At 38.9% G+C, this 72,089-nt stretch overlaps 1 protein-coding gene across 2 annotated transcripts; it reads left to right on the top strand.

Annotated features, from left to right (window-relative positions):
- The first annotated feature begins 3,869 nt into the window (after positions 1-3,869).
- On the top strand, positions 3,870-33,170 carry OVA6 (Class II aaRS and biotin synthetases superfamily protein). Of its 2 annotated transcripts, XM_088721110.2 has the most exons (11): positions 3,886-4,320; positions 4,406-4,462; positions 6,600-6,710; positions 6,892-6,978; positions 7,063-7,176; positions 7,263-7,469; positions 20,961-21,098; positions 26,717-26,878; positions 31,871-32,070; positions 32,642-32,725; positions 32,831-33,170. In XM_088721110.2, exons 1-11 carry the CDS (start codon positions 3,955-3,957, stop codon positions 32,970-32,972), a joined length of 1,668 nt encoding a protein of 555 aa, XP_088577236.2. In that variant the 5' UTR covers positions 3,886-3,954; the 3' UTR covers positions 32,973-33,170. The 2 variants fall into 2 exon arrangements, with proteins under 2 accessions (XP_008775943.4, XP_088577236.2); XM_008777721.6 differs by lacking the exon at positions 26,717-26,878 and having other exon boundaries at positions 3,870-4,320.
- Positions 33,171-72,089: the final 38,919 nt, after the last annotated feature.

The following is a 72,089-nucleotide window of genomic DNA, read 5'->3' on the forward strand; positions in this document are numbered from 1 at the left end:
TCCCTCCTTCTTCCTTCCTCCAAGAAAAGGAGAAAGCATTTCTCCTTCTCCTTCTTCCTCCTCTTGGAAGCAATCAAGAATTGAATACTTAGAGAAATTCCAACCATCAAAAGGGATCTCTGCAAGGGAACTAACATCCCGGTGAGATCATGAACTTGATCGATTCAGATCTTCTTATGGATATTCGTAGAGGCCGGACACTTGTGCACCTTCAAGCGAACTCGATTTTCACGATCATCAGATAGCTGTGAAGATCTATCCGTTCAAAGGTAAAAATTTAATCTTTACAATTTTAATTGTAGATCTAAAATTAATCAAGTAATTATTTTTAATCTTTTTTTAGATTTCATAATTTTTTAAGTTAGAGAACTCAGAATTTTTTTGAAATCTACGTTCCTTAGGATGTTCATGTGATGAATGACTCCGCGCGTGTATTTCTGTCACAATACGTGCGGGGGTAACCCGACATAAGTTACATAGTCAATAAGATAAAATAACAAATTTGCCTTTAAAAAAAAACTAGGATATAGGAGAAAACTAATTATGGATTTAAAATTCTAATCCAAAACACTGAAGAGTCGCCTTAAAGCAGAAGGACTCTTCATGCAGAATTTTACTGATGTTTTTTCGAAGGGATGCCAAGCATTAGTGAGGCGCCAACCAACATCCAAGGGATGAAGTTAATCAGAAGGTGGCGCCCCATAGGGATAAAAATGTGAGAAGATAAGAGAAGAAAAGATAAGATAAAAGAGGAAGTTAAATGGATAAAATTTCTTTATCCAAATGGAATTTTCATCATTATCCATTTATAGCACTATCAAACCCAATCCAATTGGGTTCAAACCAAGCCAATTAGGTGTCAACTCTTGGTTAACCCAAACTAGAATATGATCTAACCAAAAGGCCAATTTAATTAGATCAATCGAAATCAAGAATCAAATTCGAATCCAATTCAAACTAGGAGCTAGAGTTTGCAACACGTGCTAGCATGTTCATTCTGCAAACATGATCTAAACTAATTAGATCCTCAATTAGTTTCCTTGTGTGTGACCTATTGGGTTTTATATCTAGCCAACAGTAGGTCCGGGTGCAAGTTGACCTGATTCGATTAGAACTCTTCTAATCAATTTAGGTCCAAACTGTGCAAACCTGAGCTAAACAATTAGAATTCTTTCTAATTGGTGATCGAATTAAATTCTTTAATTCGATCAAACCTACAAGACAAGATTGACGTCTAGCAATGTATCATGTCTACCCGAAAGATATAAAATTTGGTGAAAATACCAAATATACTCTTCAATGGCAAGTTACCGTGCAATTTAATCCTTCAATCAATCTGCATCCCGAATATATATATGAGTATGGATCTATGTTAAACTCAATTACATATTCATGTCTCTCTCAATCTTGTAATGATAATTCTAATAATGAAACATTAGAAACTCTTTCTAATTTTTATTCTGCTTTGATCAAAGACTTTCTGAATTATCATATGATTAGAGAAAGTAGGATGCGATATTCTCTTATTAGAAGTGATTGATTCTTTGTTGATCTACTCACAACCTTCATGCACAATCCACCATATCCAGAACACCCCTTACACGACTTTAGTCATGATTGAGTATGAACCAAAACATGGATTCATGTGCACAAGATACCATGGTGGTCTCAGGTTAAAAGATCAGTTATATAACTCCCATTAAGAGAATTATCTTTTGACATGTAAGTAAAACTCCATAAAATATTCTCTTGGCAGGTTAATTCAGTGAACTCATTCTCTAATAAGTACCTACATCATTGTATTAGTGTCTCCACATAAGTGATTGTGAGATCAATCACTCTCTCTATTGAGCATACAAAGGATGTGTCAGTCTTTCCGGTAACATTGATCTTCGACTCAATGTACCAACAACTAAGAATATTTTAGATTAGGGTTTTAGGTCTCACTTGCATGATCTCATCATAGCCCTAAAACCATTGCCCTTATCTATGGGGTTCATCATAAATATAAGATGCAACATATGATGAAATATAATACCTTTTTTATTTATAATAAAATGTCATGTACATGAGCTGGAAAATCAAAAGAAATCCTATCGCAATACAGATTGCAATTGGCTTGTAGGGCATTATTCTTTCCAAGTGAACATCTAGAATATTGGAATATGTTAAACCTGATAAAAAGATGAGCTCTCAATTAGCAGTCTTTTCATACCCATAAGAAGTAGGAAAAATTCTTGCTTGTTGTGAAAAATATTCTCATTTTTTTATGAAAAATCAAAAGTAATACTTAACGTTAATTTTGTGCAATAAGATGTGATTAGGAAACTAGGATAAAAGTACTTGTAATTAGAATTTAACTTATCAATGAAATTAAAGATTTAGGTTTTTTGCTTAACTGACTATAAAGATATGAGGAAACATTAAGAAGAAGGTACTAAACTGCAGAAGAAAATAGGATAAAAGTTTTCATTTTTTGGAATTTTTATTAATTTATTGTTAAAAAACTAATTCAACACATATTTTATAAAATATGTTATTATAATGTCATTATAGTGTAAGTTTTAATTACTATAATGCATAGCCTGGAAACCTTCTTTTGTCAATTTAGAAAACTGCCTTCAATCTTGTCTTTATAATTTATTATATTAAAATTATCAAAAATGGGTGCAACATCTTCTATGGGTATGACATTCCTCCATGCAAGGCTCTTTCACAAAACATCACAATGATTTATTCTTACCAACTCCAATCATCCTTTCTTCTTTTACTTCATTGAAATTTGTCAATTGTCCAATAACCATTCCTGTTTGTGTATTGTTTCTTGAGGTCTTCATATGCCCTGATTCTCAAAATCAAAAGCATCTGAGAAAATTATATCAAGAAAGTTCTATTAGTTTACCTTCCTCTCATCTTACAGTAGCATTGCAGCCGACCCGCAAAAAAATCTTCAAAATGTAACCACCATCATAAATATAATTAATAAAAATTATATTTTAGTTAAAATTAATAAAATATATTCACCCAAATTTTGTATTTGTCAGTGGGCAAGGCACTATTGCGTGCTACCTCAAAAGCCAAAAGAAACATTTAAAGAGTCATGACAAGCATTGCAGGAGTGTATACTGGCTTTCATGATCCCAAGAAGAAACTTTCGCAAAGAAATCTTCAAGCAAATAGAGTTTTTTTAATTATTAACCTTTTCTACTATAACGTCTATTTATATTTAACATCAATGATAATAATAATAATAATAATAATAATAATAATAATAATAATAATAATAATAATAATAGTAATAATAATAATATATTAATATTATTTTTATTTTTCTGTCACATCATCATCATTTATGATCTTTTCTGATGTTTACAAAGAATTATTTGCCACATCGCCAACAAAAAAAGGCCTGCATAAATTTTTTTTGCTTTAACTAATATTATTTCTTAAAATTACTAATCAAGTATTGTATATTAGAAATATGCTAAACACAGTTCTGAAATAATTATATTTTTTAGAGCATATAATTTGAACATTCAACGTTTGGTTACTTATTCATTAATAACTTTTTTTAGCTATTTATGCTATTTTATATGCATGAATATTTAATCATTTTCTTTTCCAAGTTCTATGTGGTGTTGGTGGTGGTACAATTTGCTTAACCCATAATTTTTTTTTTATATATAGTGAACTCAGGTTAGATGGCATAAAACAAAAAAAAATATGGCTGTTATGAGATTTATTTATTTATGTTACTCGTGCTAATCATCTTTTTCAATTTTTTTTGCCTATTATTCAATTTAATCCTTCCGGTTATTTTCTAGTGGCCCATTCAAGCTGTGGCCCGCGATCTCTGGGCGGACCGAGGCTTTTCTCAGCTCTAGATGCAAACCCTTGTTAACCCCTCAACAAGTTCTCCCACTCGCAACGCGAGCCTCACGTCTTTCGTTCCCCATGGGGGCTCTGCGGCTCCCATTCCTCGCCCTCCTCCTCTCCCCTTCCTCAGCCCTCCGATCCTCCTCCGCTTCCCTCCCCCTCCGCCTCCGTCCACCGGCCATTCGCAAGGTCTCCGCTTCCCTCTCCGGCGGCGCAAGCAGAGCTCTCTCCACCCAGAGCCTCGCGAATGAGGAGCCCACGCCGCCGTCCGCGGCCGACCGAAAGCCCTTTTCGAGCCAGGAGGGGTCGGTGACCCCTCGATCGGTGGACTTCAATGCGTGGTATCTTGATGTTATCGCCAGCGCGGAGCTCGCGGACTATGGCCCCGTCCGCGGCACCATGGTCATCCGCCCATATGGCTATGCCATCTGGGAATCCATCCAAGTGCTCTCCCTCTTCTTCTTAATATCCATACTTATTGATTGCTTGTATAAAAATTAGGTTTTGAAACGTGCTTTGGTTTTTCCAGGAATATCTGAATGCAAAGTTCAAGGAAACTGGACATAGCAACATGTACTTTCCTCAGGTGTGCCATTCTTTTTTTTATTACGATTTGATTTGCAGTACTTTACTATCCACGGATGTTTTGATTTTTTAAATAATATTGTGAGCTATTAATGGGTGTTGCTCCATATTCAAGAAAAGGTGTACAGCGTTGACAATTTACTTCGCGACAAGTTATATTCTGAAGCTTTTAATTGCATAACATCTTGGACTATAATCACTTTGATTTCAGAAACTTTGGAATCGAAGTACCAGGCCTCGGCTATGAAGGCTAGATTGTTGTAATTTGTTTATTGTGAAAAACTCACTTTTGGCAACTTTTGAAGTTGGGAAATGGATGCAAACATCTCCAAAAGATTTGATGGGGATATTCCTCAATGAACATAGAAATAACTTTTTTGAATAAATTAGAAATGATTCTTATCCTTCCTGAACAGAATCTTTTCTCTTATAACATCACAGTCAGATACTGAGAAAAATCTAAATATAGGAATTCAAGTGTGAGTTGAGAATGTTTTTGGGGCATAAATTTTATTGTTATGGCCTCCCTGGAAACCTGTTTTCTTGTGATTTTACATGTGATAAATGTTGTGCACATAGTTAATCAGTGAATTATATGTCTGACAAGGTTTAGGCATTGGTTAGGGAATCATCTAGAACTATTTAAGAAAAAAATACTTTGGCATGGTTGGGTCTAATATGCTCATTTTATTGCTCATTTGACTTCTATTTCATGTTTTCCATGCTGCAAGTTCCTTTTCTCTAATAAGTCAGGAAGTTTGCATAGAACTGCACTAGTATTTCTAACTTCTCTTGACGCTATCTTAACATTATTGAGTTGGATGCAAATCTATATGCATTATGGATTGGACAAAAGGTGATGCAGCATTATGCAGAATAATTTGTTTCTACAATTTAGGTAACTGGATGGAGGTAATATGAGAAAACACTGAATCAATAAGGTTATGCTAGAATGGCAAAGTAATGAGACCTCCTTGCCAGCTCAAACTTATAGAACTTTTCTGAAAACAGCTGTTAGGTATTTAAATCTCTCTAAGCACAAGAACAAGAAAATCAAGTCAAAGCTTGACATTATCAAGGAACGAAATGCTTTCTTGAACTGGAGTAACAGAGAGATACAATGATGCTATTATATGGTCAAGAAATGGGGAGGTGACAACTCCCATACTGAAACTTTTAGGGCTTAAAGAATATAATATCAAGAAATGGCGCCTTTCCCTTTCTAATGCAATCAGGATTTTTACCTCACAGCCCTACCTTAAATCTGTGGGTGCAGGTGCATGCATGTGCTTGTGCCGGTCTGGCTACTATTTATCCAGGACTGTTTCTGCTTAGCAATCACTTAGTCTTTCCAGAATGTAACAATTGACATGACTTTAAATGAAGAAGCAGATGGATGCCACACCAGATATTTTTCCATACTGAAGTTTTTTTGGCAATGTATTAAATAGTGATTATAGATGCAACTGTACAATGTCCCTGTATAGAGTGTTGCTCAAAAAGTTTAATATAATTGAAGAGTTCAAAAATTCCAAGATTTGACTTTTTTTTGGAGAAATTGACCAAGCATCTAGGTTCACATTTATCTTTTCTCATGAAATAGGTTTTATAACGGGCTATACACTTTAGCTTCCTAAATTTAGATTTTCAGTCAATTGTTAATTAACTACTAGGGCTATTTAGTCCATTATCTTCCAAAATGTAAGCAAAATAAACATATTTGAATTTTATATGGGCATTTTCTTCTAGAAAATCTTGGCCAAATATAATAGAATACTTCTATCTTTTTAGTACGTTTTATCACCCTTTTCTTCTTTGCACGAAGAGAGTGCACTTTGTTGGTATTTCCTCTTATTGTAAAAAGTCCACCCTGCCTTTCATATTTCACAACTTGGCAATATCTGCTATCATCATTTCTCTCTTCCCTTGGTTCGCTCTCTTCATCCTCGGAGACAGGCTTGCCCGTGGTCTGGTGGAACCCTACTATTTTATTACTACATTCAGACTGGAGTTGGTATAAGGTTTCAAATTGAAAAATATAAGACTACTCTCCCTTTATGCAACAAATGTTTGCCATCCTGATTCTTCACGTTGAAATTGTGTGATATTTCTTTTGCCTGATACTTTCATTGCTGCAGTTTATTCCATACTCATTTATAGAGAAGGAAGCGAGCCATGTTGAAGGTTTCAGTCCAGAATTAGCACTTGTGACCATTGGAGGAGGAAAGGAGCTTGAAGAAAAACTTGTGGTATTCTGCTTTTATTCATTATTAAACTGACATGCCTTTCTGCTGTCTTATCTTCACCTAGATTTCATTTTTAAAAGAGATTTGCATTATAAATGTCATATTAGTTACATATTCTATTAGTTACTGAAGGAACTTTGATTTTAATGTTGAATTTTTACTTACACTTTTGAGCGTATGGTAGGTACGACCAACAAGTGAGACCATTGTAAATCATATGTTTACTCAATGGATACAAAGTTATCGTGATCTTCCTCTTATGATTAATCAGGTTAAGGGCGATACCTGACTATTGTTTCTATATTTTTATATAGTAATTTAACATTTTGTATAAAATAGTATTTTATCTTTATAGTGGGCTAATGTCACAAGATGGGAAATGAGGACTAAGCCATTTGTGAGGACACTTGAGTTCCTGTGGCAGGAGGGTCATACGGCTCATGCAACTCTAGAGGAGGCAGAAAAGGAGGTCCGTGATTGTGACACTTTGTTACTTACACAACTTGAAGTTTTCTGGATTTTTGATTCTTCTTTTTTAATGTTTTTGTGCCACAGGCATTACAGATGATTGATGTCTACAAGAAATTTGCTTATGAGCAAGCAGCAATACCTGTTATTGCAGGTAGAAAATCAAGGGCTGAGACGTTTGCTGGTGCTACTCAGACCTATACAATTGAAGCTATGATGGGTGATAGAAAAGCTTTACAAGCTGGAACGAGTCACAATCTTGGCCAGAACTTTTCTCGTGCCTTTGCAACGCAGGTTATTTGTTCTTCAACCTTTACTTCCTATGCCTTTTGTGTTTTAAATAGGAAGTTTTGAATTTTCTGCCTTTCTAACAGATCAGAAATTGCTTAATCACAAAATTTTATTGCATATATCTGATTTCTTGATATACGTATGCTACTTGACCTTGTTTACTTGGATGAGATTTCGTTGTTAATGTCGAATATTTGTGTTGCTCTAGCTTGTTTTGTACCATTCTGACTCCATTTGTATTTGTGAACACTAGCATAACACTTGTTGCTTTTCCTGTAGACAAAGTTACTTTCCTAAGCTTCAAAATGGTGTTTCTTTGTATTTGCTTTACTACTTAAAATGCCTATATTAATCATTAGTCTCTTGTAATTTAATAGGTTAAATAACAATTACATTTTACCTAGTTGAGATTCCATTTTAATGCTATTCATCTCTTTTATGAAAGATTTTCACTTGTTTTTCTTATTATGATATCTCATAGTAATATTCTTTTTGAAGAAGATGAGAGAAGATTTAATGGAAAACTCTGCACTTTTGTCTTTTAGCTGACATGATTGTACATGTATAACAATTATATCATATAAAAGAAAAAAGATCATATGCAATCTTGAAATTTATGTAAAAGCATGGTGCAAGGTTGGTGGAACCGTCCTGAATTGTGAGGTTTCGGTTGATCCAAGCCGTACCGGTGGCCTCACCGGTACTGTTTTAGCAATGAAAATGAGACCTATTGCCGGAGCCGGAGGAGAAGAAGGAAAGAGAGCGAGCGGGGGAGGGAGAGAGAAGGAGAGGTTGGAATGCCGATAGAGGGTCGGCGGAGTCTGGCGGAGGGCGGCAGAGGAGGCGATAGGGGAGGCCGCAATCGGTTCTCCTGTTTTGAACGAAACAGGGGTCCGGTTGTGGCCTTGAAAAATTTTGCAATTTGAAAGTGAAATCGATAAATTGCTTGCTGACTTCACATAAAAATTGCAAAATTTTTTAAGGTTGCGGCTAGACCCTGTTTCATTCGAAATAGGAGAACTGACTGCGGCCTCGCTTTCCGCGGACTTTGCCGGCCACCGCCGGCCCTCCGCCGGCGTCCGCCACCCTCCTCTAGCCTCCCTTCCTCTTCTCTCTCTCTCTTTTCCTCTCTCTCACGGTACCATGCCTTCTGTCGGTATAGGCCCGGCACGTCCCATACCAAGTCTTGCCGCCGGAGAACTGGTATGTTGCCGGTACCGGTTCCTCGGCCCTTGGCATGGTGCCTCTGCTCGACTTGTTCTATATTGGATTGGGTGCATTTCTTTGTTGCATTTTGGTCATGAGGATTTTGGCTGTAAGTGGGAGAAATGATTATGTAATCTCGTTTGAGTGACAATTTTCACACTTTTACCTTTTCAATATTTCATTAAAGTATTTCCTTATGTAACTAAGAAGAGTGGACAAAATATTGCAAAACCATTTTGTTGGTTTACTTGGTTGTTGTTAAAAGGAAAAAAACTGAAAAGCAAGTTATTTTCATCTTTATACAATTGTTGAAAAAGTAGAAAGCAATAGAAAACATCCTTTTAAGAATTGAAAATATTTTTTATTAGATATTCTATGACTTATGAAAATGTTAAGTTGTTCATCATAGATTTAGAAGCACAAACTTAAATACCTCAAATATATAAGGGAACAAGTTTTAGCTATGCCTCTAGCAAAATTTGTTTGATTTATATATTGTGTTCTGTAAATTTGATAATATGGAGGCTAAATTTTGTAATGTTTAGAGTTACCATGGATTTTTGAACTCAGTTTTTATAACTTCATCTCCGACTTTTGCACTCGTAGATAAATGGTTATCAGTAGATATACAGATGAACTTAAAAGAAGAGGCATAAAAGAGTTAGTGTTGTCAATAGTTAGTGTTCTCCCAAGCCTGTAAGGATAGATTAATTTTGCAACATTGTTTGGGTGGATGGAGAAGGGTTTACAAACTTTGAATATCAGAAGTTGTCATCAAAAGAAGATGAATGTGAAGCAAAATGAGCAACGAAGTTAGAAGTAATGCTTGGAGGGGGAATTTAAAAGTAAATAATTTAAAGCATGTGGATACACTAAAATCTATGAGTTGAAATTTGCTCTTTAGTTGTAGCATGATGAAGGGGTTTTTGTGGTGATTTTGACCCAAGGGTATGGGACAAACGAGATGTTAAGAAAATCTAGTATGATACAATTTTTTCCTTCATGGGAAGTAGCTATTAGGGTAATATAAACCCTTAAATCTGAGTCAGTATTCAAACTGCTTGTTTGAACTTCATGAATTCTTCTTTGTTGATATTATGCCAATATATGCTAACTCGATCTCTTTCTTGCTAACCCAATCTCTTTCTTGTTAACCCAATCTCCTTCTTGTTAACCCAATCTCCTTTGCATAACTTCCATCTTTCCCTCATCTTTAATTAGTATTGAACTTTGGAAACACTTTGAAGCTCTTCTCCATCATACTGGGCCCTTCTCAAGTAGGGGTAATGTAGATGGACCGAGAGAGTAGTAATCCTTCAATGTCTCAAATAAGCTATTCTGCACCTTGGGACTGCGAATCATAAACTGTCATGCCATCTTGGTCACTAGATGCATCATCACTTGAGCTGCCGATATCTCTACCTTGGCTGGATGATCTGGTCTTTGAATTTGAGTGAACAGACTTCTTATCTCTCTCTAATGGATGTGCCTTTTCTTTTCTTGTTGGCCTGAGTAGTTGCCTTCTTTACTTGGATGTCCCTGGATGCTTGGCTCGGTTGGGATGATCGATTGAGCCCTCCACCTTGACTAGACCAGGTATTGTGATGTTAGCAACTCTCGATCAAATCGTTTGGAGGGTGTTTCCGACATGGAGCCACGTTATGATCAATCGTCCTCGCTCGATCTCGTTGATCTGTTGGAAGTGATCAATGCATGATCTTGCCCAAACTTATATAAATTGACATCAAATTTTCATAAAGAGTAGCATGCATACCTTTAATCATGTTGCTAATTTATATAACTTTTTGACAACTATTTTTTTTAATTTATAATCTAAAAATATATTTTTTAGTTTAAAATATTATAGAGTCGATGAAAAATTATTTGGTGGTATTGTGTAAATCGTCCATAGATCTATAATATATCATGAAATTATGCTAAAATAAAAAAAATTGGCATGACCTCTATTTACACCATATCCATACTAATATTTATGATATGAAGATCGATCAATAATAGGATGAAAAAAAGGCCATCTAGTATAGATAAGATAATAATAGATCTTCAAAAGAGACATCTTTTGTAGTCCGAGTAAGAAGTTCTAGAAGGTTGTCAGCCTTTGATCAAATACCAAGGTACAAATCGAGAACATAATTAGTAGGTTGAATTATTTGGCCAGTAGGCCGAAATACATGGCTAGTAGGCCGAAATACATGGCTGGTATGCCCAGTTATACTTGGTCAGCAAGTCGAAGTACTTGGATAATAGGATGAAATACATAGTTACTAGACCTATGACTACTAAAAGATGCCAACCTAGACCAAGTGTTAAAAAAGTCGGTCGAAATACCAAAATGTAGGCTAGTATACCAAGGTTGCAAGTCGATACGCCAAGGATGGAGGATGATATGCCAAGAGTGTAGGTCGGTATGGCAAGGGTGTAGGCTGATATGCTAAGGATGCAATCTGTACACCAAGGGTGCAGTCTGGTACATTAAGAATGTAGGCCAATATACCTATGGACCTAGGTGCAGGCTGATACGCGAAGGGTGCAGGCCGACACACCAAGGATGCATGTTGATATTCCAAGGGTGCTGCCCGATACTTCAAGGGTGCTGCCCGATACTCCAAGGGTGCTGCCCGATATGCCAAGGGTGCAAACGGATACGCAAAGGTTGTAGGCCGATATGCAAATGTTGCAGGCCGATACACCAAGGATGCAGGACTGATGGAGACATCGGAGCTGATCATCCACCCGTCTAGTCCACCATCTTATTTGCATTTTTATTTTATTTTATTTTTGGGCTTGTTTGCATTTTATTGTTGTAGGGCTTTATTTGTATTATTTTTGGCTTTATTGGGAATTATTTTTGTGTAAGGGGTTTTATGTTAATTGTTATTATTTGGGCCCTATATATAGGGGACTCTCTTCATGATTAGGGTTTAATGAAGTGATAAGAATTTCTTTCCCACGTCTTCCCTCTTCTCTCTTTTCCCCCCTCCTTCTCTTTCCCCCCTTCTTTCCTTCTTCTCCTTCTTCCTCCCTTCCTCTCTTCTTCTTCTCCTTTCTTCCTTCCCCTCTCCTATTTTCTCTGATCTATCACCACAGCATCCTTTTCGTCTCGGTGCTACATCAACTTGGTATCAGAGCTTCAGCTTTGCCCCCGCTGCCAAAGCCACGATCCAGTTCTTTTCTTTCCTCTCTCTCGGTCTTCATGCAAAGGAATAGAGAGGAAAACCCCTCATCTGTTGTCTAGAGGAGAAAGGCCCTTCATCGGTTTTCCCATTCCCGTCGCTGCACCCGCACCCACTGCCGCTTCCGCCCTACAGCGCCTGTCTGGAGCCGCACGAGAAGGGAAGAAGGGAAGAACCCCTGTTCCGCCGTCCCGTGTCTCCATCCACTCCCGAGCGCCCCGTCATCCCTCGTTGGCCGCCCCCTTTCCACCACGCTCTGCAACCAGCACCGCCGTCGTGCACCCTCGACCTTCGAGCACCTCTTCTGAGGACCTCCTCCACCGCATCCCGCTGCCGCTTCCCCTCTCTCTCACGAACCCAGAAAGGTTCGGCTAATCGGCTCCCATACGATGACTCCCTCCGCCGCACGCCGCACCGCTGTCGACTGCACCCAAGCCGTTGCCGCAACCCCCAAAAGCTCCACCGTGCCTGATATTCAGAGGATATCACTGCCCCGCGGGTACCCGTAACCGGCCGCCGCCCGTCGCTGCGAGCCCCGGAGTCGCCACCGCGATCTCCACCCCGCCTCGCAGCCACCGCCACGAAATCTAGCGCATCGCCAACGAATCTGTCAAAGATTGAAGACGACCAGCTTAACGGGTAAGATCCAAACCCGTTAACCCGCCATCCGTTAGACAGGATTTGTTCCGGGAAAAAAAACAGTGCACGTGAGTTGCACGTGCGGGTTGTACGAGTATCGGAGCGGGTTGCGCCCGAAAATCCGAACCCGATAACCCGAACCTGTAAAGGGTCAAAAAAAAAGAAGAAAAACAAGAAAAAAAAGAAAAAAAGGAAAAAAAAGGGAAGTACTTGTTTGTCTCCCTCCCCGCGACTGCCCTGCTCCTCCGCCGCCTCTGCCGTGCCGCCGAGCTCCCTCCGCATCGCGCCGTCTCCGCTTTGCCACCGCTGCCGCCGCCGTGCTTCACCTCCTTCGGCCGTCTCCTTCCCACGGTCGACTGCAGACGACCGGAGCCAACTGCCGCTGAGCCCCGATGAGCTCCACCGCCGAGCCCCGATGAGCTCCACCGCCAAGCCGCGCCGCCTCCATCCTGCGCTGCGTTGCCGAGAATCGCCACCTCGGCCTCCCCTACCGCCGCTGCTTCCCAGTTGCCACACCGAGCCACTGCCGATCGGTTCCTTGCTGCCGCCAAGTACCCCTTCACCGCTCCTATCTCCACCCGCACACCGCCAGCTAGACCCGAGGGGACCACCGCCTCTCTTCTCCGAGCCGTTGCCGCCATCCTCCGCTTACCCCCCCTCCTTTGGTGGTGGTGTTTTGTCAAATTTTCACTAGCGGTGCCATGAGGTGGCATGGGTTGGTGCCCGGGGCCGTGCTAGCCAAGGTAAAAGGGCATGGGTAGGAGGCATGCCTTGGCAAGGCACCATTGTGGGCATGGTGTTTAGACCATGTCGGTGGCGAGAAGGTTTGCTGCTGGAGCATGGCTTGAGGATTACACAAGCCATGTGTGACACTTATTGGTCTAGTCATTCGATGGTCCATATGTGGTGATGACTTTGGTAAGTTAGCTGCAAGGTGCGGCATAGACACGGACAGGAACAGATGCGGCTTGGACGAGAGGCATTGTCATTGGGCTGGGGCGTCGGTGCATGGCATGCATTGGAGGGGCATGTGTGTGCAGATATGGCTTGGGGCGCACATACCAGGCACAAATAGGTGTACAAACTAGGTATGCACGCGTTGATGCAACAAGCGTGCGTAGATGCAAAAAATACGGAAGCTAGGTGCGATGGTAATGAGGAAATGCTTGGTGGCAGACAAGATGATGGAAGAACTCAAAAAAGTTGCCAGTGACCGATTCTGTCATTGATGCGAAGCTTGGCCTGGTTGGAAAGAGATTCTATAAAGAATATGTACACCGAGAATAGATATCTATGTTAGCTAGCAGGGGTGGGACTTCACTCTCTCTCCGGACAATCTCACTTTTTTTAGGAAATATGGATCCTTAAAAGGACTTTATTCTATAATTGGATGAAGGACTGGTTAAGGTATGCCCATTGGTACCACGCGGTCGTCCTAGACAGACCTAGAACTTCAGGATCTGGGATGGAGAAAGAACTCCCCGTTAGATTGGTGCGCTCTCTCCAATTAGGAGAGGCTGAGAAGAAATCATATTAGATGCTATTCTCGTCCCATCAATCGGAGAGGGCAATTGCCTTAGATGAGCTTTGTATTTCTTTATATTTTTATATTTTTATCATAGCATTTCGTGACTTATTGGTAAATCTACTTTGATTCTCTATCAATCAATAATGTGAGACCATTAACATGGTTAAAGCTAAACTGTTTGAGTGTAGATGAAGCATGCCATGTCTTTCCAATCAGTTAAGGTGATTATTATTGCTTCAACCCACTTGGTGAAGTTGTCTGTAGTGGTGATGACAAAATGGTGACCATGACTAGAGGAAGAATTGGATGGTCGAAAGGGGGTGTGAGAGAAAGATGTTGAAGAGACATGAATGAAATTTCGGGAGTACCCAACGCTCAAAAGAGCAAAGCTTATTTTCCTTCCAGGGTAAAGCAACACATAGAAAAGGGCTTGCGCATCAAAAGTCCAGTTCCTTCGCGAACAAAGTTCAGAATCAAGGGTTCGTAGAATGGAGTGTACAATTGGGGAGCAGCCTCACTTTTTTGTAGGAGAGATAAAAATGTTGTTCTTCATGAAGTTCGAGACAAAGGAAAAAAGAAAAGTTTCTTTATAGTCTCTTCGTTTTGAGACATTATGGCTTTGGGTCTACCTCGGTAACAAAGAAGGAATCCATTAAAAAATGGGATCTGACACCATGATAAAATACTACCCTGATGATTAGACCGTGCCCTGAAATTTGATAAAAGAAAGGTGCATTAGCGGTTAATACATTGTAATTGGATAATTTAGTAGGAATATGATGGAACGAAAGACCAAGGAAAGGAATGAGAATGCAATAAAATGTAGGTGCTGCACCCAATACTGGTGGTTCTTTCAGTAAAGTTGACTGTCTTCCATGCGTAGCTGTGCGCAGCCGATGCGTTCTATTATTGCTGCATTAAAGCGTTGGGGAAGAAGTCTCGTTAGTCCAGCATTTTTGGATGTGAATCATCCCTATCGAAATTCCAGTTTCAAAATTCCGGCTTTCCTTTGCCAATCAAGCGGGGGACGTACTACTGATTGATTCCAGGTCAATTTGACCAGGGAATACTTATAATATAATAGAGCGGAAAGCAAGCAAAATAAATTCCAATGACTCGAGATCTGGATAGTGCATTAAGCCAAGTAGTAGAAATTGGACCTAAAGCAACGATGCTTGTTTGCCGACTCCTCTATTTATAGATTTTTATTCTATGATGGATGGAATAAGTAGCACCGACATTCTTTAAACCAAAGGCATCACTGTATAATATAAGTTACTTTTTGGAGTTATGAAGGTAGTCTTTTCCGCATCCATTGGATAGCTTGACAGAGGAACACAGAAATGTGTACCTACATGTATATCTATTCCTACTTGGTTGCTCCTGCAATAATAAAGAGAGGGGGGTGTATCATTCTACGAGACAAATTGATTAGCCATTTCCGTGCAGTCTCATGTTCAAGAAAGACATTGATTGGAGTAGAGTGCATCCAATCCAATGAAAAAAAAAATCTCGTGCAAGCACAATAATTGAAATTGAATTTAGTGATTGATATGGAGTCGAGCTAAAGTCGAGCAGAGTGGACCTGAAACACCCACCATCTTCTAATTCAGAACTTAATTTGAAAGCCATATTTCGACCCAAATGTTTTCGGGATGCCCCTAATAACCAACGAATGGCAAATGCTTTTCCTTATGTAAATCCTATTATCTTGATTTGGTTGTAGCTGCTATATGCATCCATGAATGAGAACATCTCATGTCCAGTTGTTGTGTCTATGAGCAATCCATGTTTGGCAAAGGGAAGTCATCTTTCAGACAAGCTTTATTTAGGTCTAAAAAATCAACACAGCAACAGATTTGCCTATTCTTCTTGACAGGGACTGTTGTCAATAGAACAAAGTGGGGACTTCTATCAAATAAGATAGATGCTTCCACTAAATAGAAACAACTTTCTAATTAGTCTAATGTTCAGAACCTCCTGCATTCGATCTCCTCTCTTTTCGAGATGTTTGAACGATCGGAGGCAAAGCACATGATCAGAACTACGACTTCAGCTACTTGATCAAAGTATGGAAGCTAGAATCGTGCCTAGTGTATCCTAGCTATATATCTAGTTTTGGCCATATGGATATAAAGAAAAAAGCCTACACAAGAGTTTGGGTTCACTTTGGCCCTTGTGGAAGGACCTACGACGAATAGACTCATTTGGAGGACTAAAACAAACTTCATCTTTTGGTCAAAATGACATCCTCCCGGTGATGATTGAGAGTTGCTTAGATGAGGCCACCATGCTATCCGATCGATTTAGTCAAGAGAGCGACATCCATCCTCCCATAATAGCCAAGTAGAGAGGGACATAAAGGAAAAGCAGGTAACTGCTCAGCGCAGCAAAAAAGAAAAAGAGAAGGCAATTACAACCTCGATGGAGAGCATTGAGGAGTCTGTTCACTCAGATTTAGAGACTAGAAAGAGTAGCGATGACAGTTCAAGTGATTATAGATTTGGTGGCCAGAGAGGGAGTGGAGGACACTAGATCAATATTTATGTGACAACCGTAGGATGGTCTTCGATTCATGGGTGAGTTCCCATTTATGTATGCCACACAGGATAAAGGCTACGATGCATGAGTAGGCAGAGCCTGAGGATACGATTACATATAAGAGACGAACTTCTTGAGGTCATTCAGGAAGATACATGCGGAACATGACCTCGCATGTGGAGTAGGATCCATATATGTATTAGGTTTCGAGTCATATATTGTTTCTTATAATCCACAGCTATAGATAGCTTATGACTCAAACAGATATGGATATGGTGCGTTTGAGACATCGTCTTTTCGTGACTATTATCCTACGCAGCCTAGAGCATCTTACATATAGAATTTTGCTGCCGGCATATTCGGATAGGCTCCTCCATAGCCATATTATCAGCTAGAGGATACCTCTCAGAGGCAAAGTTTCAGTAAGAGATCTGAGACTGGATATAACTCGGAGTGCATTTCTTATGATTTGAGCGTACATGATACAATATTGGTTGGTTAGAGGAGTGGGTTGATGCGCCTTTTGATTATGTTAATGATTTGGATATCTACGAGAGACATCGCCACTTGATAAGATTCTAGATATTGGTATATATCAAGGTATGCTGAACCGGTATCGAGACCCATATTGGTCTCAAGTTTAATTAATTATAATCAATTTTTTTCAACTTTTTTAGTGATTTTAAGTATAATTTGATATTTTTTTGATATTTTTTGATGTTTTTATGATTCCAGTTTAACCTAAATGATGCATTTTGTTGTTTTAAAGTTATATAAAACATAAAATGATTAGTGAGATGTATTCTACAAGAAGCAACATAAAATATCTTAAAATCAACTAGTGAGATAAAAATATAGCATAATACAATCAATTATATATATTTACAGTACAATATACATACCGATATCTAAAATTTCGTCGAGTAGCGATGCCTCATAGATATTTTGATCATTGACATAGTCTGGAGGCATATCAACCTACTCCTCTAACCAAGCAATATTGTAGTCTTGTTTGTTCATCCCATAAGGAACGTGCTCTGGGTTATAAGTACTCTTGAATCTCTTGCTGAAGCTTTGGTTCTGAGAGGTATCCTCTATTTCATAATACAGCTGTGAAGGGGTTCATCCAAATAAGCCGACAATAAAATTCGATCCATAAGATGCTCCGACGGTATAAGATAGTGGCCACTGGAAGACGATGCCTTAGACACACCATATTCATATCCGTATCTGTATGGTCATAGGCTGCATGTGGCTGCGGATAATAGGATCCAGTGTACGACTCAGAATTTGATATGTCTATGGATTCTACTCCACATGCGAGTTCATCTGCAGCTGCTTTGTGCCCTCCTGAATGACCTCGAGGAGCTCGTCTTCTTTATGCAATCGTATTATTGCGGGCTCTACTAGATCGTGTACCGTGTTCCCTATCCTGTATAGCATATGTAAACTAGGACTCACTGATGAGTCGAAGACTACCCTGCGGCTGTCTCATAAACAGTAGTCTCATATCCTCCATTTTCTCTCTGGCCAGTAGATCCATGGCCATCAGAACTGCTGCTTTTGCTCTTTGAATCTGAATGAACTAGCTCCTCTACACTTTATGGGGCTGTAGGTGCATTTTGTTTTTCTTTTTTAGTGTGCCGAGCAGGTGCATGCTTACCTTTCGTGCCTCTCTCTGTTTGCTTACTCTTTGTGCCCCTCTTTGCCTGCTTACTTTTCATGCCCCTCTCTACTTGGCTATGTTACGAGGATGGATGTTTTTATCCGGACTGAGTCGACCGGAAAGCGAAGTGCCTCGTTTTTAACATTCTTGATCATATCTCTAAGAGAATGTCTTGGACAAGGAGTCATGTGATGAGCACCTTAGTGACCCCTGTGGCCGTGGCTGATCAGTTAGAAGGTTGCGTGGAATATTGCGATCTGCCTATTGCCCTGTATCAATCCTAGTCTCGCTGGCTATGAAACTGGCTTGTCGTGGAGGTGATCCTCGCTTATCAAGTTTCGGCTATTGTTGCTGGCCCACAAGCCATCCGATCATAGGATTATCCTCATCGTCAACAAAAGCACTATGGATCGAATCTGTGTACTTTAGCTTAGATATAACTCATATGAAAGAATTAGAATGTATGGAATGTAATTAATTGATTAATAGATATCTAAAGTAATTTTGCTTAGATGATATGTATGGATGGACGGTCAATCCCGAGGCTTTGAAATATTCTTATACCTGAAGAATAATGGATGATTGAATTACTGGTTGGGTTGTTTTCTTATATTTGTATATAATACAAGAATGGAACATCAAAGACACAGAAGCTAATAATGCTGAAAGATTTAATTTCAATACTAAAACTTGGGTGAGAAATTTTGCTAACTTATTGTACTTATCAATTCATTTTATATCTGAAATCTTGTTTCTAACGTTTATAAGGCTTGCAACTTTGCCAAATCATATATTAGTTCATTAGGAGACTAAGTTTTCTTTGTCCTCTACTAAAAATAAGGTAATGTCATCATAGACTGGACATTGTCAGGGATAAAATTCATAAACTAAGTGATAACATAAGTTAATCCATTGTAATTATTTCATCTTCTTTTTATAATAGAATAATTAGAGAGAAAAAATGAATAGGTTTCTCATCAACTTTTCTTGCAGCCTCTGCTTTAGTGAATCTTTGATCTGCCATTTTTTAGGTAAAGGTAGTAGCAAGATAGTGACGAGTGATAAGGCTATGTGTCCATGAGGTTTCTTTAATATCTGCTTCATCTTGATAATCCTTCATATCAGCGAATTGATTGGCTTCAATACTTATCTTGTTTTGATTTGTTCAGGCAAGTTGTGGTAACTTGAAAAAAATAATACTGATGATTACAAGGTGAAATTGATGATGATAAGAGGTGAAAGAAAATATTTTTTGCCCGTGGTGATGAAATGAAGGTTGGTGCTGATGGAGCTTTAGTTATTTACTGATCGTGCATGTCTTCTATGGAATTAGTGAACTGTTGGTGCTATCTTTTGTAGGGTTCATTTGCTCTATGACTGAAAATATCTTATAAGTCATGGTTAAATTTTGGCATCAAGAATGATAAGAAATTGAGTCCAAAAAATGTAGAGTTGTATCGTAGTCCCGCATCCTATGCCTGAACTTACTTCCAATTTTTTCATTTTAACCATTGTCACGCAATATATTTATGGTGCGTGATTTGAACCGGACCTCTCCAGTTTAGCTACAAGTTTGAGAAGATCTAAACTCTTCATATCTAGATATCAGCTAGTTTACTCTTGCTTTACCCCATTATTTGAAATAGTCTTTTCGTTGCTTATTCATGAGTTTATTGTTATAATTCCAGTTTTTGAAGCAGTCAGTGCATTGTAACTACGAGAAGGTTTTCACTTGTTCTTTGTACAAAGTAACATCTTTCTCTTCATATATTTCATTTTGCTCTATATTATACAAAATTAAACCACATTCTGTTAAGTGATATTTATTACCTAATAATCTTTGTTATGGGCATTCCTCATATTTTGCATCGCATGCATGGCACATGCTTGAACTAGTACAAAGAAAATGCTGTAAGTTGGGCAGGTGAAGACACAGCCCCCCAAAGTCTAATTGCGATATTTAATAGAAAGAGCTGTCTCTTTTTTCTCTATTTTGCTGGGGCAGGGTAGGGACCACATGAAGGATCATCCTATTTTTGGGGACTTGCATTCTGAGAGCATGGCCTATGTCAAGGGAGAGACTAAATCCCCCTTTCTCCTCTTTTCTTCCTCTCTTTCTTTTATGGAAAGACATGTGCATAGCATGTGTCAGATGCTACTATGAGCCATTTCAAGCTAATACTGGTTAGTCCTTCAAACTTTAAAAGCTTCATCATCAAGCATATTTGGGTCTGCTACATTCTGAAGAACTAAAGTGGGATTTTCTTCTAACTAAAGTCTAGTTTACTTGTTAAAGTTTTGTCGAATGTACAGTTGGGCCCTATTGTCTTGAAACCTTGGTTTCTTGTCCCTGGCCTGAGTATTCTGTCATAGACATATGCAAATACACTGAGTTGGGTACTTAATAAAGAATTTTACTTGATTGCTGTGGTTTCTATCAGTGTATGGAGCTGAGTTAGATGTCATGTCTGATATTTGTCTGTGCTTGCAAATTTTATATTTCTATGCCTGGGTCAGAAACCTTTTTGCAGATTGCATAAAAATGAGTATCTGTAAACCAGATCTATGCATTTTGTGGCTTGATATGGTTAGATATTTACAAGCCTAATCAATATGTATAGCCATGATGAATTCATACTTACGTTTTCCTAGTTTGTTTTAGTTATTGCATTAATTATTTTCTTGTGTGAACTTACATGTTTTACTTGTGCAACTTGCAGTTTACTGATGAAAATGGACAAAGGCAACATGTATGGCAGACTTCATGGGCTGTTAGCACCAGATTCATTGGCGGTATTATCATGACTCATGGAGATGATGCTGGCCTAATGCTTCCTCCCAGAATAGCACCAATACAAGTATGTTTTCCCTTAAGGGTTTGGGGATAAAGTTGTCTATATTCGTATCAGTATTCTTTTGTATTTCTTCTGACAAGTACTTAGACAAATTCATGATAAGTTTATATGCCTATAAGCTAAAACATATCAAGCTAACATGTTCTTTGATTTCACTCTATATCGTACTTATATAGCATTTTTTCTTTTTTGTCTGGATTGGAAATGCTAAGCTAATAAAGGAATATTCCAACAATGGACGGGTATCAGAGAGGCTAATAAGTATCTGGTGGGATCTAGCAATTAGCCAAGATTATAATGGTCCAGTAAGCGCTGGTAACTAGGTAACCCAAGTTCTAGCAGGTCACCAGACAATTATATTTGTGAAGTTTTAAGTGCATTACTGTGGGTAATCTTGGAACGAAGTATGAGACAAAATGAACTTTTAACATGACCGAGATACGTATATTAATGCACCAACATATGATGGTCACAGGACCAAAGAATCATAGCTGTGAGTCAATTAGATTGTTTGCAAAACTAATACACGGTTCCATTGATTATATTGTGGTTTTAACATTGAATTCACATTAATACCTTGTTGGTGGAAGAATGGGAATTTCTAATAACTCTTTTGTTGGATGATGAATGATGATTAGCTTTGTTTGCATGGGGAAAGAGTTTTCCATTTAAAATTCATGAACATTTAACTTGTGTACTTATGGATAGTGCCCAATAAAGTAAACAGCATTTTTTTTACTTTTAAATTTCAAGAAGGTAATTGATTAAAGTTCAAAAAATATAATAAAATTCTGCAGTCATTAATTCCATTTAGGTGTTTCATTAAGTTTTGGATCAGAAAGGATCCCTTTGTTTCTTATAGATTGGGTACAAAAGTCTAAACATCATAATTGGGTCTTAACGAAAAATCTTTTTGGCAGCATTATGTAGATGATCCATAGATTTACATCACATCGTGGAATCGTGCCAAAAATAAAATATTTTGGCCTGATTTCCCTTATTTTCTCATTTTTTTGATGATTTTCGACCTTAAAATGGATAAAAAGGAGAAAGAGAGGGAGAGGACCATTACTTGTTTTTACATTGGATCTGGCTTAGATCCGGTGCAATTTAGCTGCTACAGTGATTTTTCACAATTTTTTAGAGAAAGGGTGTGGGAGGGGCTGAGAAGACAAGGGAGATCTTCTTAGCCTCCCACCTATTTTATTCACCAGGGGAGGCCATTTTTGGGTGAAACCGGGTTGAACCATGGCTTGTATCTTGGTTTGCCTCAGTACTGCTTTGAACCGTCTAGTTCATGTCGATACTACTCTGTATTGTTTTGTCCTTGTTTCTAACTTCCCCATTTGTATGGTTCGATACGCCTCAAACCAGATGGTTGTGTCGTGTCAAGTGTCGAACACTTCTTGCTAACATTAGTAGGACACTTAAAAGTGGAGTGTCCAGCTGTGTCGTGTCGTGTTCAAAAGTCCATAAGTGTAGACATATTGAGACAATTTAAAAATGAAGTGCCCAAGTAACATAGGTTTGAAGGTTAGAATTTGCTGGCTTAGATGGTACAGAGAAGATGAACTCCCGACCCTTTTCCCAGAGAAAGGTAGAGCTAGAAAAGGAGAAAAAGGGAAGGAAAAAGGGGGGAGGGGCGGGGTTTGGGGGGCTGGAGTAAATTGGTCTATGATGATTATGTCTCCGCAAGGACTCAAGTTAAAATACATATTGTACTTTGTTTTGGTGAATGGATGCATTTGATTTGATTCATGAATGGTGGAAACTGGCAATGATTGGCCACTTTCAAAAAGAGAAATATGAGGCACGAAATATAACAATGTGACAAAAGAATTAGATCACATAATCCAAATTAAGGATTTGCTGGGTCCCTTAGGGACTATTGTCCCTAAAATAGCGAATTTTTTTCATCTTACTATTTAATAAATCATAATCATATCTTGTTAAAGAAAATATTTGCTACTTGACAATTTTAAATAGATTTTCCAAGTACTTAAATACTGTTTAATACATGAAAATAGGAGGATTTATAATCCCAATCCCTGCGGTAACATAATTTTGAATCCATTCCATTTGAATTGGTGCTTTCTCCATCATGGTTATTGTGAGGAGACATCTACAATAATTAACCTTGGACAATTTATTTGTAAAAATGTATGTCTATTCAAATACGAATCACACGTAAAAAAATTTGGTCAAATTTTAATTGTTCATGTTGACTTCTTAGTTATAAGATCAGCTAAACCCTATTTGGCCACTCCAGGAGCAACTGTTCATAGCCATTATACAGAAATCCTTTACGAAGGAGATACATTAGTTACATTTATATATGAAAAATTGAGATCTGGTGACATAATGCAAGGTCTTCCAAAAGTGGAACAAATCTTAGAAGTGCGTTCGATTGATTCAATATCGATGAACCTAGAAAGGAGAGTTGAAGGTTGGAACGAACGTATACAAAGAATTCTTGGAATCCCCTGGGGATTCTTGATTGGAGCTGAGCTAACCATAGCCCAAAGTCGTATCTCTTTGGTTAATAAGATCCAAAAGGTTTATCGATCCCAGGGGGTACAGATCCATAATAGACATATAGAAATTATTGTACGTAAAGTAACATCAAAAGTGTTGGTTTCAGAAGATGGAATGTTTAATGTTTTTTTACCTGGAGAATTAATTGGCTTTTTGCGAGCGGAACGAGCAGGGCGTGCTTTGGACGAAGCGACTGTTATCGGGCAATCTTATTGGGAATAACGAGGGCATCTCTAAATACTCAAAGGTTCATATCCGAAGCAAGTTTTCAAGAAACCGTTCGAGTTTTAGCAAAAGCTGCTTTACGAGGTCGTATTGATTGGTTGAAAGGCCTGAAGAGAACGTTGTTCTGGGAGGGATTATACCTGTTGTTACCGGATTCCAAAAATTAGTACACTGTTTAAGGCAAGACAAGAACATTCATTTGGAAATCAAAAGAAAGAATCTATTTGAGTTGGAAATAAGAGATATTTTGTTACATCATGGAGAATTATTTTGTTCTAATGTCCAAAACAAATTCCATGAGACAAATTTCCATGAGACATCAGAACAATCATTTACACGATTTAAGATTCCTAAGAGCAGATTCTTTCCTTTCACTTTAACTATCTTTCAATTATCTGGTCCGATTATTGATTTGGTAAAAAATAAAATAAGTAATTAAATTGGTAATAAATAAAATAAATAATTAAAAAAAATTAATGGTTTGGGTCGTGTATCAACTATCAATCTCCCATAGAAGGTTCCATCGGAACAATTATTTATTTCAGGGTAACTCGTCTGTTTGTTAAAAAAAAGGAAGTCTGGGGAAAAATGACAAGAAGATATTGGAACATTAATTTGGAAGAGATGATGGAAGCAGGAGTTCATTTTGGTTATGGTACTAAGAAATGGAATCCTAGAATGGCCTCTTACATCTCTGCAAAGCGTAAAGGTATTCATATTACAAATCTCACTAGAACTGAACATTTAGCATGTGGAGATGGATTACATCTAAAGATTGTAGAAGGTAAACAAGTAGATTTGTTGGCAATAAGAGCATAGAAAAGAGGGGAAGCAAACATAACTCCTTAATACTTGAGGAGGAGCCCGAGGTTTATTGAACTGGAGTTTTAAATAATAATACATATATTATTGTCCTCATAAACAAATATAAAAGAGTACAAAAATTTAGAGGCTTTTGTTCCCTTTTAGTTTTGGGTGCTTCAAAGTATCTTGTACTGATTATATTCACCATTTCACAAGGTCGAAACATTTTAATTGAGTGTTTGTGTTTGGAAATCCTCCGATTTGAAATGTTGAGGTGTTCCTATGACACCATTTGATGAACTCAAAAGTTAAAAGGTTATTAGTAAGGATAAGGCAGGTTTAGGAATCCATAGGGAGACAAATGGAATTCCAATTAGAACAGTTACGAATTGATGATTTGATGAGAAAGGGCAAAAATAAGTTTGTTTCTTAAAGAGGAAACTGAGAAATTTATTAGTGATTGCTGTTAATTTCTTTAAAAAACTTGGAACTCCATGGATCCCTCCTAATTACAGTAGCCATGGAACTTTCCAAATCCTAGTGTTGATGGTTTTAGGGCCTTATCATAAAAACCTAAAATTACATGACATTTTTTTTGAAATCTGATTGTTGACTTATATGTTTCCTTGACAAAACTTATAAACAACTCTGTATTAACTAAAGGTTTTAAATTTAAGGAAATAAAAACCAACTGTCTCAAAAGATATTGACCTACCTGTTTTTGATTACTTCATAACTAAAAAATGGTCCTTTTTCCTGCCTTATAAGATGCTGTTAACTACTTTTATAAGATCTTTCCTTTAAAACCTAAGACCTGAAGTTGATTCCATTTGTTGTTACCAGAATGGTTACTCTATTTTTCATCCCATCATCATAATTTGTGGAACAAGCCTCATCTGAATCATCGTTGCAATTCTTCAGCCAAGATTTTGATGACAAGTTATGGACACACAAATGTGCACAAGGAACAGGATCTTGTTCCATGCTAAGAAGGGATTTCATGAGATTGCTCTTGCTTTTCCAATATTAAATAAAAGATCAATTATCACCTCTTGTGACTTCGACCAAAATGGGTATGCTGGGACATGCTATCAAATTTTTACTAATCTCTAAAAAATATTCTTTGTTCGGCATGAACATAAAAGACTTATCATGGTAAATTTTCTCTTTTCACATATGATACTTATTTTGTGACATCGTTAGACCTAATGGTATTTGTGGAGACATGGGTAGTGCTTGAATGATATATATCCTGCCTAAGAAAATATGGATGAATTTGTAATGTAATGAGACAGAAGTATAAATGCATATCATGCCACTATATGCACTGCATCTAACTTTTCAGAAGGGCCATCCTTTGTTTCATATCATATCCCATTTACAATTCATATTAGTCAAGTTGGTTTAGCAACTATGCTGATCTTGACTAATTCTTGCATATGTTTACACGAATTTGTATATCTGTACATTTATGCATTTAGCATGTGTTAGAAAATTTATGTTCATGTCTGCATATAGGAAATTTTCAATTAACGTTGTTCATATTTTTTTTCATATTTTTTTCTTCTGATATTTATGGCCTAGTAGCTGGAAACATGGAAATTTCCAATTAACTTTGTTGGTCAAAATGGGTGAAAGTGATGACGGATTTAGCCTTTCTAGCATGTTGGTTAGAACTTAAGAATATGAACCGCGGTTGACTATGCTTTGACCTCAATTTGTTTTGGTAATCAAAGACCTGAAGTCCCAATCTACTCTCTGGGAAAAAAAAGCCCTGTTGGCATTAGCCTGTACAGATGACTGTAGACCAAACAGGAACTTCTCCAACCTACAAAACTTGGGAGGAATATGAGTGGCTTCATCTGCAAGCCCATCAGCCACCTGATTTCCTTCCCTGGAAACATGGCTAATTTTTACAGAAAGAAACAGACAGTCCCCCACCCCCCCCCCCCCCCCCCCCCCCCCAAAAGATCATGCTTTAATACATATATACTGGCTGATCTCTCTGTGTTAATTATAAGATACTAAATTTCTTTCAAAAAATCTCATACCACCAGGTGATAATAGTGCCCATTTGGAAGAGAGCAGATGAGAGAACAAAAGTTTTGAATGCTGTGGCCTCCCTTGAGAGAGTACTGAAAGCATCAGGAATCAAAGTCAAAGTTGATGACTCAGAGCAGAGGACCCCGGGATGGAAATTCAATTTCTGGGAGATGAAAGTAAGCACTTTGCTGCCTTGGATGTTCCGTTCTGAATGTCAAGTTTCATCAAATGCCTATTTTTATCAGTATATGTGCGTATGGCGCACAAGCACATGCACATGCAAATGCACGTGCACGTGCAGCACATGCACGTGCACGTGCAGCACATGCACGTAGAGAGAGAGAGAGAGAGAGAGAGAGAGAGAGAGAGAGAGAGATTTGACTTTGGATTTAATAGTGCAAAATTGATGATAGGCCATCCAAGTAGAAGCTAATATTGTTTACAATATGATGTATCACATTTGACATTTATAGAGACTAAAATCAGACATTTGGGTGCTCTTGTATTGCATCAAGGGAAAAAGGGAAAACATAAAATTGGTGGTTTCAAAATTCAAACAATATTTTTCTAAGATTTTGCCTAGAAACAGTTAAACCTATTGAAATTTGCCCTTGCATGTTTTAAGACACAATCCAGGTTTCAATTTATACAACATTATACTTTTTCTTTCTTTTCCTTTTTTCTCTTCTTTTTTTTTTTTATGCTCAGGGGTTAGAGCCCACCTAGTTTATTAGGGTGAAGTTGGAATTCAATCCCAGGCTACTAATATCCAATCGCTAGGGACATTATTGACATTTGGAAGTGTCACCCTCTCCATATTATGTATTTTAACCCACTAGAACTGTTTCCGCCATCTATATATGTGTCCATCTATTCATAGGTAGGAGACCTCCATAATATGATTTTCTTTTGATTTTTCTTTTCATAAAATCTCCTCTTATTGCTATTTATAAATTGACCCAAAGAAAGTCTATCTATACTGCAACCATAACCTTGGGTTTCAATTCTATCAATGAACTCTAATAGAATCATTGCTGTAGGCATTAAGGGGAACCTTTATGGTTAATATATTTTTTGACCAATATATCCCCAGAGTCAACCATTCTCCTCTCGTCGGTGGGAACACCACACCTCTCCCCCTACCCTCATCCACAACCCAAATCCCGCCTCTTGCCTCAATCCCACCCCGTGCCCCAAATCCCCCTCCGACCACCCTCATCGCCACCCTCTTAATCATGATATGCCACCCACCCCCTATTCTCAATCTAGTTTTGGATGAAAACTAAGGGGCTCTAATGATGATGAGGACAACAAGGAGCTATTGGGGAAGGAGATGTGCTTGCAGTCAGGGTCAGTGAACATGAGCTGGTGGAGTTGAGTGAGCACTAACAAGGGCATGATGATTGTCTTGGCCACATGGATGTTGTCGTGGTGTAGCTTGAGGACTTTGTGGAAGTGGGCTTTGATGCAGTGGATTCATTTGACATCCTCTATTGAAGACTTGAGCTCGTCCTGAGCAAAGATGAGCAGCGCGATTTGGTGATTGTGGCTCTAGACCTTGACCTCAACAATGTCAAAATGAAGATTTGACAAGCAAGGGGAAGACCTAGAATAGAAGTGCTGCACAATTGGTGTTGGTGAGCTCGTGGGTGGCGGCGGTGGCGTTGATGCTGAGAGAATGCTTGATGTAGGAGATGTCGAAGTATTGGCGTGCTTGCAGCTGAGCGAATTACTGACATGGCATAAGTCCATGAACCATTGGCTGTTGGAGATGTAGCCCTTGATAGAGAGATCATGGTTGGTGAGGATCTCACCACTTCAAGAAAGATGTCATGTTCTTGCATGTTGTCTACCTTTGCTATGATTGGGAGATAACATTGTTGATGATGACTCTGCAAGCAAGACAAGTCAAGAAGAAGAACTGGGTCCATCTATAAGGGAGGAAAGAAGGTTCTGAGTCTAGAAGAAAATAGGGAGTGGAAGTAAATGAAATAGGGGTAGGTGTTTGGAAAATGATTGGTAGGAGAATGAAGACTTGGAAGAATTCTTCCAATAAGGTAGTGTTTGGATACCTACAACTCCCACCTACATGTATTTGGGGTTATGTTAGGGTGGAACTATAGATTTAGAGTTACAAATCCAATGTTGGGTTTCTATTACTGCAGTTTCAACAAGTAACTTTCCATTGTTTGCTTACCTATAACTGGAAGCTGCAACTGCAATTCAGCTAACTTTGTTGGTCATGTAACTGGGACTATCCCATCATCCCTGAAATGGTGTTGGGAGCTTACCTCCCAACTTGCCACTTGGCTAGAAACTATCCAAGTGTTATAACCATGGTATGATACTATACCAGTTGGTACCGGGCGTATCGTACCGGTACCGGTATGCTAGTGTCGGTATGTCTGGCGAACCACGTACTGTACCGTACTGATACTTGGTACGCCTATACTATTACGGCACCGGTACGGGGTCTGGTATCGGTACGGTGAACCTTGGAACTTATAACCATTGAATCAAACAACAAATTTGCATTCACATGAATGTAACACTTTAATGAAACAAAATTGCACATTATAAAACAAAACTATTGAATCATTCAAGTACCAGTGTACCGTACTCAAACATATCTATACAGATCAAACAGAAGTTTAATGTAACATGGAAAGTCTATACAGCCATTTTAGCTGATTACCCAATTGCTACCATTTCACATTCAGCCTACAACCATTTCACAATCAGAGCAAAGTTTTGTAATTTCAATACAATATTTTACTCGTATATAGGAAAAAGAATTATAAGATCTAGCTTGGCTAAGTCACAACCTTATTGATACATTTATGAATCATACAAATCAACATCACCGTACGTCCATAGTCATAAATTCATGCTTTTCTAATCCTTATCATCCAATTGATAGGACCTAGGCATTATAAGAGGCAATCTGTTAGCCATTTGAAGGTGATGTTCACTAAACATGATGAAAGAAGGAAGCTAGAATTATAGGAAATAATATGCTCCCAGGTCCAGTTCCTAAGGCGCTAGATCAAATCTAGAAGCTATTATTGGCAAAACACCAAAAGCCCTCAAGAAGCTGAGTTCTTTGTGTCGCCAAAGATCAAGAAAAGATGCATACATACATACATACATACAAACGCAGTTTGAAAGCAATGTTCACATATATATTACTATTTTGTACCAAGAAATAGCGGATGGGTAACAGTTCCCCTATCCTTGAAAGCACTTTGATTCTTTGAACAAGAAGGAAGCTTGGAGTTTTTAGTTGACACCTAGCGGTATGCTGTCAAAACCAATATTTTGGTAGCAGAAAGGAAGAGGAAACCAGTAACAGATGAAATATATAAACCCAAAATGGGACATAGCAGTCATGGAGCTCAGGTATAAATGGAATTGGATCATCATCATAGAGCTGAAAATCATAAAACCAGAACAAAAAAGCCTTTGGAAAATCAAAAAAGCGATTATCTGGCTACTGGAAGCAAGTAAAATAGCTCAACAACACAGTCAATAACTTCAAAAAAAAATACATAGCTCAACAATACAATGAACTACAAATAGCTCAAGGTCACCTGTATCAATCAACAAATCACATATAACTCAACAATAAGAGTAATATGAAATGGGATAATAATGCTCGTGCCAACCGACCAGTCACATACCACTCAACAACAAGAATAATAGCAAATAGCTCAGGACTGCATGTAACAAGAAAAGCAAATGCATATAGCTCAAAACAAATTATGGAAGCAAGCATAGAAGATAGGAAGTAGCACTAACTTGCCAAGGAATGGCACAGTTAGAAATGTCAAATGGCACAGCTGCATGTATGCTACATAGCGATAGGGGAAGGTTTTTATATAATATTGACAAATTCTGGGTGTGATATGCAAACAGACTCTTTTCCCTAAGAACTTAGTATTGCAGATTATGATCAATGGAGTTTATCTTCAGTTTGGATGGGCTATTTTGCAATTTTTAAAGATTTAATGAAAACTAAATGTGTGCATGTCTTCTTGTTATTTGTTAATGGGATAAGCGAAAGGTGTGGTCTCTCCCATGACTTCTCATCCCTAATGAAGGTATGACTCGATCCCAAGTCTCTGGTTTATGCACTATACTACACTACTTGCAGATTAGCTGGATCATTGACCCTATTGTCATATAGTTGCAATATGTGAAAGCTAGGTTTATGAGGGGAAGAAAGCAAGATTCAATGACTATACTCTCCTGAATTGTTGTTTTATGCCATCTTATAATGTTCAAGTGTTCCTATTTTCCAGTATCATCAAGCATCCTTGTAATGACTATGATGTGGAAGTGGAATACTCGGGGTTAGAACTGCTTATGTGATCTAGCGAAGGATTAGAGCTTTGGGAGGAACTTTTGAAGTGTTTTGTTGGGTTAAAATGGATGACAAGGCTTCTAGTGATCTTAAAAATGAATGAAGTTGTGCAAAACAAAGTGATAATAAATCCAAATATAATCAGATTAGAGCTTACTTGTTAACTGGGGGAAATAGATAGCAGAAAGAAGGAATAATAGAAAGAAAAGTAGAATGTAGAAGAAGAGAGAAATTTGAGGAAAGAATAAGACTAGGGGAGCTGACAACAACCAAACCTTGGCTTTCTTCTTTGTTTAATGAAATCATCTTAAACATCATCTCTGAAAGAGAGAATTATGGCCTTTATATAGAGTCAAAACTCTAACAATGTAAAAAAAGTTCTTCTTGACCCTTGAAGTAAAAGAAGTTCTGGCCATGAATTAAAGCATAAAACGAGAAACTGTAAAAGACATAAAAGCTCCTAAATAAGATACTGCTACAGTAGTGAGAACATTTGCTTGCTGCAGTGATGCTAGTGACTTGGTAATGAAGACTCTAAACATTACTGAAACTCTTCCTGTTAACTGGATACATCTGCAAACTAGTGAAAATGGGCCATTGATGAAAAGTAGAGCTTCAATGCATGCTAGTCTTATGCCAAGAACTTGGCTCTGAACTAAAAGAAAATTTCAGCCTCGTCAGTCTTTGCTAGAATATTATGAGATTCAAGCCAACTTCACTAAAATTTGTTGAGGCAAACCCATAACAAAAGAGATACTAGCTTTTTGTTTCATGAGTTTCATGAGAATGAACTGTTGTTCTGCAGGGTGTCCCTTTAAGGATAGAAGTTGGACCTCGTGATGTTGCTAACAGGAGTGTGGTTGTATCTAGAAGAGACATCCCGGGAAAGCCTGGTAAGGATTTTGGGGTATCCATGGAGCCTTCAAAATTAGAATCTCATGTGAAGAGCAGGTTGGAGGACATACAGGCATCACTTTTACAGAGGGCTATATCATTCCGCGATAGGTAAATCTTAATATTCTGACGTCCATTACTTTTAAAATGTTGACTTGCTTGAATCGGAAGTTATATGCAACTTATATGCCATCAATAGTAAAGAACAGTAGAATAGTACGTGTTCAATTGCAGCATCTCTATGAAATGTATGCCATTCATTCTTTTTTGATAAATAAAGTATTATACCTATTATTTTCCAGAGATTTGAAAACCCATTTGATGTTTATCTATTCTGGTGGAACAATTGTTGACTGATGGCTGCTGGAATGATGAGTACAGTGTGATACAAGATGTTGATCATATATGTAAACTACATGATATTAGGTGCATATATAAATGAATGTTGTATCCAATCTTCTAGTTCTTTGGATGTTTATTCATAAAACTTAATAGACATATTGTCTGCAATCCAAGTTTTTTTTTTGGTTTTTGTGTGCGCGCACATAATGAAGGGTCTTGTGCATCAATTACAGCAATGTGAAGATCAATTGAGAACTCTTCGTTCCTGTTTGTTGTTTATTAAAAAGGCAGCCTGTTTTTTTTTTTTTTGTGCTGATTGTGGAAATATATGAGTATACAGTAACATTGTGGATGTGCACTCGTATGAGGAGCTCAAGGCTGTAATTGCCCAAGGAAAATGGGCAAGGGGCCCATGGTCAGCTGGGTAAGAAACTGAAGTTATCAAAATTTTCCTTTCTCCATACTGAAATTGGGAAAAAAAAACGAGTCTCGTAATACTAACAAAGCTATAATTCCTGGTAAATTTTAGTGATAAGGAGGAGTTGAAGGTGAAAGAAGAGACAGGTGCAACGGTAAGATGCTTTCCATTTGAGCAGCCCCAGGGGCGGAAGACATGCTTCATGACTGGTAATCCTGCAGATGAAGTTGCAATTTTTGCTAAATCTTACTAAGTTCTCTGTATCACTTTTCCAATCACTAGCTCAAGAGAATTTTTTCCTCTTATTTCACCAATGTATTCATGTAACAATATTCATTTACATCTCAGACTCTTGCTTATTTAAATTATGTAAACTAGAGTCATCTGATCATTTCTGTGTATTGGTGGTCCTTGTAAATTTATGATTATAATGTATCACTAAATTAAGAAACTGGCACGTGAGTTTATGATCTAATCATTTGGTCATTGTTCTATCCGGTGTCATTTTTAGAGAGCTTGATAGTTCATGTAGGCTTATCTGGCTACAGAGGGCAACATGATAGTAACATATAATCTATGATTAAATTATTTACTAATATCTATTGGTGGATAATCAGCAAGATGCAACTATAATAAATGTTTTAATGATACAAATGGGTTGATATTAGCATAGTTTAAGAAAGATTTATGGAGGTCCAGTAGATTTCATTTAGAAATCCTTCGTCGAAAGTTATTTTGTCACTGAAGACAGAAGTTATGGATACTCTGGAAGTTATACTGGAACAAGCTGAAGGATGAATTCAAGCCCTTCACTATTACAAGATCCTTGACTGGCTCCTTGATTATCAGCTAAAGGGGGAAACGAAGTGACATTTGACTCACAAATGTTCAAAAGGTCAATATTTTATAAGAAAGGTTAAATTCACCTATTAGGTGCAATCCCAAGCACGTAAGTCTGAAAGATGACTTCACTTGAAGCATTAACCATCTCCACCATATCCAATATTGAGTAAGGTATTCAATGTGGCCTGAATCATCTCAATCGGAGCTTGGACGTAGATGATAAGGTTAAAAGAAGAAAAAATTGCAACGATATTCCTTCAACTTTTGGTGGTTTGTACTGGCATTTTAAAACTTTTAATTTTTTTTAATTAAACCTTTGGTAGCAATGTACCTCAAAGATCCATCTCTTTTAGGATCGGTGAACATGAGATTATCATGTGGCATAATTTCAGAAATTATATTTCATAAATGTCCTTCCCTCCTAGATTAGAAGAGGGATTAGTATTTTTGGCAGAAAGGCATAAGATCGCATGGTCATCACATGACTTCTCCCTCGAAGTCAAGATGCTTGTGGCAGCAGGTTGTTGTCCCATGCATTCCAAGTTGCAGCTGATCTTCAGTACCTTCCACTGCGTCCTCCATGCCGTGCCTGCGGATGGCCTTCCCCATCCTTGACGAGATTTGGCAGCCCGCTGGATTTTAGCTCTTAATCCTTCGTTTCTTGCTTTTTTTTGATAAAAAAAATAGGAGGGGAGGGGGTGGGCGCGTAGCAGCCTCCACTGGGCTCCCTTCCACCAGAAAATGTTCGATACAGGTCACAGATTTTTGCGTGCTTTTCTCAACCCGTGAGCTCACCCCACTAGGCTCACCGCCTCACGTGTGGGTACGTCACCCCAGCACTACCTTGGTATAGATGGAAGGAAAGCATATCCGCCAGCGAGCCATCCGAGCGTGGGGCATCCGGTCTCCTAATTTAATCGACGCCCGCGCGTTTCGAACCCGAGCAACTCGAGTGGAACTATCGTCCCCTTACCACCAGGCTACCACCTTGATGGCTTCGTTTCTTGCTTCACGTGCCAGCAGATGGCCTTTTCCATCTACGAGGAGATTTGTCCTTTTCTTTTTCAGTTTTTTTAGTCATATAGATTCTTGAAGTGGTTTGTCATTCAAGGACAGACCACCTGATGCACATTCTTCCCCTCTCTCCTCTAATAAAAACAGGTGGCCAATTGGTCTCTCATTGCAACAAAAAATAAAAAAGATGGAAAACTAATGGAAATTGGACTTTGCTTTTTGATAACCTTGCGAAAAAACAAAGAGAAAGTCCTCCCTCCGCCGGTCTTCTCAGCTTCCATCTCTTCTTCGTTCCTTGTTCCTCCTCTTTTCTTTTCTCCTGTTCGTTTTCTTTTTCTGGTGCTTTATTTTGTTTCTTCTTGATCCGACTTGGTTTAGTTTAGGGGGAAGGGCGGATTCTTTCATTCTTTTGTTCTGTCTCTTGAAGAAAAAGAAAAAAATCTTTTGGGGACTCTTGTCTGATCTCATTATGGAGCTTGCTCACTAAATTCCAAAAAGTCAGGTAACTGGCCGGAATGGAGGGGTGTAAGAGGGGCTAATCATGTGCGTCGCCGACTAATTTTCTCCAAATTTGATTTTTTTACACTAATAACCTTCAAGATAAATTAGTCATTTCAATGCTTTGGTTAACGGCATTAAAGCTCAGATGAACGTCGAAGGTACATTACAACCAAATTTTAAACTTTAAGATTTAATTAAAAAAATTAATAGCTTTGAAGTATAAGTACGAATTGCGAAAAGTTAAAAAGGTGTCACTGTAATTTTTCTTTAAAAAATGAAGCTAAATTGTGCATTTCAGTCCCTGAATAGAAGGTGTATTGGTTGAAACTAACGATGTGTCATTACAGTCAATTGAACGGATGGTGCATTAGTAGGCCATGTGCAGTGAAATTTTGTATTAGTAATAGTTCGAATTCGGCTAGAATTGGATTTACATTGTATCAAGGGCATAACAACTAGTCGGAAGGTATGAACTGCATGATTCATGCCATCGAAAGGGATTTTCATTCTGCAAAGTCATGTACGGTGTATTTCTTAGTTTAGGTGTCTCAGGAGTTCTTTTTCTTGTTTTTTTAAAACTCTGGTGGTACCTAGACATCCTAGGCACCGTAACAGATCCTGAAGCCTATAAATATCCTCTTTTGCACTCATTTTTGAGTATTGAAAAATTAATAAATTAATAAAAAATATCCTCTTTTACTGGGTGCACTATAGTTGCCTTTTGCATGATTCTTTTTTGTGCAATCTTCGTGGATGTTAGCGATTGGCAAAGCAGCTCGTGGAGTGCTTGATTGTGGAGCACCTCTAAGTGGAGTTGGTGTAGTTCTTGGCAACAATGCGGCTCTCTAGGTGGCAAGGCAAAAAGCTAATATTATCTTTTCTTATAGTTTCATTTTTAGTATCTAAATTTTAATCTTTAGTTTTCAAATTGATAAATGCTTTCAAAGTTTTAGGTTTAAATCTACTGCATTGTTTTAGTTTCTGACTAGGTAACTTTGAAGCTTGCGCTAAACCTCTAGCCTACATTTAAGGTCTGTGGAGTGATTGATTATAACCCTATTTGATTTTGATGAGCTCAAAGCATTTGAGTATATCTTGTACTAATGAATTCAATCTAGTGTTTCAGCGAAATATTTGTGAATTTATGTTTAAGTGTCTCTAGCTTTGGTTCAATACATTTTGGCTAAGTATGGAAATCAATTTGAACCAAAGTCTGAAGCTCGAGTCGACTCCGGAAGATTACGAGTCGACTCCAAGTGTATCAGAAGCACTGGCACAAGCTCGAGTCGACTCCGGCACATTACGAGTCGACTCTGACTGAGAACAGACAGCAGGACAGAAAGATAAATCTCAGACCCTGTCACCGAGTCGACTCCTGAAGAATTAGAGTCGACTCCGATGCTTGCCGAGTCGACTCCAGCAAAGTACGAGTCGACTCCATGGAGTAACAGACTGAAAGACAGAGAAGTCGTTTTGGACTCTGAGAATCGAGTCGACTCCAGAAGAACTCGAGTCGACTCCAATGGTTGGCGAGTCGACTCCTAAGGAAGCAAGAGTCGACTCTCAGAGGAATGCAAGACAAAGTCAGAGAGCCAACTTCGGTGTCTGAGAGCCGAGTCGACTCCAGCAAAGTTCGAGTCGACTCCGAGGCAGTTCACCTTCAAAACACAGAGAAACAGTTTTCGGATCCTGAGAGCCGAGCCGACTCCAAGTACTCATGAGTCGACTCCCAAGTCAGCCGAGTCGACCCCAACAAAATCCGAGTCGACTCAGAGGCAGTTCAACTCCAAACACAGAGGATCAGTTTTCGGACTCTGAGAGCCGAGTCGACTCCAAAATGATCCGAGTCGACTCGAGAAAGAAATGAAGAAAAACATATCTCTGGAACCCTGAGAACGAGTCGTCTCCGGAGGGCCGAGTCATCTCCGGACATTGGCGAGTCGACTCCACGTTTGGCCGAGTCGACTCCAGAACGGGACGGCACTTTATTTCAAATTTTGAACAGTGGGCGAGTCGACTCCGGTAAAGCATGAGTAGACCCAGCAACAGCCGAGTCGACTCCGATTCCAACGGACACTTTGTCAGGAGTTGCAGAGTGTGCAGAACGGCCATAAATGTGTGTCCAACGGCTAGTTTTCATTGGGGATGGCTTAAATAGCCAGAGTGAACAGTAATAGAGTAAGAAAGAGAGACTCCATTAAAAACAAAAGGGATTTCCACCTACTGAAGTCTCTCTAGAGTAAATACAAGAGAAAGAAGGAAGAAGTGCATTGAAGTCCATCCTCCCAACATCTTTCTCGCATTCAAGGTTCCTCATCTGACAGCAAATCTTCATCCCACTCACGAGGAGATTGCAGAGTTCGAGAAGCCTCTTTCCTCAAATCTAAAAATCTGTTTGAGGGCTTCTAACTCTTCTTTAGTTATATTGTTTATATTTGCTTTTCAAGAAGCTATTCCTATACTCTTTACAAACTGTTTTCTTGTTACTTGATTCAATCAGGGAATTGAATCAAGGGTGTAGAGGTTGGTTGGTGAGCCGAGGTTAAAACCAACGGTGTAAGTGTTGCCCAAGGTGACAAGCCAAGAGGGGGGGGGGGGTGAATTGGTTTCTCTTAATTTTAACTATCTTACTTATGTTAAATGATGAGTTAGTGGAATTAAACAAATCACAATACAAACAACAAGAAGTATAGTGGTTCGGTGCTCTCCTTAGTATCTACGTCCACTCCCCAAGCGACCCCTTGGGAATTCACTATAATCCCGCGGATTACAGTTGGATTGTTTTCCGGGCTCACAATCCAAAAACCTTTACACTTTGGTTTTCCGGGTTCACCAAAAACCTATGTTGGTTTTACGGGCTCACCAACGAACCTATGTTGGCTTTTCGGGCTCACCAACGAACCTTTACAATTGGTTTTATGGGTTCACCAATCAACCTATACCGTTGGTTTTGCGGGCTAACCAACTAACCTTTACAAGGAGTTTAATAACCAAAGTAAGAAGATTTAAGCTCCTAGATGAGCAAATATAACAATATAATCTACAAAGAAGAGTTTAGAGAATAGTTATCGCTTGATGTGACTTCTTTTTTCTTTGTCAAGGATGCTTCACTCTTCAAGGGTGGATGGAGCTCTTAATGACTCTTTGAATCTGCTCAACCACTTTCTTTTGACTCTTGAATGAAGCACTTGGATGAAGAAGATTAGGGCACTTTGTCTTTCTTGTGTACTCTTTGATATTTTGCAAAAGGATGTTCTCTCTGATGAATAGTGCCACTTTAAATAGTTTCCTTCATCCATTGGACAAGCCCCAATGGTTAGAATTCAAAAACTAGCCGTTACTCACTGTTGGAAGGACAAAAAGTACTTCTGCAGAACTAGCCGTTATGCTTCTGCCCGTGTTTGGGTCGGCTCAACCTATCCTTGGGTCGACCCAACTTTCACTTGGGTCGACTCAACCTTTCCTTGGGTCGACCCTCTTAGAACCACAGAAACTTGCAATTCAGCCTTCCTTCACTTGGGTCGACTCAACATTTCTTTGGGTCGACTCAAGGTTCAGTTGGGTCGACTCAACTTCTTCTTGGGTCGACCCTCTCAGGATTTCCAGAGAACCTTTTCTGTCATGTATTCTGTCATTGTCTTTGGGTCGACCCTCTCAGTGTTTGGGTCGACTCAAGTGGGTCGACTCAACTTCATCTTGGGTCGACCCTCTCAGTATTTTCAGAGAACCATTTTCCTGAGTCTTTGAGAGGCTTGAGGTTTGGGTCGACTCATGCTTTCCTTGGGTCGACCCAACTTACTGTTCATCTGTGCCATTTTGCAGAAGTGTGCCAAATGCTTTCTTGATGTGCCGGGGTCGACCCAATCAACCTTGGGGTCGACTCAATCCACACCTTGCTGCAACTCAAGGTTAGATTCATCCAAATAAACAATGAAATGCATTTATACAAATATACTGAGAGTAACATACTTATAAATGAAGTATCGAATTAACTTGTAACATACTCTTGATTATTGCTTGTTAATCATCAAAATAACACTATCATCCTCAATCTCCCCCTTTTTGATGATTACAAAATATAGAGTATGAGCCTATTGATACTTATCTTAAAATCAGTTTTTAAAAGGGCTCAAGTTGCCGAATTTCAGCTTTTCAAATATGAGAGTGAAGTCTCCCCCTATATCATTCAAATGTTTCCAATTTGACATTTTGAATTGCTCCCCCTTTCATTTATATTTCATTAAAGATGAAACTCCAAAAATTTGAGATAAAGCATGAGTTTCAGGTTATGTATCGAGGTGTGAAAGGTGCGTGCCAAATTCTGAAATTCTATGTGCCAAATTCTGAAATTTTATGTGCCAAATTCTGAAATTCAATAGAAATTTTAGATTTGATCATTTTCATTGTTACAAATTGCTCCCCCTTAAATATATATGCTTTTCCATTATAATTTTCAATTTATTTTATAACTTATTTCTCTTTTCTTATACAACTTATTTCTCTTTCTTTACTTCTTCCCCTTTTTGTTATCATCAAATAGGTGTATGGGAATAGATACAATAAGTAACAAACATTCAAACTTCATTGATCAAAATAGGAACATTTTAGTACAATAATGCCAAAAACAAAAGCAAATACAATGTTCCTCAATCAAAGTTCAAAATACATGATAAACACAAAATACATATGAGAACTAGATACCTATCCTAGGCTCTAAACAGAAATACTAATATCAGCCTAGGGAGTATCTAATGGCTGGGATCTAGTCCTCATCCTCCTAGTGTACGTGGCGAGGGGAGGTCGAGCCTGATGAGACTGAGTCTGGCATGGAGCACGATGAGCTGGATGACTCTGTGCCGAAATCTCTGACTCAGCAGCCTGTGGCACAGATGGTCCATGAGTCTCTCTCTCTCTCCGTAGAGCTCCTATCTGCTCCCTCAGATCACTGATCTCAGCAGACATGATGTCTAATCTGCTCGTCAGCCCATCAGTGATAGTCCTCGCCTGAGCTGACATAAGCTCTATCATCCTACTCCAGAACTCATCTGTATCTTCCGCAGGAATAGATGACGATGGTCCAGCCTCTGAAGGTGTAGTAGGATGATCCATATGCTCCTCATCTTCAGGGATAGGGTCTCCAATATCTGGTGCATCACCCTGAATCCCTGCTTCAGCACGAACCCACTGCCCGTTCACTTTCTCATAGCCCATGCGTATAAGTGATCGTGCAGTGTATGTATCAGTATGAAGCAGATGCCTGGAGATCTCTCCCTCGACAGATATGTCGTGCTGTCGGAAGATCAAGGTGAGTATCATACCATAAGGCAGGGATACTCTAGAGTTGCAGATCACCTTCCTCATCTGCCTCAGTATCATGGCCGGGAGATTCAGGGGAATACCTTGAATAATATGCTCCATCACTACTAGATCTCGCTCTGTAATGAGATCAAATCTCCCGCTCTTCGGAAATAGAATCCTATTTATGATGCTGAGCAACAACCTCATTTCTGCAGAAAGAGAGCTCGCTATTACCTTCTCCGAAAAGTCAAAGTCTTCATTCTCAAGTATCAATTGCAGGGCTCTCATCTTGTTTTCTGGCTTTTCTGGAGTTGCTCCTTCGCAGGGGAGATGAAGCAACTCACTCAAACTCTCCTCGAAAACTCGAACCCTAACTCCTCGAACTTCCGAAATGAGCCCTCCCATCCCAGTTTTGAGGAAGGCATAGAACTCTCGAACTAGTCCGGGGTAGATCACCACATCTAGGGAGCCAAGATACTCCCAACCTTGCCTTCAGATCCATTCTCCCAAACGGAACCCTTCTTGATCAAAGAACTCGAAATGGATCCTTCTCCCCATTGTAACCGGTCTCCCCGCAAACTTTGCAAGTTGTACTGAGGGGGAGGGAGGAGGAGGTGGCTCTGCACGTGTCTCACGTTGTGGAGACACTGTAGATGGCTCCGTAGCATCTCTTTCCTCACGTTGGATCCGTGAGACTCTCCCGGATCTCTTAGCTACGGCTCTTTTGGGTCCCATTTCTCCAAGATCTTGAAGTAATCTAGTGTTTGGAGATGATTGGAGGAGATTGAAGAGTGGGAAATAAGGTTTTCAGAAGAGGACAAAGGGTAAACAGTGCCCTAGGAGCTCACGGGTCCCCCTTTTAACAGTGGGGTCCCGATGTTGGGTTGACTCAAGAATTTTCTTGGGTCGACTCAACGTTGGGTCGACCCTATTCTGGGTTGGGTCGACCCAAGTTCAGAAATTTTTCCTTTCTCTTCCTTTTCGCTTCAAATAATTTTCCTTGCTTCCAATCCTTACAAATTCTTTCTGGGACAATGATACATGAGTAAGGAATCTATAGATGACAAGTTTGACTCATGTTTCGTGGGTTTTTAGAAATGGAAGGAATGTATCATGAGACTGCTTGCTCCCTTTTATATCTCTTCAATAAAAAGGATCACATATGCCTAATTCCCTCCTTAGCGTGCAGAATCTATCTTCACTCAAGGGTTTTGTGAATATGTCAGCTAATTATTTTTCAGTACATATATGCTCAATACATATGTTTCCATTTTGCGCATGATCCCTAATAAAATGATATCTTATTTCTATGTGTTTGGCTTTAGAATGCTGAACCGGATTTTTAGTGAAGTTGATGGCACTAGTATTATCACACTTAATAGGAATGTTATCTAGCTTAACTCCATAGTCATCTAGTTGTTGTTTAAGCCATAGTACTTGAGCACAATAACTGCCAGCAGCTATATATTCAGCTTCAGCTGTTGACAGTGTCACTGAATTCTGCTTTTTGCTAAACCATGATACTAAGTTGTTTCCTAAGAATTGACATGTTCCACTAGTGCTCTTCCTATCTAATTTGCATCCAGCAAAATCAGCATCTGAGTATGCAAGCAAATCTAGACAGGAGTCTCTTGAGTACCATAATCCTATGTTCGTAGTTTCTCTTAAATATCTAAGGATTTTTTTAACAGCACTTAAATGTGACTCCTTAGGATCTGATTGGTATCTAGCACATATTCCTACACTAAACACGATGTCAGGTCTACTAGCAGTAAGGTAGAGCAAGGATCCAATTAGTCCTCTATAAAGCTTAATATCAATACTCTTTTCTTTCTCATCTTTGTCTAGCTTACTAGTAGGATTCATTGGAGTGCTTACTCCCTTATGATTTTCATTCCCAAACTTCTTTAGTATTTCCTTTGTATACTTAGTTTGATGAATGAAGATTCCTTCTTTAGTTTGTTTGATTTGTAATCCTAGAAAGAAACTTAGTTCTCCCATCAAACTCATTTCGAATTCTCCGTGCATTAAATCAGCAAATTCTTTGCAAAGAATATCATTTGTGGCACCAAAGATTATGTCATCCACATATATTTGTACCACTAATAGATTTTCGTCCTTTCTTTTGAGAAACAGTGTTTTATCTACATTTCCTCTACTAAAGTTATTATTTAGCAGAAATTTGCTTAATCGATCATACCAAGCCTTAAGTGCTTGCTTCAATCCATATAATGCCTTATGTAATCTAAACACATGATTTGGCAATTTATGATTCTCAAAATCAGGAGGTTGCTCTACATATACTTCTTCCTCTATAAAACCATTTAAGAATGCACTTTTTACATCCATTTGATACAATTTGAAATCCATGAAACATGCAAATGCTAGAAGTAATCTAATAGCCTCTAATCTAGCTACAGGAGCAAATGTTTCATCAAAATCTATCCCTTCTTCTTGATTGTATTTCTTAGCTACAAGTCTAGCTTTATTTCTTATAACTAACCCATTTTCATCTAATTTATTTCTAAAGATCCATTTTGTTCCAATTACAGAGTTATGCTTTGGTCTTTCAGTTAATGTCCATACATTACTTCTTTTGAATTGATTTAATTCTTCTTGCATGGCATTTATCCAATTGGTATCTTTTTCAGCTTCTTCATAAGTCTTAGGTTCTAACTGTGAAACAAAAGCAAGATAATCATTTAAATTTCTAAGAAAGGATCGAGTTCTTACCCCTTGAGATGGATCACCAATGATTAAGTCTTTAGGGTGTCCATATGCATACCTCCATTCCTTTGGCAAGTTTTGAGATTGTGGTGGCACGCAATCATCTCCCTTATCTTGAATTAGCACGTCATCAATATTCAACTTTTCAAAGTTAATAATTCCTGTATCATCATCAAGAATATTTTCTTTCCTAGCAGACTCACTATCAGACTCATCAAATATGATATTAACTGACTCTTCGACTACAAGAGTTCTTTTATTGAATACTCTGTATGCCCTGCTAGATGTGGAGTATCCTAAGAAGATACCTTCATCTGACTTGGCATCAAATTTACTTAGATCCTCCTTGCCATTGTTTAAAATGAAACATCTACATCCAAATACTCTAAGATATTTAGCAGTTGGTTTCTTATTCTTCCAAAGTTCATAAGGAGTTTTCTTGGTTATTGGTCGTATTAAAACCCGATTTAGAATATGGCAAGCAGTGCTTATAGCTTCAGCCCAAAAGTACTTTGGAAGATTTGACTCGCACAACATCGTGCGTGCCATTTCTGCCAATGTCCTGTTTTTCCTTTCAACAACCCCATTTTGTTGAGGCGTTCTAGGTGCTGAAAATTGATGTGAGATACCATTTTTATTACAAAATTCTTCAAAGTGTTGATTTTCAAATTCAGTACCATGATCACTTCGAATTGCTACTAAGGTGGGCTTCTTTTCATTTATGATATTATTATAAAGTTTCAAGAATTCTGAAAATGCTTCATTCTTATGTGCCAAAAATGAAACCCATGTATATCTTGAAAGATCATCTACAATAACTAGTCCATACTTCTTCCCTCCTAGACTCGCAGTTCTAGTGGGTCCAAATAGATCCATGTGTATGAGTTCAAAAGGCCTAGTTGTTGATACTATATTCTTCGATTTGAAGGATGATTTAGTTTGTTTTCCTAATGAGCATGGTCCACAGATTTTGTCCTTTTCAAAAATCAATTTTGTTACATCTTTTATTAATTCCTTCTTGACTAGTTTTGATATTAATTCCATACTAGCATGTCCTAGTCTACAATGCCAAAGCCAACTTGTTTCATTTTTCTTTTCTTCATTAGTAATTAAGCATAATCCATTTTCTTGCCTAAATCATGAAGATCTACCATGTAAATATTTCTTTGCCTTTGTCCTACAAGTACAATGCTATTATCTTTAGGATTTGTCATTGTGCATACTGATGCTTCAAATGTGACTTTAAACCCTTTATCACAAAATTGACTTATGCTAAGTAGGTTATGTTTCAAACCCTTAACTAATAAGACATTTTCTATGAAAGTAGATGGAGTAATGAAAATTTTACCCTTTCCAATGATATACCCTTTTCCATTGTCTCCATAGGTTACTACTCCACCCTTCTTAGATTCCAAGGTGACAAATTGATCTACGTCACCGGTCATGTGTCTTGAACAGCCGCTATCTAGATACCATCGTTTTTCCACTTTATTAGTTGTAAGACACCCCTGCAATAAAGATCAAGAAAGAGCTTTAGGTACCCAAACTATGTTGGGTCCTTTAGGGTTAGTACTTGATGTTCCTTTTGGAACCCAAACTTTCTTGAATTTAAGCTTATGATTATTACTCAATTTGTTTTGACTGGACTTTCTATAGTTACATTCATATGCTTTATGTCCTAATTTATTGCAGCAATGACAAGTAATATTTTCATTTTTAGCTTTTACAAAAATGTTCTTTAAGTATTTTTGTTTCCTATTTATTTTATATCCTAATCCAGCCTTATCATATACAGCTTTTTGACTATCAAGAATCATATTTAATTTGGTAGAACTAAGTGTAAACTTATCTACTAAGGATTTATATTTTTCAGCATCTTCTTTTAACTTGACATTTTCAGCAATTAGATTCTTGGTTTCATTTGTGAGTTTCCTACTTAATGTTTCATAGTTATGAGATAGTTTTAACTTATCATTGATAAGAGATTGATTTTCTTCTTTTAGAACTTTATTTTTATTGATTAGTTTTTTATGTTCTTCCATGAGTTCTAAAAATGCATCATGTAATTCATCAACAGTAAAATCACATTCAAGTTCAGAATCTACCTCATCGTCATTGGCCATATGACATATTTGGGCCGTCTCTTGATGATCTTCCTCTTCCGAACTTGACTCCTCACTTTCACTCCATTCAGCCATGAAGTTCTTCTTTTTCAGTTTTCTTGCCATCCACTTTAATTCCGGGCAATCTATCTTATAATGCCCGGACTTGTTACACTCATAACAAATAGGTGATTCTTTTTCCTTTTCTTTGTCCTTACCCTTTTCTTTGCTTGAGCTATCTTTGAAGAAGGGTTTCTTTTTATGAAATCTATTCTTACCTCTCATAAATTTTCTGAATTTTCTTCCAAGCATAGCCATTCCTTCTTCATCAAATTCATCATCATCATCTGAATCTTCCGACTCAGTTTGTTGTTTTGGAGTGGTTGACTTTAGGGCAATGGTCTTTCTTCTCTTGAACTCATCTTCTGAATTTTGCCTCATGGTCAACTCATGGGTCATGAGTGATCCTAGAAGTTTCTCTAATTGCAGCGTATTGAGGTCCTTAGCTTCCTGAATTGCAGTTACCTTGGCCTCCCAAACTCTTAGTAGAGACCTGAGAATTTTTCGCACCAATTCAGAGTTAGTATAAGACTTTTCTAAACTCTTTAGCCCATTTATAATTTCAGACAAACGAGTAAACATATCAGTTATGGACTCAGTGGATTCCATTTTAAACAATTCATACTTATGTACTAATATGTTTATTTTTGACTCCTTAACTTGATTAGTCCCTTCATGTGTGACCTCAAGTTTGTCCCAAATTTCTTTTGCAGAGATGCATATAGATATTCTATTGAATTCACTTACATCTAATGAACAGTAAAGTACATTAATTGCTTTTGCATTTAATTGTGCTAATCTTCTATCACTTTCATTCCAATCCATTTCTGGTTTGGGTATGATAGTGCCCTCTATACTAATTGTGGGTGTGTGAGGTCCTCTAGTAATGATATACCACAATTCATAGTCTAAAACTTGAATGAATATCCTCATCCTAGCTTTCCAGTATGTGTAATTTGTGCCATTAAATAGAGGAGGTCTATTTGTGGATTGCCCCTCACTCATAGAACATCCCACTTGGGTTGTCATGATCTTTAACTCTTATTGTGAGATCAATAAGTACTATTGGAGCACCTTGCTCTGATACTACTTGTTGCCCAAGGTGACAAGCCAAGAGGGGGGGTGAATTGGTTTCTCTTAATTTTAACTATCTTACTTATGTTAAATGATGAGTTAGTGGAATTAAACAAATCACAATACAAACAACAAGAAGTATAGTGGTTTGGTGCTCTCCTTAGCACCTACGTCCACTCCCCAAGCGACCCCTTGGGAATTCACTATAATCCCGCGGATTACAGTTGGATTGTTTTTCGGGCTCACAATCCAAAAACCTTTACACTTTGATTTTCCGGGTTCACCAAAAACCTATGTTGATTTTACGGGCTCACCAACGAACCTATGTTGGTTTTTCGGGCTCACCAACGAACCTATACAATTGGTTTTACGGATTCACCAATCAACCTATACCGTTGGTTTTGCGGGCTAACCAACTAACCTTTACAAGGAGTTTAATAACCAAAGTAAGAAGATTTAAGCTCCTAGATGAGCAAATATAACAATATAATCTACAAAGAAGAGTTTAGAGAATAGTTATCGGTTGATGTGACTTCTCTCTTCTTTGTAAAGGATGCTTCACTCTTCAAGGGTGGATGGAGCTCTTAATGACTCTTTGAATCTGCTCAACCACTTTCTTTTGACTCTTGAATGAAGCACTTGGATGAAGAAGATTAGGGCACTTTGTCTTTCTTGTATACTCTTTGATATTTTGCAAAAGGATGTTCTCTCTGATGAATAGTGCCACTTTAAATAGTTTTCTTCATCCATTGGACAAGCCCCAATGGTTAGAATTCAAAAACTAGCCGTTACTCACTGTTGGAAGGACAAAAAGTACTTCTGCAGAACTAGCCGTTATGCTTCTGCCCGTATTTGGGTCGGCTCAACCTGTCCTTGGGTCGACCCAACTTTCACTTGGGTCGACTCAATCTTTCCTTGGGTCGACCCTCTCAGAACCACAGAAACTTGCAATTCAGCCTTCCTTCACTTGGGTTGACTCAACATTTCTTTGGGTCGACTCAAGGTTCAGTTGGGTCGACTCAACTTCTTCTTGGGTCGACCCTCTCAGGATTTTCAGAGAACCTTTTCTGTCATGTATTCTGTCATTGTCTTTGGGTCGACCCTCTCAGTGTTTGGGTCGACTCAAGCTTGGGTCGACTCAACTTCATCTTGGGTCGACCCTCTCAGTATTTCCAGAGAACCATTTTTCTGAGTCTTTGAGAGGCTTGAGGTTTGGGTCGACTCATGCTTTCCTTGGGTCGACCCAACTTACTGTTCATCTGTGCCATTTTGCAGAAGTGTGCCAAATGCTTTCTTGATGTGCCAGGGTCGACCCAATCAACCTTGGGGTCGACTCAATCCACACTTTGCTGCAACTCAAGGTTAGATTCATCCAAATAAATAATGAAATGCATTTATACAAATATACTGAGAGTAACATACTTATAAATGAAGTATCGAATTAACTTGTAACATACTCTTGATTATTGCTTGTTAATCATCAAAATAACACTATCATCCTCAGTAAGGGTTTGATTGTGATCCCAGAAAAACAATCGAGTGGTTCTAGTCGGTGAGCCTGTGAAAACAGACCGAGTTCGTTGTGATCTCGTAAAACAACAAGTTGGGTTGTGAGCTTGTAAAACAACCGGCTGTAATCCGAGGGATTATAGTGAACTCCCAAGTGAAGCTTGGGGAGTGGATGTAGGAGCAAGGGTTAGCTCCGAACCACCATAAAATCTCTTGTGTTTGTGATTGTTTCATTGTCTCTTCCATTCCTTTCATTCACTGCATATAGTAACTAATTAATCCACTTGCAATAAGTTTTGATTAGTTACTCACAAAGTTTTTAATTGCAATAATTACTTAAAACCCAATTCACCCCCCTCTCTTGGGTTGTCTTTTTGGACAACAAGTGGTATCAGAGCAGGAACTCTTCTATCAAAAGAGTAAAAGATCAAAATGACAACCCCATTTGGATCTTCTCATATTGAGGGGCAGTCCACCCATAGACCTCTATTCTTCAATGGATCCGACTACTCATATTGGAAGGCTAGGATGAGGATATTTATCCAAGCACAAGACTATGAGATGTGGACCACCATACTTAATGGACCATACATCCCATCAATTTTTGTAGAGGGTGTTACTATACCCAAACTTGAAAAAGATTGGGATGACAATGATATTAGGAAGGCACAACTAAATGCCAAAGCAATGAATGTGCTTTATTGTGCTTTAGACCGAAATGAATTCAATAGATTCTCTACTTGCAATTCTGCAAAAGAGATATGAGATAGACTTAAAGTGACCCACGAGGGCACGAATCAAGTAAAAGAATCTAAAATAAATATACTAGTACATAAGTATGAATTATTTAAGATGGATTCCAATGAAACTATCACTTGTATGTTTACTAGATTTACTGATATTGTCAATGGCCTAAAAAGCCTTGGCAAAAATTATACTAACAGTGACCTTGTCAGGAAAATTCTTCGATGTCTGCCAAGGTCATGGGAGGCCAAGGTTACGGCAATCCAAGAAGCCAAGGACTTGAACAAGCTTCCACTTGAGGAGCTTCTTGGATCCCTAATAATGCACGAGCTCACAATGAAACAACACAGCGAAGAAGAATCCTCTCATAAGAAAAAGGTAATAGCTCTCAAATCTACTTCTTCTAACAAGAATTTATCTTGCAGTAGCAGCAGTGGAGAAGAAGATCATGAGGGAGATGATGATGAGGCTCTTCTCGTGCGAAAGTTCAGAAAATTCATCAACCGAAAGAAGTCCTTTCATCAGAGGAGAGGTCCCTCGAGTTCCTATTACAAGGATAGAGGTAAAGAAAGGGAAAATGAGGGAATCGGATGCTATGAATGCAAGAAGCCGGGACATTTCAGAGCGGACTGTCCTTTGCTCAAGAAGGCCAGCAAATATAAGAAAAAGAAAGTCATCGTCTCCACCTTATCGGATTCCGATTCATCATCATCATCATCGGATGAGGAACAAGAGAAAAAGGCCAACCTCTGCTTTATGGCGAATGAAAATGAGGTAACATCTGAAACGCATTTAGATTTTACCTTTGATGAACTGTATGATGCGTTTAATGAATTAATGGATGAATATAAGACAATAAATCTTAAGAATAAAGAGCTAAAACTAACCAATCAATCACATTTCCATAAATACGATAAATTAGTTAAGGATAAGGATTTTATCATTAAAGAAAATTTAGAACTTAAAACAAGCAAGCAAATGTTAATTCAAAAAACTAATACCTTAATTAAAGATAACGAAGAACTAACCAAGAAAATTTTAGAACTTAAAAACGATAAACAAACTATAAGAGATAATCTCACAAAAGACTTAAACATACTAAAAATAGAAAAACAAAAGTTGGCACAAGAACTTGAAAAATACAAATCTTTTGTAGAAAAGTTTACATATAGTTTTGAAAAATTGAAAATGATACTTAATAATCAAGGAGCTATGTTCAATAGAGCTGGTTTAAGGTATAACCTAAGAATAAGCAAAAGCTCCTTAGTAATTTTTTTGTGAAAGCAGGGAAAAGCAAAATTAAGAATATAACCTATTTTTGCTGTGGAAAGATAGGACATAAAGCTAATATGTGTGACCATAGAAAAGGAAAAGCTAAAATAAAAATTAAAAAGGTTTGGGTTCCAAAAGCAACCAACATTACTAACCATGAAGGATCCAAGAAAACTTGGTTACCTAAAATTGTATGATTTCCTTGTGTAGGAGTGTCTTGCAGCCAAAGTCGACAAAAACTGTTGGTACTTGGATAGTGGCTGCTCAAGACATATGACGGGTGACAAGGAGCAATTCTTCACCCTAGAGCCTAAAAAGGGAGGTGCAGTGACGTTTGGAGACAATAATCAGGGTCACATCATTGGTATAGGTAAAATACAAATCACCTCCTCAACCCTTGTTGATAATGTACGATTGGTAGATGGTCTTAAACATAACTTACTTAGCATAAGTCAATTATGTGATAAGGGTTTTGATGTTCTGTTTAAACCATCCCTATGCATCATAACCAACTCAATTGACAATAGCTTAGTATTCAAAGGAATAAGACGTGGAAATATCTATGTAGTAGATCTAGATGATCTTGCTAAAAACAGTCCTTGCTTAGTAGCTAGTGATACTAAGGTTGATGATGCAAGCTGGTTATGGCACTGTAAATTAGGACATGCAAGTATGGATACAATATCTAAGTTAGTTAAAAGAGATTCTGTAATAGGTTTGCCAAAACTAAAATTTGAGAAAAATAAAATTTGTGAAGCATGTTAATATGGCAAACAATCGAGGAGCTCTTTTAAATCCATAAATTATGTCTCTACCTGTAGACCTCTTGAACTACTACACATGGATCTATTTGGACCAACTAGAACCACAAGTCTTGGTGGAAACAAATATGGTCTTGTTATTGTAGATGATTTTTCTAGATATACTTGGGTCATGTTCTTAGCTCATAAAGATGAAGTATTTTCTGTATTTAAGAAATTTCATAAGGAAGTAACTAATGCTAGAAATGCTTCAGTCATAGCTATTAGAAGTGATCATGGAACGGAATTTGAAAATCATCTATTTGATGAATTCTGTAGTAAAAAGGGGATAACTCATAATTTCTCTGCACCTAGGATACCACAACAAAATGGAGTTGTAGAAAGAAAGAATAGAACCCTAGAGGAAATGGCTAGAACCATGTTGTGTGAAAGTAACCTCCCTAAGTACTTTTGGGGAGAAGCCATTAATACATCATGTCATATATTAAATAGAGTTTTATTGAGACCCATTATAAAGAAAACACCTTATGAACTTTGGAGAAGTAGAAACCCTATAGTAAACTATTTTCATGTTTTTGGATGTAGGTGTTTTATTCATAATAATGGCAAAGATAACTTAGGTAAATTTGATTCTAAATCTGATGAAGGTATCTTTTTGGGATATTTTACATCAAGTAAAGCGTATAGAGTCTTTAACAAAAGAATCCTTGTTATTGAAGAGTCTATACATGTTGTTTTTGATGATACTAATGACATCTCTTCTAGCAAAAAAGTAGCTCTTGATGATGATGCAGAAATTCTTGAAGAAAAAATTGATGAGATGACATTACAAGAAGATGAACCAAAGCAAATTGGAGAAGCATCAACAAGCCAAGAGGTAATTGTGGATCATGGGCTGACTAAGGCTTGGAGGTATGCTCATGGGCATCCTAAGGAATTAATTTTAGATGATCCATCTCAACCTGTTAGAACTAGAGCATCTCTTAGGAACTTAAATAATCATCTAGCATTTGTCTCACACCTTGAACCTAAAAACATAGAGGAAGCTGAAAATGATGTAAATTGGATAAATGAAATACAAGAAGAGCTAAACCAATTCACTAGAAACAAGGTATGGAACCTAGTTGAACGACCCTCTGAATACTCAATAATAGGAACCAAATGGATATATAAAAATAAACTTGATGAAAATGGAATCGTGATTAGGAACAAGGCTAGACTAGTAGCAAAGGGCTATAGTCAAGAAGAAGGTATAGACTTTGATGAAACTTTTGCTCCTGTAGCTAGATTTGAAGCAATTAGATTGTTACTAGCATTTGCATGCTCTAAATATTTCAAATTATTTCAAATGGATGTAAAAAGTGCCTTTTTGAATGGGTATATTAATGAGGAGGTGTATGTAGAACAACCTCCTGGTTTTGAAAATCATCAATACCCCAATCATGTTTATAAACTAAACAAAGCACTTTATGGTTTGAAACAAGCTCCTAGAGCATGGTATGAAAGACTTAGCAAATTTCTATTAGACCATGAATTCTCTAGAGGAAATGTTGATACAACATTGTTTTTAAAGAAGAAAAACAAAGAAATGTTAGTAGTGCAGATTTATGTAGATGATATTATTTTCGGTGCTACTAACAATCACCTCTGCAAAAAATTTGCTGACTTAATGCAGAGTGAGTTTGAAATGAGCATGATGGGAGAGCTGAACTATTTCTTCGGGCTCCAAATCAAACAATCTAAAGAGGAGATCTTCATCAATCAAGCTAAATACATCAAGGAGATGCTTAAGAAGTTTGATATGGAGGAAAACAAGTCAATCAGCACACCCATGAGTTCATCATGCAAACTGGACAAAGATGAATCAGGTAAATCAGTAGATCAAAAGATATATAGAGGTATGATAGGATCCTTATTATATCTTACTGCAAGTAGACCTGATATCATGTTTAGTGTATGCATGTGTGCTAGATATCAATCTAATCCTAAGGAATCACACTTAATTGCTGTTAAGAGAATCTTTAAATACCTAATAGGAACAAAAACCATAGGTTTATGGTACTCTAAAGATTCAAGCATAAACTTAATAGGGTATATAGATTCAGACTTTGCTGGTTGTAAACTTGATAGAAAAAGCACCAGCGGTCATGTCAATTCTTAGGAGAAAATTTAATCTCTTGGTTTAGCAAGAAACAAAACTCGGTTGCACTATCTACGGCAGAAGCCGAATATGTTGCTGCAGGGAGTTGTTGTGTTCAAATCTTGTGGATTAAACAACAACTTGAAGATTATGGCATTAAACAAGATAAAATTCCCATTAACTGTGATAATACAAGTGTCATTAATCTAACTAAAAATCCAATTCAGCACTCAAAAACTAAACACATTGAGATAAGACATCACTTCATAAGAGATCATGTACTGAATGGTGATGTGACACTTCAATTTGTGTGTACTGATGATCAACTTGCTAATATCTTCACAAAACCTCTGAGTGAAGATCGATTTTGCATACTTAGAAGAGGGTTAGGAGTGATTGATCCATTCTCGTGATACTCTCCTCTAGTTCATAGATTTTGAGGATCAGTCTATGGTGGACATAGAACTTGTTATCTATGATCATCAAATCAGTTCCTAAATCATGGATAAGTCCATAACTCTCTCTTGTGGCACAAAAATAACATGATTTTTGGGTGCGTGCCAGAGTTCGAGTCGACTCGGATACATTTTAGAGTCGGCTCATGGGGGAGTCGACTCGCGCATATTTTGGAGTCGACTCGCGGTCGAGTCGACTCGTGACTTACTGGAGTCGACTCGAGGTCGAAAATCCGATATTTTAACCCTAATCGAAACGTTCAATCCCCACTTCTATTCACAGCCGACACTGTTCGAAAATCCTAGAGCCAACTCCGACCTCGTCTCCGACCCCTTCTAGGTCTTCTCCATCGAGTTTTTCCTCCATTTTTCCTAGTTCCTCTCCCGTGTCTAGGTCAAAAATGCCTAGAAAAGCAGTTGTCCCAAGCCGAAAGAGACCCATCTCCGCGAGCGGGGCCGAGCGACGGTCCAAGGCTCGGAACGAACCGGCGAGGCCACCACCTCCGGTTCCTTCCCCGCCTAGGTCGGTTCCCTCGCGCTCATGCGCCGGAAAGGTTGTCTCTACCGGGAGGCATGTCAACTTTGACTTCCTCTCCTGGGAAGGGTTCAACCTAGGGCATCACCTTAGAGCCCAAGGTTTAGAGTTTTTCTACACTCTTGACCTCCCTACCTATCCAGGGCTTGTTAGGGAGTTTTATGGTTCAGTGGCATGGGTAGACGGGGGTATCCAGAAAACTGTTATGGGTGTCCCTGTATTCATCTCGGAGGACTTTATTGTACGAGCCCTCCATCTCTCGAGTGAGGGGATTGTTCCCACACACCCCTCTGACAGGACAGAGGCCTTTACGGCCATCCTAGGGAGTCCACCAGTGTCCCCCATAGAGGAGGTGTTCGCAAATCAGCTTTCGACTGAAATGCGACTTCTCCTTAGTGTTATCTCTAGGACTCTCTTCCCGAAGACTGGTAGGTTTGACTTCATTTCGGAGAGAGAGAGACCTAGCCTTGATGTTCTACCTCCTCCAAGACACTCCCATCAACTTTCCAAAACTTATCTACAAGTACCTCTGTGAGCCCCTAGATAAACCTAGGCTCAGCCTCCCTTATGGCATGCTGTTCACCCTGATATTTAGGGAGTTAGAGGTCCCCATTCCTGAGGGGGAACCCTCTCGCTCACTGCGGTTTACAGATCGCATGGGTGAGGGAACCTTTCATAGGATGAGATTCCATAAGGTAGGGGGAGTCTGGGTTAGGAAACCATCCACATCTTCTGACCCTACTACTCATCACTCACCCAGTCCTGATCATGACCAGGACCACTATACAGATCCTTCCACCTACCCTTCCACCTCTGTCCATACCCATACTGTTGCCCAGATAGACAACCCAAGAGGGGGGGGGGGGGGTGAATTGGGTCTTAAAATAATTATAGCAATTAAAAGGTTTGTGAATAACTAATTAATGCTTTTTGCAAGTGGATTAATTAGATGCTATGTGCAGTGTATGAAATGAAAGTAAGAGACAACAAGACAATCACAAACACAAGAAAATTTATAGTGGTTCGGAGCTAACCCTTGCTCCTACATCCACTCCCCAAGCCTCACTTGGGAATTCACTATAATCCCTCGGATTACAGCCGGTTGTTTTACAAGCTCACAACCTAACTTGTTGTTTTACGAGATCACAACGAACTCGGTCGGTTTTCCCAGGCTCACCGACTAGAACCATCCGATTGTTTTTCCGGGATCACAATCAAACCCTTACACATTGGTTTCAACCTAGGCTCACCAACAAACCTTTACACCCTTGATTCAATCCCCTGATTGAATCAAGTAAGGAACAAATGGATTGAAAAATAAACAGAAAAATACAGCTTCTAAACAAGCAGATATTCAGCGATATAAATAAGAGAGAAGTTAAGAGCCCTCAGACGAATTTATGAAGATGTAGAGGAGGGCTTCTCGAACTCGGGGTCTCCTCTTGAATGTCTTGAAGACTTGAAGACTGAAGGAGACTTCTTTAATGCTGGGAAGAGTTGGTTGGATGGAGTTAATGGCCCCTCTTCCTTCTTTTCCTTTGAAATCCTTTGGTAGATGAAGATTTCTTGTTTTCTTTGAATGGAATGTCGCTTCTCTACCTTGCTACAGTTCTCTATGGCTATTTAAGCCATTCCCCATGGAAACTAGCCGTTAGACACAATCTTCTAGCCGTTCTACACATTCTGCACATCCTGACAATGTTTCCGTTGGGATCAGAGTCGACTCGCGCGATCTGGAGTCGACTCGGCTGCAGCAAGAGTCGACTCATGCTTTTCTGGAGTCGGCTCGGCAACTGTTCCGGATTTGCATTAAAGTGCTCTTCTTGACTGGGAGTCGACTCGACTTAACCCGGAGTCGACTCCCCAAAGTCTGGAGCTGACTTGGCACTTTTGGAGTCGACTCATTCCAAGGAATCCATAGATGTATTCTTCAACTTTGCTCACTTGAGTCGACTCGGAAATTCTGGGAGTCGACTCGGCGCTCAGAGTCCGAACTCCCGATCTTCTGTCTTTTGACTCATGCCGTCTTGGAGTCGATTCGAACTGTTTTGGAGTCGACTCGGCTCTCAGTATCCGAAAAACAGTCTTCTGTCTTTTTGGAGTCTTCTGTCTTGGAGTCGACTCGAACTGTCTTGGAGTCGACTCGAACTGTCTTGGAGTCGACTCGCCTCTCAGAGACGAAAATACTGTCTTCTGTCTTTTTGGGGTCGCGCTGTTTTGGAGTCGACTCGGACTTTGTGGGAGTCGACTCGGCTCTCAGTGTCCGAAAGTTGCTCTCTGATTGCCTTGTATCACACTGGGAGTCGACTCTCGCTTCCTTTGGAGTCAACCTGCCAACCATCGGAGTCGACTCGAGTTCCTCAGGAGTCGACTCGGCTCTCAGGGTCCAAAATAACTTCTCTGTCTTTCTGTCTGTAATTCCCTGGAGTCGACTCGTACTACCCTGGAGTCGACTCGGTAGTATCGGAGTCGACTCGCGTTCTTCAGGAGTCGACTCGTTGACAGGTTTTGAGTTGGATCTTTCTATTCGTCTGTCTGTTCTCAGTCGGAGTCGACTCGTAATGTACAGGAGACGACTCGAGCCTGTGCAAGTGCTTCTGATATGCTTGGAGTCGACTCGTAATCTTCCGGAGTCGACTCGAGTCTCAGACTTTGGTTCAAATTGACTTCTTAACTTATCCAAAATGTCTTGAACCAAATCTAGAGACACTTAACCATAAATTTACAAGAATTTCACTGAAACACTAGATTGAATTCATTAGTAAACATAAGATATACTCAAATGCTTTGAGCTCATTAAAATCAAATAGGGTTATAATCAATCACTCCACAATCTCCCCCTTTTTGATGATGACAAAATATTGAGTATATGTAAAGTGAATTGCTCAACAAACAAGGAGATTTATAGTAAAATTTTAAAATGAATTCAAGTGTCTAGTTATTTTAATTTATCCAAAACTGAAAGGTGTGAAACAGTAAATTTTGAAGTTAAAGCTCTCCCTTTCATTTGGAATTATATAAGCCTTCATGTCATGCAATCAATTGTTTGGCTTATATATATTTAATGAGTTTGCTTTCTTAAAAATTCAGATTCTCCCCCTCAACACATGCATTCAACTTTGTTTTGATTCTCTGAAATTTCTTTTAGTGTATTGAAGCTTTTGAACTTAAATTTTCGGTTTTTAGAGGGAAAATCTGTCAATTTGTTCTTGAGTATGATTCAACTAATCTCCGAATATCCCTTGAATAGATTCTGGAGATTACTCCGTTAGGAGCCCCAATAGAGAGATAATGAGCCTCGAGGTATCGAATCCACTAAGAGCAAATTATTGTGTGTTTTAAAAGTTTGCTTTTTATTGATTTTCATTGATTTCCTTTACATATATTTTCTCTCCCTTTTTGTCGTCGTAGCAAAAAGGAAGAAAGCACATCACACAAGCAATTAGAGATTAAATTTGCACAGTATTGAAGAAAATTGTCTACTCATTGTATTGATTGTATATGTAGGTACACTTGTAGATACAAAGAGTAAAGCAGTAAGTACATGTCAAAATGAAAAAGCAAGCTAGGGCTTCTTTGAGGAGGATGTGGCTCCCTTGCTCAGTCTTGATTGTTCCATAAGTAGACTGACCCCATCTGTGACATTCCCTAGCTGCGTGATGATCGCCGAGGTGGCCCTACTGTGGATCGAGGAGAGCTCAGTCAGACTCTCTTGAAGGGTATCCAACTTGGAGATCAACACATTCGCCAGACGCTCGGCCTCCTGACTCTGGCTGCCCAAGTCGTGTCGGATGTCATCTCGCATCTTTCTTGTGTTGCTTGTGACATCACTCATATTTGAGAACTGGGCTTGTATAAGGCTTCTGACGTTGTAAATCTCTTCCTTCAGATGAGCCGTCATCTCGGTCACGGCTGACAATGAGGGAACCAATGCAGAAGAGGGGGCAGTGGCTGGACCTCGGAGCTCCCTCAGTAGGTCATCCCGAAGATCCCGCACGATCTCCTGCCGCAGCTCCCGGAGCTGCTCAGGAGAGATCCGGACCTCTAGTGGCTGAGTAGGAGGTGCTGAAGAGGAGGGTCTGGCTGAAGTGGATGGTGCTGAGGTGGAGGGATAGGTGGAAAAGTCAGAATCATGATCAGGGCTGGGGGAGTGTCGAGTAGTAGGTGTGGAAGAGGATGATTTTCTGACCCAGACTCCCTCAACCTTATCAAATCCCATCCTGTGAAGGGTTCCCTCACCCATGCGATCTGTGTATCGCAGTGCACGAGAGGGTTCCCTCTCAGAAATGGGGACCTCGGACTCCCTAAAAATCAGGGTATACAACATCCCATATGGAAGGTGAGCCTAGGTTTGTCTAGTGGCTCACATAGGTATTTGTAGATCAGCTTAGGAAAGTTAATTGGGGTATCTTGGAGAATATAGTACATTAGGGCTAGGTCCCTCTCGGATACAAAGTCAAAGCGGCCGGTCTTGAGAAAGAGGGTCCTAGATATAATACTCAGGAGGAGCCGCATTTCAACTGAAAGCTGACTAGCGGACACCTCATCTAGTGGGGATTGGGGTGGACTCCCTAATATGGCCGTAAGGGCCTCAGTCCTATCGGCCGGGTGAGTGGGAAACACCCCTACTTGGGGAAGATGTAGGATTTGTGCTATAAAATCCTTTGAAATGAATAAAGGGACACCGACTACGGTTCCCTGTATCCCACCATTACCCCTAGAAACTGTCCCATAAAACTCCCTAACTAGCCCCGGGTAAGTAGGGAGATCCAGGGAGCAAAGCAACTCTAATCCTTGGGCCCTCAACCTATGCCCTATTATGAAGCCTTCCCGGGAGAGATAGTCGAAGTTGACATATCTCTCGGTGGAGACTGCCTTCCCGGCGCACGGACGCGAGGGAACCAGCCTCGGCGGGGAAGGAACCGGAGGTTGTGGCCTCACGGGTTCATTCCGAGCCTTGGACCGTCGCTCGGCGCCGCTCGCGGATTGAGGCCTCTTCCGGCTCGGGACAACTACCTTACGGGGCATAGTAGACCTAGAGAGGGGGAAAAGTCCTAATGGTCGGAAGAAGCTCGACGGAAAAGCCCTAATGGAGGTCGGAGACGAGGTCGGAGACGAGGTCGGAGACGGCTCTAGGGTTTGTGAACAGTGGAGGCGGTGAATAGAAGTGTTGATTAAACACTTCGATTAGGGTTAAAACATCGAATTTTCGATCGCGAGTCGACTCCAGTAAGTCGCGAGTCGACTCGACCTCGAGTCGACTCCAAAATATGCGCGAGTCGACTCCTCATATGTTGCCATCGACCTCGAGTCGACTCCCATCTGTGTGCGAGTCGACTCCCCCTCATGAGCCGACTCTGAAACGTATCCGAGTCGACTCGAACTCTGGCACGCACCTAAAAATCATGCTATTTTCGTGCCAAACAAGGGATAATCACTTAGTTTATGATCTGATTTGATAATCATCGATGAGAGACTCTATAATTAACACAACCTAATCATCAAAATCAATGAACTAGAAGAGAACATCACTAGGATGGATCAATCACTCCTAATCCTCTCCTAAGCACACTAAATCTCTCTTCACTCAAGGGTTTTGTAAAGATGTCAGCTAGTTGATCATCAGTGCAAATAAATTGAAGTGTAACATCACTATTCAGTACATGATCTCTTATGAAGTGATGTCTTATTTCAATGTGTTTGGTTCTTGAGTGCTGAATTGGATTCTTAGTTAAGTTAATAGCACTTGTATTATCACAATTAATGGGAATTTTATCTTGTTTAATTCCATAATCTTTCAGTTATTGTTTGATCCACATGATTTGAGCACAACAACTCCCGGCAGCAACATATTCAGCTTCAGCCGTAGATAATGCAACCGAGTTTTGTTTCTTGCTAAACCATGAGATTAAATTTTCTCCTAAGAATTGACATGACCCGCTGGTGCTTTTTCTATCAAGTTTACAACCAGCAAAGTCTGAATCTGTGTATCCTATTAAGTTCAGGCTAGATTCTTTAGAATACCATAAACCTATATTTTTTGTTCCTATTAGGTATTTAAAGATTCTCTTGACTGCAATTAGATGAGATTTCTTAGGATTAGACTGATATCTAGCACACATGCATACACTAAACATGATATCAGGTCTACTTGCAGTGAGATACAATAAAGATCCTATCATACCTCTATACATCTTTTGATCTACAAATTTACCTGATTCATCTTGGTCTAGTTTGCATGATGAGCTCATGGGTGTGCTGATTGACTTGTTTTCCTCCATATCAAACTTCTTAAGCATCTCCTTGATGTATTTAGCTTGATTGATGAAGATCCCTTCTTCAGATTGTTTGATTTGAAGTCCGAGAAAATAGTTCAGCTCTTCCATCATGCTCATTTCAAACTCACTCTGCATCAAGTCAGCAAATTCTTTGTAGAGGCGATTGTTAGTAGCACCGAAAATAATATCATCAACATAAATCTGCACTACTAACATTTCTTTGTTTTTCTTCTTTAAAAACAGTGTTGTATCTACATTTCCCCTAGAGAACTCATGATCTAGTAGAAATTTGCTAAGTCTTTCATACCATACTCTAGGTGCTTGTTTCAAACCATAAAGTGCTTTGCTCAATTTATACACATGATTAGGGTATTGATGATTTTCAAAATCAGGAGGTTGTTCTACATACACCTCCTCATTATTATACCCATTCAAAAATGCACTTTTTATATCCATTTGAAATAATTTGAAATCCTTATAGCATGCGAATGCTAGTAATAATCTAATTGCCTCAAGTCTAGCTACAGGAGCAAAGGTTTCATCAAAATCTATACCTTCTTCTTGATTATAGCCCTTTGCTACTAGTCTAGCCTTATTCCTAATTACAATTCCATTTTCATCAAGTTTATTTTTATATATTTATTTGGTACCTATAATTGAATATTCAGAGGGTCGTTCAACTAGGTTCCATACCTTGTTTCTAGTAAATTGGTTTAGTTCTTCTTGCATTGCATTTATCCAATTTACATCTTTTTCAGCTTCTTCTATGTGTTTGGGTTCAAAATGTGAGACAAAAGCTAGATGATTATTTAAGTTCCTAAGAGATGCTCTAGTCCTAACAGGTTGAGATGGATTATCTAAAATTAATTCCTTAGGATGCCCATGAGCATACCTCCAAGCCTTAGTCAGCCCATGATCCACAATAGCCTTTTGGCTTGATGTTGCATTTTCAATTAATTTTTGTTCATCTTCTTGTAATGTCATCTCATCAATCTTTTCTTCAAGAATTTCAGCATCATCATCAAGATCAACTCTCTTGCTAGAAGAGATATCACTAGAATCATCAAAAACAACATGTATAGATTCTTTAATAACAAGGGTTCTTTTATTAAAAATTCAATAGGCTTTACTAGTTGTAGAATACCCTAAAAATATACCCTCATCAGATTTAGAGTCAAATTTACCTAGATTATCTTTCCCATTATTATGAACAAAACACCTACATCCAAAGACATGAAAATAGTTTACTTTTGGTTTTCTATTTTTCCAAAGTTCATAAGGTGTTTTCTTTATAATGGGTCTCAATAAAACTCTATTTAATATATGACATGAGGTATTAATGGCTTCTCCCCAAAAGTACTTAGGGAGGTTACTTTCACATAGCATGGTTCTAGCCATTTTCTCTAGGGTTCTATTTTTTCTTTTTACAACTCCATTTTGTTGTGGTGTTCTAGGTGCAGAAAAATTATGAGTTATTCCCTTTTTATTGCAAAATTCATCAAATAGATGATTTTCAAATTCCGTTCTATGATCACTTCTAATAGCTATGACTGAAGTATCTCTAGCATTTGTTACTTCCTTATGAAATTTCTTAAATACTGAAAATGCTTGATCTTTATGAGCTAAGAACATGACCCAAGTATATCTAGAAAAATCATCTACAATAGCTAGACCATATTTATTTCTACCTAGACTTGTGGTTCTAGTTGGTCCGAATAGATCCATGTGTAGTAGTTCTAGAGGTCTAGAGGTAGAGACACAATTTATGGATTTAAATGAGTTTCTTGATTGTTTGCCATATTGACAAGCTTCACATATTTTATTCTTCTCAAACTTTAGTTTTGGCAAACCTATCACAGAATCTCTTTTAACTAGTTTTGATATTGTGTCCATACTTGCATGACCCAACTTACGGTGCCATAACCAACTAGCATCATTATCCTTAGTTTCATTAACAACTAAATATGGATTATGTTTGGCAAGATCCTCAAGGTCTACTACATACACATTCCCACGTCTTATTCCTTTAAAAACTAAACTGTTGTCATTTGAGTTGGTTATGATGCATAAAGATGGTTTGAACAAAACATCAAAACCTTTATCACACAAATGACTAATGCTAAGTAGATTATGCTTAAGACCATCAACATATCTAACATTATCAATAAAGATTGAAGGGGTGATTTGTACTTTACCTATACCAATGATGTGACCTTGGTTATTGTCTCCAAATGTCATAGCACCTCCCTTCTTAGGCTCAAGGGTGAAGAATTGGTTTTTGTTACCCGTCATGTGTCTTGAGCAGCCACTATCCAAGTACCAACAATTTTTGTCGACCTTGGCTGCAAGACACTCCTACACAGGCAAATCATACAATTTTAGGTAGCCAAGTTTTCTTGGGTCCTTCATGGTTAGTAATGTTGGTTCCTTTTGGAACCCAAACCCTTTAAATTTTTCTCTTAGTTTTTTCTTTTCTATAATCACACACATTTGCTTTATGTCCTAATGTTCCACAGCAAAAACATGTTATTTTCTTAGTTTTGCTTTCTCCTGCTTTTACAAAGAAATTACTAAGAAGCTTTTGCTTATTTTTAGGTTTATACCCTAAACCAGCTCTATTGAACACAGCTCGTTGACTATTAAGTATCATTTCTAATTTTTCTGAGCTATATGTAAATTTTTCTACAAAAGGCTTGTACTTTTCAAGTTCTAGTGCCAATTTTTGTTTTTCTGTTTTTAGTCCATTTAGGTCTTTTGTGAGACTCTCTTTTATGATTTGTCTATTGTTTTTAAGTTCTAATATTTCTTTGGTTAGTCTTTCGTTATCTTTAATTAAGGCATTAGTCTTTTGAATTAACATTTGGTTGCTTGTCTTAAGTTCTGAATTTTCTTTAATGATAACATCTTTATCCTTAATTAATGTATCGTACTTACGGAGGTGAGTTTGGTTAGTTAGTTTCAACTCTTTGTTCTTAAGGTTTATTGTCTTATACTCGTCCATTAATTCATTGAAAGCATCATATAATTCATCAAAGGTAAAGTCTAAATGTGTTTCGGATGTTACCTCATTGTCGTTAGCCATAAAACATAGGTTGGCCTTTTCTTCTTGTTCCTCATCCGATGATGATGATGATGTATCGGAGTCCGATAGGGTGGAGACGAGGACTTTCTTTTTCTTGTACTTGCTCCCCTTCTTCAGTAAAGGACACTCAGCTCTGAAATGCCCCGGCTTCTTACACTCATAACATCCGATCCCCTCATTTTCCCTTTTCTTACCTTTATCCTTGTGATAGGAGCTTGAGGGGCCTCTCCTTTGATGAGAGGACTTCTTCCGGTTGATGAATCTACGAAATTTTCTTACAAGGAGAGCCTCATCATCATCTCCCTCATTGTCTTCCTCTTCACTGCTACTGCTGTGATGAGAGCACAAAAGTGCGACCTACATGTTACTAAAATTAGTGTTATTGTTAACTGATAATAATAAATTCACTAGATTAATATTATATTTAGATTTAACATAGATTAGTATAAATTATAGATAAATTGCACATTGACTACAAATTTGACTTCAAATCGGTTCCGAGTCGGGTTCGGGTCCGAATCGGATCCATTTCTTTTGAGCCTTTGGAAAATAATTTTGGGCAAATCTAAATTTGCCATAAGGTGCTGGGTGACCCATGACTTGAAAGAATTGCACTTGACCTCCAGCCAGAATGGATGACCCATCCGTCTACAAGCAAAATTTCATATCATACTATATGACTAATCGGATGGAACTTGATGTCTCCCATATCCTCCCAGCCGTCCGCACGCATCACAAAGCTCCCGGCTCCTCCCTCCTTCCGCGTTCAAGATCCACCGCATCCGTGACACGCCTCTGCACCCACGGATCCATCTCATCCCGTGATCCCGTTCTTCTCGCGATCAGCCCAGAAGCAACCCTCCATCCGCGTCGTGCCAGCCACCGTGCCAGCGAGCAGCCGCGTCCAAGCTTCAGCCTCCCGCGTCCGCTCCTCCCAGCATCGCCCACGTGCGTCTCCTCCCTTCCGATTTCAAGCCGTGATCACAGCATCCCGTGATCCCCGCATCCCACTGCAAGCATCCCGTGATCGGCTCCTCCACGCGCCTCCTTCCTTCCGCATCAGCCCACCTTCCGCTTCCATGCGATCCCGGGCGATTCACCTCCCAGCAAGGAAGATCCCAGCGCCTCCCTTCCGCAGCAGCAGCACCCGAAGAAGGAAGCCAAGTCCCCACCTTCCGCTTCAGCTCCCAGCGATTCCAGCATCCCAGCTCCTCAACCGCACCACGTCCTCCCAGCTCCCTTCCATTTCTTCCTCCCGCAGTGCCCCAGCCACGGATCATCGCCTCCTCCCAGCAAAGATTCTGCAATGCCCGAAGAAGGAAGTCCGCGCCTTCCTTCCGTGACCCGCCCAGCCAATCCCTACATCCGCGCCGGATCTTCACACATGATCAGCTCCCATCGATCTCGCATCCTCTCCACATGCTTGCTGATGGGATCTATATAAGAGAGGAGAAGAACAAGAAGAGGGGTGTGCTCGGTTTTGGGTGGAAACCAGGAGAGCTCGGCTGGGTGGTGGCCGGCTGGTCCAAGGAAGAAGAAGGAGCTCGGCTGCTTCGGTGTCCAAAGAACAGGGGAGGCCCTGTTTTCCGAGAAGAAGGAAAAAAAAAAATGTTATTTTAATTTTTCTTTTGTTTAGGTGTTCAACCGAGTTACTTGTTCCTTAGTTTTTTTTTTTATATATATATATTTTTTCTTTCTTACTCTTGTAAGCACTTGTCCTTTTATGCAATCCATAAATTTATTTTATGCAATCTATATTCCAGTCTGCAATTTTCCTAGCACTGTTTTCATCCAATTTATGCTAAAGCTTTAATTTCTATTGTTTTTAATTTCTGTATTTTTAAGTTCTGTTCTTCAACTTCTGTAATTTTTCTTTTTATGCAATACAATTAAATCTTCCTTCATGCAATTTGTGTTCGCTTCAATCTTCTTGTTTTCATCCATTTTAATTTATGCCAAAACTCTTCTTTGATTAATTAAATAAATGCTTTTCGAATCTGAGTACCTTTCTTTTAGTTAGTTTCAATTAGAAAATCATATCAACATCCTCAAAATAATGTTTTTCTTTAATCATTCAAAAATCGATTTCAAATCCAAGTGAATGTTCTGATTTTTATGCAACTCCAATCGCCTCCCTGTGGATCGACCTCTTACAACCGCTATTTTTCGAGTAGGAAAGGTAAGAGTAAAATTTAAATTAACTTTTGTTCGTCGGTTCTAACAACGATCTGTCTAGCATATTTTTAGGTAGACAGAAAAGGACGAACAGAATTTTGGCGCCGTTGCCGGGGAGGCAAATCGAGAAGCAAGAACGATCACGAAGATCAAATTGGATTTTGGATGTCCGGAGTGAACGCACTTCGGTAGTAAGTTTTTATTTTTATTAATTTTTCTTATTTTGATTATTTTAGTTAATAATTTCGTAGTTATTAAATTCTAAAATTTGAAATTCGTAATTAAAGTTTTCTAAAAAAGAAAGTTAAAAAAATTTTTTAAAAAAAATTTTAAAAAAAAAATTTCAAGAATTCAAAAATATAAATTCAAAATTTGAATTCTGTGATTCGAAATTTGAAATTTAAATTTAAAAAAAAGTAAAAAAATTAATTAAATTCAAAAAAAATATTAGTTTTGCTAGTAATTGATAGGGTGCAATCCCCCGAGGTGATCATACCTCTATTTGGGACTCCTCACGGAGTAATCTCCAGAGCTTATTCAACGGGCATTCGGAGATTGACTGACGCATAAGGATTAGTTTTAGTTTACATTCAAGTTATTCCTATATTAAAATTAAAAAAAAACAACATAAAATTAAAATTAAAAATTAAAAAAAATAAAAAAAAATTTGCTTGCTCATTTAATCAGTACAACCTAATGACATTGCATAAACTTTAAAAACAAAATATTGATTATTTGCTGCATTTAGTATTAAGCATTTGCATAAAGTAATTAAGGGCAAAACCCATTAAAAAGATAAGGTCGGGAAGTCATTACCTGTCCTTAGCCCAAAAATCACCACCTTGCATACTTATCCTAATCCAAATTAAATTAAAATCAAATTAGACGTCGGCCTTAGAGTTTTCGAGCTCAATTAGGCTCTTGGAAAGAAGCGGCTGAAAGCCACTCCAGTGAGGATTTAGTAATTGGTGATGTCTAGGAAAGTTTTATAACAGTGAGAACTGTTACGGGTATTGTGGTATCGGTGTATCCCTTCTGGCACCACCACACACCCCGGGACTTTCCTGGTCACTGATTACTGGATTGCTTAACTGGTAAGCTCAAGCTTAATCTGAAAGGGAGATTAGGAGCTGTCTAATCTAGGAGAGAATTTCAGAAACTTTTTAACCTGATACATCTCTATGCAACTAGATTTAAGAAGCTGCTAAACCTCACTTAGTTCTAAGACTAATAGGGTCAAATTGTTGTGTGGTGTTGGTTGTGGTCATCTGTGTCTAGCCCTTCTCTTCTCTTAGGATTTCGTTCATTTTAGGAGTCAAATATAATGAAGTGTTGATAATGTATGCATGGTAGAAGGTCATTAAGGGATAAGCTAACCCCATTTGATCCTGAGATTGACAGAACTTTTCATCACAACCTGCGAACTGTAAACCAACCGTCAATCTCTACAATGGGCGATCATATTAGAACCCTGAATGAATTGTTCGCACCAGCATCCGCTAGTCCCCCTACTTGCATAGTATTACCAATTAATAATGCAGCCCAATTCGAGATTCGGGCTGCAACAATAAACATGTTACCCAAGTTTCATGGGTTCGAGAGTGAACAACCCTACATTCATCAAAACAAATTTTTGACAATCTGTCAAACGTTTAGAAATCAAAATTTAGATGGAGAGGGTATTAAATTAAGGTTATTTCCCATGACTTTAGAGGATCGTGCTGCTGCATGGCTGTATTCCCTAGCTTCAAATTCCATCACATCTTGGGAACAACTATCTAGGAAGTTCATGGCTAAGTTCTATCCCATGGTAAAAACTGAAAAAATTAAGGATGCCATCAGAACTTTTAGAGAAAAATCTGAGGAGGAATTTTTCCAACTTTGGGAGAGATTCCATGATCTTTTGGTCAAGTGCCCGCACCATGGGAAGGCTGATCTAGTACATTTCTTTTATAAAGGACTACCTCCGGCACATAGAAACATGATCGAGTCCATGCACAAAGGTAGGTTTATGGACCAAACCCTGGATCAAGTCTATGAATTTCTTGTTGACTTAGCCGAGAACGCCCAAAATTGGAGTAGCTGTGGTGAGGAAGTAAATAGAGATGAGTTCGGGTCTAGAAAACCAGGTAATTATGAAATGAAAACAGACCCAGAACTCAAAAATGTTATGTCCAACCTAGTGAATGGGATGAACAATTTAAGTAAAAAGTTTGATGCTTTTACTGTTTCCACTAGTTCGAGTTCATACAAAGAGTCAAATCCCATCATGAAAGTGGAACACGAGTCATATAGTTTGTGTGTCTTGTGTAACAGTCCGGAGCATCTAGTGGAGTGCTGCCCTAATCTGCCCACCATAAAGGCCGAGCAAGCAAATGCTCTAAATTCATATAGTGCCTTTAAGAAGCCCACTCCCAACTCGTTCAGCCCAGTTTATCACCCTGATAATAGGTTCCACCCAAATTTCTCATACAAGCAAAATGAACCTATTCAGCATCAAGGTGGTCCACCAGGTTTTCAGAACAACTTCCCCAGGATAGGTCCACCACAAATGAACCAACCTTTGGTTCCGTCTGTACCGCCTTATAATGCCCCTATCCCACAGCAACCTTCACAATTAGAAACCATGATGGCTAATATGATGAAACAACAACAAGATTTTATCAAACACCAACAACAGACCAATACAGCCCAAGCCCAGACTAACCAATTCCATGCGCAAGCAATTGCAAAACTTGAGGTTAGTCTGAGCCAAATAGCTAACTCTTTAGGGGATAGGAAGAAAGGTGAACTACCTAGTCAACCAGTGCCTAACCCTAGTAGACAACAAAATCAAGGTCAGATAGGTCAGTATCAAATCAATTCTAATGGAAATCCGACCTATGAAGTCCAGGCAATTACCACTTTAAGGTCTGGCAAGCAAGTGGACAATAAAGTCCAACTTCCTGAACATGAAAAAGAAAATAAAACTGAATCCGATAAGAACCCTATTCAGAAGAGGGGTCAAGAACAGGACAAACCGAAAAAGAGGGAAGAACCCATAGAAACATACAAACCCAAGGTTCCCTTTCCCAGTAGACTTCAGGACTCCAAGAAACAATCTAACTTTGATGAAATCATGGAAGTCTTTAAAACTGTTCAAATAAATATACCTTTTCTCGATGTCATAAGACAAATTTCCTCCTATACAAAATTCTTGAAAGACCTCACCACGGTCAAAAGAAAAACCAGTATTCCTAGTGTTGCCCAGAGATGGTCACCCAAGAGGGGGGGTGAATTGGGTGTTTTAAAACTTTTCGCCTAATTAAAAATAAAACACACAAATGTATGAACTAAAGTAAAGAAAGAGGAATGAGAAAGGTCAATCGCAAACACAAGGTTTTATAGTGGTTCGGAGCTTCCACTGCTCCTACATCCACTCCCCAAAGCACCTTTGGGAATTTCCACTATAATCCAAGATTACAGTCCAGTAGTTTTGCGAGTGCATTACCCAACTCGTTGTTTTACACCGGGCTAACAACAAACCCTATAACCCCCAATTTCACTTAGGCTTGGGACGCCTTTCCCTTGTTCAAAGTCCCTTGATTGGAACAAGCACCACAATGAAAGGTTTTACAAAGGATTGAAAAGCTCTAAATAAGCAAATATGACAATGATAAACAATAGAACCCAGAAGAATCCTTTTGCCGTTGGAAGCGTGGGAAATGATGATTCTTCCGATGTGGATCGTGTAGGCTTGAGTATGAGCTTTGAATCCCGAGCGGAAGAGAGTGGTTGAGCTTGAAATCACTTGGGAAGCTTGAAAGCACTTGATTTCTTCACTTGAATGCACTCACTCCCTTGAACTTCTCTCTCTTGCTTCTCTCTTAAATGATCTAGCTTTGGGTTGGTGAAGAGTTGTTGAGAAGCACTTAAGAGGTCCCTTTTATAGCCCAAAAAGCAAATATAGCCGTTAGAGATAAAGTAAAAGAGATTTGAAATTCAAACCAAACCTGCAAAGTTGTCAGTCGCGTCCCAGGCGCTCCGGAGACGTCTCCGCTTCAACGCGAGACGTCTCGGCTGTATAAATTTACTTTTTATTTTGTTTGGGGTCGACTCGGCACTTTACGGGGACGACTCTGGAATTGTATCGTTTGAATCCTTGTTTTTCTGTTTTTCTGAGAGGGTCGTCTCTGTACTTTACGGGGACGTCTCGGCTTGTTTGCACTTTTTGCATGGGGACGACTCCGCTGCCTTGGGGACGACTCCACTGTTATAACTCCGAAAAACATGTCTTCTGGAATTTTCTGAGAGAGTCGACTCCGCTCTTTCAGGGGACGTCTCCGCTGCCTTATCACCAAAAATGACATCCTCTGGAAAATCCTGAGAGAGCCGACTCCGCTACCTTGGGGACGACTCGGGAAGTCTGCTTTTTACTTGCGGGGACGACTCCGCGTACGGTGGGGACGTCTCGCGCATATCTCTTGAAAACTGCCTTTCTGCCGCCACTGAGAGAGTCGACTCCGCTACTGAGAGAGTCGACTCCGCTATCGCGGGGACGACTCGGCAGGTGCCGGGGACGTCTCCAGACGTGCCAGTTCTTCCTATTTGTGCCAGAGACGTCTCTGAGACAACCCGGAGACGTCTCGGCTGTCCCTGAACTTTTTCTTTCATCTCAAAAATTCTTCAATAAGTCCTTAAAAAATCATGGAAACTTGCCTAGACATTTCTTAACAATATTCTTAATAAAATACATGAAATCCTCAATTAAATTGTTAAGACAAATGGAATTATACTCTAGTGTTTTATATTCATCAAAATCCATTAGGGGGTCAACAATCTCTCCCTTTTTGATGATGACAAAACACTGAGTATATGCAAAATTCGAATTTTAAACATATACACAGTATTTGATCAGATGTACAAGCATAATGTTTTGATTAGAGCTAGATACAATGTGCATAATTCAAAATAGTCAATTTTCAGTTTTATCATTATGCATAAGATTGATCTTTATAGCTCTTAAGCAATTTTAGCATATCAACTGAATTTGAATTAAGTTAAAATTTGAAAGCTAAGTTCTTTTTGACTCCCCCTTTCTTTTCCAGAAGGGCAATTATCTAAAAGCCAATATTTTTCAATTTTATCTTTTCTAATTCAACTTTGGAGTATGAATTTCGTATTTTGCATTCCAATGTATCCAATATCCATATTGGTTCTACTCTTGGTTCTACTCCCCCTTCTATATATCTACTCCCCCTTTTTGTCATCAACAATGAAGGGGACAAATTATCCTTCTATGAACTACTCAAGGAGATTCAAGTTGTGCTCCCCCTGTCCAAGTTATTTCTATTAAAGAATTTTAGTCATTCATATCACTCCCCCTTTGTTTTGGAATTCATTTCAGACTCCTCTTTTTGTTTAACATAGTTATCACAAGATGTGCTCCCCCTGTGTCATATGCATGGATAAGTTGTGTTGAATTTGAATACTTAAGGTATGTTATGAGATTTTTATGGCACATCACAAGAAACACATACACAGTCACAGAATCACATACACAGTAGCACATACACAAGGTTTCAAAAGAAATTGTATTCATGTATCATTGTAAACCTTTGAAGTCAGTACATAGTTAAAAGAAGAAATCATTACAAGTATTGATTTCTACTACAAAAAGTGTTTCAAAATAGCCTAGGGTATACAAAAAGAAGATCCCTAGATGTCTACAAAAAGTCTCTTATCGGCGACGTTGCTCATAAGCCCTACAAGCTGCATCTATAAATGCATTGATTGAATCCATTAGGGTCTTGAACTGATCTTCCTGTGACTTATGGAAGGCTGCCAGGAGTGCTTCAAATTCTATGGTTGCCATTTCAATTCTTCCTCTAAGTTGGGCAACCAAGGTGCCCATATTTTCTCCTGGGCTTGTCAACTCTTTAAGACTCTTTGAAATTGTCTTCAAGCTGTCCTTTAGCTCAATTGATCTGATTGTTTGGGTGGCAGCCACACCAACTATTTCTTGCGTTGTAGCTTCAATTTGAGCTCTAATTTCCTTCAGCTCTTGTAGAAGCCCTTCATGTGAAGCTCTGATGGGGGCCAACTTAGTAGAGATCATGGATCTCATTTCCTCCCTCATCTGCTGGCAAATGACAGATGCTAAGGTACGCATCTGGTCTTCTGATAGGAAGGAGGGCCCACTGACTGGAGGAGGTGGTGGCATGGATGTGGAAGGTCCAGCTAAGCTGGAGGGTATATCAGGGAAATCCATGTGGCTGGGTGGAGGAGAGTGGTGGTCAGACTCCTGATGTGGGATCTCAGGCTCTAGGGTTTGAGCTTTTCATTTTGGTACCTTGACCCAAGACCCATCTACCTTTTGAAACTCCATTCTTCGCATTGTGCCCTCATTATAGTAGTCGGTGTTTCTCAAGGGTTTTGCAGGTTCATTTTCGGGAATGTGAACCTTAAAGTGTTTAAATACTAGGGTAAATATCATGCCATAGGGTATACTAAACCTAGAATACCTATGACATAGAGCAATGTAGTTTAACATGAGTCTAGGGAGGTTTAGAGGAATCCCTAGTAGGATATGGTGCATGATAACTAAATCTCGCTCCGAAACAAAATCGAAGCGACCGGTTTTAGGAAACAAGACCCAGTTGACAATACTTAAAAGTAATCTCATCTCGGCATTTAGGTCTTGTGAGTTCACTACATCAAGAGGGCCGCAGTCCTCTCGTCCTAAAAGTAAGTTTAGGGCTATTTCCCTTTGGGGATGTGAGGTTGGAGCCTCACCGTCCTTAGGGATTTGCAAAACAGTG

Source organism: Phoenix dactylifera, chromosome 1 (assembly GCF_051530095.1).
Source record: "Phoenix dactylifera cultivar Ajwa chromosome 1, Ajwa_hap1_PhDact_Kaust_v1.1, whole genome shotgun sequence".
In the NCBI taxonomy this organism is placed as follows: domain Eukaryota; kingdom Viridiplantae; phylum Streptophyta; class Magnoliopsida; order Arecales; family Arecaceae; genus Phoenix; species Phoenix dactylifera.

What these genes read in the sequence shown, in the direction of transcription:
- OVA6 (XM_088721110.2), top strand. Translation starts at nt 3,955, where the DNA reads ATGGGGGCTCTGCGGCTCCCATTCCTCGCCCTCCTCCTCTCCCCTTCC. An exon ending in TTCCTCTTATGATTAATCAG is followed by an intron (nt 6,979 to 7,062) that starts GTTAAGGGCGAT and finishes TTATCTTTATAG; the next exon opens with TGGGCTAATGTCACAAGATG. An exon ending in AGGGGCCCATGGTCAGCTGG is followed by an intron (nt 32,726 to 32,830) that starts GTAAGAAACTGA and finishes GGTAAATTTTAG; the next exon opens with TGATAAGGAGGAGTTGAAGG.